Genomic DNA, 71657 nt, shown 5'->3' with positions numbered 1-71657 from the left:
TAAATTCTAATTTTCAATATATCTAACAGCAAGTGGCTATGAAACGCGGTCACAGTCCTTGTAGACTACAGAAATTAATGTCATCAAAGGAGTGATTTTGACCCCACTACTAACTGTATGAGTCAAAAGGTCTGATGAACCCTCACTTCTAGCGCAGGTCTTGATCCCTGTGATATGAAAAGCTAAAGATTTTTTAAAGTAACTTGTAAATAACTTACATACTTATCCCGGGTGGACAACTTGACACAGTTAAAAGCTATACCTAAAGATTCATGACAAACTTTATGAAATGTTCCCGAGAAAATATCATTAGTCGGCCATAGGTCTAGGTTTTCAACAAGACAATATGTTAAGTTGTCAATTCGAATATTAGATTCTAACAAAATCATCTCAAAAACAGAATCACAATTTCGCACAAAAGGAAATAAAATGCGAGATCATAAAATGAATTAAAAAATTTCCCCGTCTTGTTTACCTTACGCTTAAAGTCATAAGAAACAATTTTCTCATTTTATTACAATTTTTATTTTTGCTGAAAATTAACAAATAAGAGGGGAAAAAAAATTAAAATCACAAATGAGACATTGAGTCATAAAATATTGCACTGATGACCCATTTAAGCTTAATTAATCCACCGATTTAACTCGTTTATTTCTTTCTCTCTCACTTTTTTATTATTTCAAGAACAACTTTAAAACAATTTACTTAGTGAAAGTTATTAACATATTGGAACGAACGATTTGTCTAAATGAAGATAAATGTGCACATGTATTAATGGAATGTTTGCAATTGCAATAGTCGGTATGGAAATTATATACTCATTGTGTGTCTGAAGATGATTTGTTTAAATGAGGGGGCTTATGCTCTCATGGAAAATTTATGATGTAGATTCTTTTTACTATTTGACTGATATGAGTGATGGTACAAGATTTAAAATAATGTGATTTAAATAGATGTATGTGAGAGAATTTACATGATGGATTGGAGAAATAGTTCATAACTCATATTGTTGAGTTAATCTGAAATTGAGTTACAAACTAGATTGGCATACTTTAAATTGTTGTAGAATTGGAAGCTATATGAATAATAATTTTTGAATTGAATGATGGACTTTTTGCATCTTAAGCTATTTATGCACATTGAATGCACTTAATGCTTGGCTACCACTTGCCAATTCCCGATTCTAAATGCAATTCTGTCTAAATCGACAACTTCTTCACTACACATTGATTAGAAATCATTTAAAGGTATCAAGATTTATCTCTTTATTTTGTGATTTTCTAGAACTTATAGACATAGCATTGGTTTTAATTTCCTTCCAAATAACAATTGAGGCAATTTATCAAGAATCTGAAATCAATTGAAAACTCTTATTATCTCACAATAAAGAACATTAATAAATTTTCAAAATGCCACCATCAGTTAGATCCAATAAACTTCGTCATATATCAATCAATCATTACTATTATACACGTTTCCACAATCACATCTATCATATTCTACTACAGTTAACGGATAAAAATATCAAAAATTCTAACGGAAAATATTTGAGAATTTTTATATAATTGAATTTGAAAGTCGTGCGGATTAAATGTGTCAAATTTAACTTGAGCAAAAATAGTTAGCGAACAATGATCTTTTGGCTGTGGATTATAAGATGATCTTTTGGAACAAACAATATGTTTGTTGAAAGTTTAAATTTTTTTATTGACTGTGGTACTAAAGTTAATTTTTTAAAAATAAATTTCTTTAGTTAAGTCCTCTTCAAAATTGATTTTATCGCAATATTTCTGTTAAAATGATAAAAAAATTTAATTAAATTTATCCACAGAAACCACAAAAAAATCAAATTCAAAAACTGTGTCAGTTTCAAAAAAGTTCAAAAAACTGTAAGTAAACATTTTTTCAATTTCGAATACACAAGTGAATTTAATCTGCTTGAATGGATTATAAAATGATATTGAAATTCAAATACTTTTAGATTTGCTTTTCACTTTTCATTTCGGTATTTCAAAAATTCATAAGTATCCATAAAAAATGCTTAAAGCTTTCGACATATAAAAATTTTTTATTTAAATAGTTGACGACGGAGGTTATAAAAATTTTGAAATAATTGTTTTTGGGCATGGCCGTTTAGAAATTCACACTCAGTAATTTGAAGTTAAAGGCATTTTTTTCCTTAGTTGGACTTTTTAGGATCACTTTTGATAGTTATAATTGTAGAAATTCATAAAACCAACAATTTGGCATATAATTTGCTATGATTAGTGCTTTAATTAATGTAAAAATCCAAAAAATATCTCAATTACTGAGTGTGAATTATTGTTCCATTTTTTAAAATTTTTCAGAAAAATTAATAAAAATCACTAAATTTATGTGTTTATTATGATTTAAATTGTGGTAGCATAAAGATTTTATGTTCCTTTTTTAGATTAGATTACTCTACGGAAGCAAATCATGCTTTAAATTAGTTTATTTAACATAATTAGTAATCTGTTTTTGAAAAAAAATTATTTTTTTCCGTTGAAATTTTGAAAAAAAATGGAACGTTATTTGCGGCTAAGCCCTTTTATTTCATTAATCCAAACGACACAAATGAAAAAGACTTCCAAATGAGTTTCATTAGCTCTCCTGAACCACTTTAATTAACATCAAATAGATGCTCGAATGACACAAATGAAGCCGAGCGGCTCACATTTGTAACTTCTTTATTTGTTTCGTTTTGAAAAGCTTTATTTCCAAAGAAACTGCTTCAAATCTAATTTTTAAATTTCATATATGCAAATCATGATGCTATTTAATTATCTACAAATTAATAACAAACATCTAGCAAATTACATCTGATTCATTTCATTAATAGCACTAAATCATGTTAAACACTACTCTTGTTTAAACATTTTCTTTATCTTTAATTTAATTTTAAAAAAATAGAAACACTAATGATCATCTTTCTTTATCATAATTGCCTGTTTAGTTATTTAAATTATCAACAAGTATTGAACATTTCATCTAAAACATACTTATTAGCCTGAAAATTTCTCATTTTCGTATCTCATTTGTACATAAAGGGGCAATAAAATTTTATAACCTGTAATTTTGCACGGTTTTATTGAAATATATTTTGAATATAAATGCATGTTTATAGGTAAAAAACAGTATTGGATATTATTGAGAATGAATGAATGAATGAATGAATTGAGCTCATTTCAGAGGATATTAAAATTCGCGATGGCCCCAAGCCATTAATCTAATTTAATATATATTTGTATCCCATTTTTATTTTGAAATAGTAAGCACAATAATAGAAATGAAAGAACTTCTCAATGCGAATTCTTTCACTTTATTTGTAAATAATTTTCATTCCACTTTTTTTTCATTTACTTCGCATTTAGATATCAAGTGCCTTTTAGGAAGTTTCTGAAATGAGAATAAATATTTTTTTATATTTTATTTATCATCATTCGGCTTAACTGTGCACAATTCATTGTGCTTTCAAAATTGGCGCTCTTCTCTTGCGCAATTTCTCCTATTAAAAAATTAAAATGAAGGAAATTAAACAGTCAGCGGAATGAAATGCTGCGCGAAATTCTTATTCCCTTATATTTTATTATTATTGTATCTCTTTTCAACATGTTATTAAGATAATATTTAGGAAGTGTGAGTCATTTTGTCATGGTTTTCGAAAATCATATTAAAAAGTCAATTTTAAAGATTTATTATAATTTAAAATTTAAGCATGTCACCCCTCCCCCTCCCTATGCCCGCTGAATACTAAATTTCATAATAATAATGTTACTATAATGGTTTTGTTCTGTATTTAAACCAGAGATCAAAGTCACTTAAGTCGGCTTAGCTAAGCCGATTTTTAGCTGCCGCCGACTTAAAAGTCAGCGGCTTCGATCTCTGATTTAAACTCATTTCAAGTTCAACACTTGTAAAAAATATCAGAAAATGCGCTTTATTCTTTAATTGAACTTTCCTACAACTTAATCTATTAGCGACTTTCTTTCACTATTAATGAATTAGCCATAAAAAATTCTCCTCTTGGCTTCTCTTTATGAAAAAAAAAAAAATAAATAAAAACAACAGAGGAAGAACGAAAAAAAAAGTTGAAGGAATCTATCCCATTTGATCAATTCACAAACAAAACATTAAGCCTGAATGCTTGAGTATTATTACATCCAATATAGAATTTATTGATCGATGATAAGACATACAACACAAAAGAATGAAGTAGAAAAAAAGAGAAAAAATTTAGAGCATAAAATTTTTAAATTTGTTTAATTTCATAGTGGTGGCTTGTTTTTCGTGTGCATGGAATGAACGAAGAGCGAAATAGAGAAAAAAAAATTTGCATATATTCAATGGAAATAAAAGTTAATATTTAGTGTTAGAATTACTGTTATAATGTTTCCATTGCTTTAAGGAAATCTCAAATCTTTATATTACATATATATTTTTTTAAAGTTAAAGTAAGTGGAGAGCTAAGGCTTTAAATAGAGACTTTCATTGATCCAAAAAGTAGCGAAATGTACTTAAACAGATACGGATATAACCAGAAGAAGTCAAAGATTATGTACAGTTCAATAACAGTCTTCGACAGAGGCAACAAAGAGATCAACTGCGACAGATAATTTCAAAGTTAAAATACATAAAGAATTGAAGGAACAAAATGTATCAGACAGCAAACATCAAACATCAAACTAGCTACTGAGAATTACATTGACCTACTAACAAGACTCAATAATATTGTGTACATAAAATATAGAATATCCAATTCCGATAAGATCTAAGCATTCTTTTTTGTGCAAATGGAAAAAGAATGTCTGATCGAAATGTTTAATACTTTACAAATTAAATACTTCTTCGTCTTCTTTTCTATTCATTTTACCCACCATCATCGTCGATGATCATGACCTAATCTATTGATGAATGATTGCAATGTTATAAATAGCGTAGCTCTTGCTCGCTGTTCTCCACTGATGTCTGATAATCACTTTCGCTTAGTAAAATATTTTTATGTAGACGAATTATCTATTTAGAGAATCAGCGTATAATTCCGTAATTATTACAGCTATAGATTGTCGATTAATTGCTAAATTAAGGTGATTAGAATATATGTGTATGTGGATATGGCTTGAGTAACTATAGCGGTTGCAGGTAAGCAAAAATAGACTTTTATGAGAGCAAATTCATGGTTGAAAATTTATGGTATTTTATTAAAACGGATCTAGACTATGTCTTCGTGTCTGTTGTGCTTAAGGAGATTTTAAATTAAATTGTACAAACATTGAAAGATTATTTTATTAAGATTGTCTCTTTGTGGGTAGAACGATAGTTTAATGAAACAGGAGCTGGTAGATTTATTGATATTTTCTATTCGGTGAGATTTATGTTCATTCTATTTCCAGATAGAGTATTTTTCAAAGAAAATTCTATCCCTGAATATAGTTGATTCTTATGTCCTCCCTCAGATGTCGCCTAAAATTGACCCTATAGCTGGCTGTCGCTTGCCAATTTTTAAATAAAGAAATAGTGTCTCTGTCTCTGTCAAACTTAAAAACCTTAGTTTAACGAGCTTCTAAAGGTCTTTTTATAACATGTCCAGCACATCGAACCCAATTAAATTAAAATCTTTTCTTTATTTTTAATGGAATGAAAGTCAACGCAAGTACTTTAAGATACGAATGTACAATAAAATGTCTAAAATAATACAAATCCCCTCAATCACAACTTTTTATAAGATCAAAAAGCAGTTGTCAGTCAAACAACACCGAAATAACATTTATCAGTTTGTAAGCACTTTCTTGGAGTAGAGATCATGTCTAGATTTAACAACTTTAGAAGTGATCGTTCATATGATGTGGCTTATATTCATCGTAGATGAAACAACTTTTAAAATGCTATTCATCAAGACTTAGTGTCATGGATGAGCTCTACATAATAACATTTATTACTATAATTATCATATAAATTGCATTGACTTGCTTATTAAAATTAATATTGCCGATTTAATGGCTTCTTATGAATATTTAATACAGATTTCATGATTTATTTTAAATTTTATGATTATGATATTCTTAAAATCAGATAAATAAGGTTCTTTTAAAGATTTATTTATTACTGTTCCTTCAACTAATTAAAATTTTATTCTCAAAGTGATGAACGGGCAAGATATGCAGCTCTATGCTGCACCGGAGATCGTCAATCCAACTAAAGTAGTGGAGTATAATCTAACGAGGCTCTGGTTATTATGGGTTGCATTTGCTTAACAAGCCACCATCTTCCTGATTAGATTTATAATTTGCTAAAGACCAGCCATTTACTTGCTCATCGATTGCTAGTTACTTGCCTTTGTAACTAACAATGTGTATCTGAGACTAATGACATTTTTGGAATGTACCATTTAACTAAACAAATGGACAATACATGGCTAATGTCTTAAATCATGTCTACATGTCCAACAAGAAGTGTCCACTCGAGCTCTAATTACAACCAAAGAAACCTAAAATAAGAATCAAACTGGAACTATCATCATACCTCCAGTTTGAGTAACATGAAATAATTGAAAAAAGTTTTCCTTTGTTTTTGAAAAAGAGTTCAATTAAAATTAGCTTCATCATCAAAATTGCCAATCGCTATTGTGATATTACAAGCATATGTGAGTATATTATAATAAAGAAAAAGATAAGAATCGTTTGCTGAGTGAAAAAGATAGTTTGCAATGTTGAGGAAAAAATTAAAATGAATAAGAATGAAAAAATGTGAGTATGAAAAAATTCATATCTATAGCATAAGAAAGCATATTAAAAAGCGTGTTGTTTTCATACCTTTTTAAGCGCCTCTCTTTTTTTAGTACATTTAAAGATAAAATGCATGTTGATAACCATAATTATTACCAAGCCCATAGAACTTTACATAAATTTTAATGTTTTCTTCTCTCGATGAAACTTCCTTTTTCGGGCTTTTTCATGTACGAGTGCTCATCTTAAAGGTAAATGAAGTAAGTAAATATTAAATAAAGTAAGCGAGCGAGATCATCATGATTCTATGGCCGGATAGCTTGTTAGTTAATGTTTCTAAGCGAATTTATAATTATACAATTGCTATAAATTTCACGAAGGTGATTCTAGAATTTCCGCAACATAAAAACATGAATGAAAAGATCTGAAATAATGAGAAGAAGTAAGAAAAAAATAGAAAAGTTTTTGAAGCATTGCAAATAAATTAAATAAGTGATAGAAATAAGGGACCGTTCACTGATTACGTTAAAGGGAGGGAGAATGGGCAATTCTGATAGAGCACACAGCGCATTTGATTTAAAACTTTGAAAGTAAGGTGATGCTTTATAAAATAATTCTAAATCATGGGAAATTAGCATTCATTATCTCACCATCTCCTCGATCTATGTGACAAATTTCAATGGTTTATCGTTAACTGCTATAAAAGTGGAACTTGGATGTCATGTGACCGCCATTTGACTGCTATGAAAAACTTGTATTTATCGAGATGGACATACTCAATTGTGCTAAAAAAGCTTACTACTGAGTGTACACTTTCAAATGTGCATGCTTTTTTAGGTATATAAGTATTTAGTAAGAATATTCAGGCGGCATCAGGCCTTCCGTTTTCTATTACCAACTTAAAATTACATAAATTTAAAAATTTTCTATAATTTCGACATCGTCCCGTAAAAAAATAAGAATCGTGAGATTCTCTTTGAATGAAAGAAGAAGAGAGTATGAAAATTAAAAGAGATACGAAGCAAGTATTACAACGATCTTTAGTAATGTCAGAATAGAAACTGAGAAGGAAGAGATTAGACATTGGCAGTTGAAACGAACTGGTCCTCATATTGCGAACTATTAATCGTTTATATGTGCATGCTCATGCTGATGAGAGACTGAATAAAAGCTTGAAAATATGATGACTGAAACTCCTGCTGAATATTTTGTCGTAAATGCTCATCTTTTCATCAACATGTTCTGATTTCATGAAAACTGAGTATAGCATAAAATTAATTAACAAAAGCTGTCAAAATTAAAAGAATTAAAAGCTGCTTTAAGTCCAAAAGACATAAGAGAACGATTGTTGTATCCCCAAAACAGCTCATGGAGCTACATAAAAAAATTTATTTAAAGAATAAAAAAATTTGAAAACAAAGAGATTGGTTTGGAAAAAAGATGGGAACTGGGTCGCACTAATATCATTTTTCTATCTTTTTTGCTTACTTATGTCTTGCTGTTGCTTGCTCACAACAATTAATGGTAATTAAAAAGCTGAAAAGAGAAGAAAATACGAATTTATGAAAATTAATCTTTTTTAATTTAATATTTCGGTTTTAAAAAGAAATGCGAACTGCACAGTAGAAAGAGAAGAGAAAGAAACTTCCGCATAAAATACTTTAAGTAACGTGTGTGCGACTTTCTCATGCTATTGTGTACTCATGCCTTCTTATTGTAACGTAATCTCGAAGAAAAGAATATTAAAAATTTCGTCATTATGTGCTTTTCGATAACATAATTGTCCTTTCTAATTGTATGCAAAACATTCCTGCTGCTGGCTGAATATGTAGGCTATACTGATGATGAAACTGTGTTGAAGTGCTTTCGGTACGTTTTTAAAACTTAATTGATCTCCTCAAAAGCACCAAATTAGGCGAAATCCGATCTCAAACTAGAGTCAAGTTAGCCTGGTGCCGGATGTTTGGCCATTTATACGCTGGATGCCTTCTGGGATTACTTTTGAAAAAATAAAAACTACCAATTATTCAAGAATTTTCTCAACATTACAAAATCCATTAATTTTCATCAATTCCCACTAACACCCATCATACCAACCCACCAAAACCATTCAAATAGTCATCCAAATATATATCAAAAAATCAGAATTATTTACCGCACATGTAACAGGCAAAATCAGCAACATAAAATGAAGTTTATTGACTTACTAGTTATTACGACCGCATTGTTATTCGTTATATTCAAACTAGTACATAGATTTGTGTGCGCATTCCGTTTGATGCCACCATGATAACATTGTTTGCATTTTTATTTTGAATTTTCATAATGGCAACAAGAACGAGAAAGCAGAAGAATAAAACTTTAATATTGTCGTAATTTTTCTAATGCAATTTATGGAGTTGAGGTTTTTATGATGCTTCATAGACGATAATCATCATTTTAGTTATGTTAGACGAAGAAGAATAGAAGATGCAATAAAAAATATTTCTACATTTTTTGTGTCAATTGATTTGCATTTGTGTAGAATTACTATTTTTAGCATCAATTTATTTAATTATGTACACTGTTTTCTCACTTTCTTTTAATGACTATTAGTCTCGTAACTTATTTTATTTGTAAGTAATTATATATTTAACTGATGATAATTGAACTTGCATGTTATTACCATGTTTCATCATTATCTGAAAATTCTGTTAACATTCTCAATTAAAAATGCACAAATTTTTATTAAGTTGTTGACAATTTTTTAATCTATGTTAATTTTCTTGGATGTAGCAAGCTTTTAATAGCAATAAGATAACTTTTGCATGATATTTTTTAATACTAATCAATTTAATAAGACTTGTAATGATCTGGAAAATCTTATAATAAATTGCGTCATAAATATCTCTCTTCTTATTATTAATCGACTCCTGTAATAAATGAGAAAAAATTGAAATATTTATACAACAAGCATTTATTAATTTTGACAAATAGTAAGTACTAAGTAGCTATAAAAGTGTTAAATTGATTGCAACCATACTTTGTAGAAAAATATCATTTTTCAGATGAAAAACTGTTTCTCATTTATTTTGCTGCTTGTTTTCTTCTTGTTAAATTATATTAATTTGATGATTTTTCAGTGTCCGTTTGATTTTTAAAAGTTATAAAATTATGAGTCGCATTGATCGATGGCGTAATGGTTTCGAACTTCGAGACTTAATTATGACACACTGACTCAGCGATCAAGGGAACGAGAATTTTCTGGAAAAATGTTTCACATTTCCTATTTCAAGACATAGTTAGTATTTCGACGGAACTGAGGAACAATAAGTTTTTAATAATTTGAACGAACAAAGAAGATCATTAAAACTTCCTTTTAAATAAACAAGTTTTCAAAAATAAACTGAATATTTCAAAGTACCAAAATATTTCTTATCACAGCCTGACGCCACATTAACTAAAAATATAACAATAATCAAGGTCAAAACGTTTGCAAAATAATTCATTATTCGAAAGTGTAGGCATGGTCAGGAAGGAATGTAACACACGACCGCATAAATGAAATGTTTTCCCTTTTTCCACATCATCCATAAATGGCAATAAAAAGCTCAAAATGTTTGAATATCGAATAATTTTGCGCTATATTAATGCAAATAATTTATTCACTTCACGTCTGCACATTTTTCTCATTTAAATAATTTCACATGTGAAATATTTTTATAGCGGCAACTGCAATGATAAATCAAGTCGATGAGAAAAGAAGAAAAAAGTTGCACACAAAAAAATAGAAAAGCACGACCTCACCGACCGCCGACAGTGAATAGTTCTGTACATTCCACATAATTTCGTTACGATTATTATTTGCTTTCAATGCAAAAAAAAGAAATATTTATTTAATCCACATCTAATAAGTATATGAGGATCGAGCGTGTCCATTGTATGTGATGTTGATTTTTGAGGCCACTTTTGTCAGCTAAAGACTTGCATTCCATAAAGATGGAACTAACAATTGCAGCAACAAAAAAAAAAATATGCGTTTTTGTCGTTAATCGTCTTTTAAAAAAAAAAAGAAATGGAAAGAAAAGAATCTCGGTTATCTCGATGTCTTTCATCTCTCGATCGATGCTCACTCAATGTCAACTTTCTCTGCATATATGCCTTAATCGATTTTGTGCAATTGTAAATGAGTTTGACTTGGAAAAAAATTTCCTGTGCCATAAAATATTTTGCAAACGAGTGGAGATTACGAGCCTGAGCTCACTAGGAAATGGTAGTAATGAAGTCATTGGGAAATTTATACAGATGCGCATAGCATGAGCAGAGAAAGCAATGAATCATTCAAATGGTATTTTATTTATTTGAAAAATAAATTATTAAATTACTGGGAGAAGTGCTTTTCGCCCCTGCGAAGTCATCTTCTACCTCCTCCCATCCTTTTGTATATGACGAGTTCTACCAAAAATTTTCAACTTTTTTAAAATCGTTAGAAAATTTTAATTCTGCAAATCCTTAATTAATCAATTTTTCATCGCTGGGACAAAATTGACCTGATGTTACATGATAGGAACAATTACTTTTTAATTTTTTCATATTCCTCGCTTTTCCTAATAATTACCCACAATTACTTACTTACATAATTCACTATCAAAACAATCACAAAGTTGCATCTGCTCCTATAAAAGTGATGCGAATTCCTCAACATTTTTTTTTTTTATCTTTATTTATACCTTCAGAATGGCTAAGTAACGAAGACGAATTAGAAATAGGTAATGGTGAAAAAAAAGTCTCAACGAATCTATTCTAATACAATTTATGATTCCGAATACAAAAAAATACATAAACTTTGCAATATTATTATTTCCCTTACCATTTGACAGTTTGAAATGGAAATTTATGTCTTTATTATCGCACAACAAAACGAAATGAAAAATAAGTATAGGTAGGAAAATTGCAATGGCATTGAAATAATATGAGAAAAAAATAAGCGCGACAAAGAGTTCAAAGGTAAAAGTCGTGATAAGAGTTCTCGAACACTCGAAAACATAAACTTCAATTAAACAAAATGTAAAAAGAACAAAATGCAAAAATGTCGTGCATTTCATCCATTTATTTCCATTATGTGACTGCATATCTTAACAATATTATGTCTTATACATCGCCTTATATTAAGTTTTTGAGTTAAATGAAGTAAAATTACCTATTTTCATATGAATTAAATCTGGTGAGAATAAATCAATTGACAATTATTGTGAGGTGTCATTTAATAGGGCAGTAAATGTGTGAATTGGGTTATTTTTAATTTATTCATTCATCTCTACCTTCTTCTGTCGAGCATTCTATGTTATAATCATCAAATTAAATTATAACTAAATGCTGAGGCTTTAGTATGATAAGTTTGATAATAATTGTAAGAATTTCCATTTTTTAACCACAAAATTTGTTAAATATAATTTTTGATGAAACTCATACAATAGACTAAACAAGCTAAATGATTGCTTGGATGAGAAAAATATTTTTCAGCAATTAAACAATGAATATTTTTTTATTCTTATTAAGAAAATATTTGCCATAATGATTTTTCTAACTTCCTCTTTAAGTGTGGCTTGTCAGAGCAATCAAGATGAAACAAAAATCATGCTATAATAGCTTGAAAAAAACAATATTTCAGATGATATTCCTAGATATTCAAACAAATTTTAAACGACAAATTCTTTAAGCTGTGAATTAATAGCTTAACCATATAGTCCAGTCAATTAAGTATTCCCAAGCAACACAAATGAATAAAGTAAGTAAGCAAGTATGACTTTGTTCCTCATATATTTAAAACACTTTCCTCACAGTGTTATCAGTTATTAGATAACTTATCATTTAATTTTAGGAAGTAAACTTATCCGGTTATGCAGACACTAATATAATAATTAATAAATTCACTTCCGTAAGATAGGGTATCAATAGATAAGATTTAAGATTTGGTCAGTAGAATAGAATTCATTTTCATAGAATAGATAAGAAACAAACTCTAAAGGTGTATTTAAGCAATAAAAAATGATAAGCCTTTTAATTTTTGTGTAAACTGTATATAAATAAATAACACAAAGTTTAAAATGAATCATTATTAAAAAATAAATTCTAGAGTAATGTGTCAAATTTAAAAAAGTGAAATGGAAAACAAAGAACAAGAAAATGACGAAAAAACTTTTTATTTTTTTGTTGAAAATGAGTTTGTTTGTCGACCAAACGTAAATTTGATGGACACTACAGTTGAAGATGAAGTTTATTCATCATATGCAATCACAATAAATCTTTTAAGTTTTTCAACAAATCAAAATGAAAACTATGAACCAAAAGTGAATAAAATATATTCAAGTTTCTCGGACACTGGATTTAATAAAACTCAAATGTACAAACTATATAGAAAAGCTGAGGAATACATTGAATTAACATTTACATTGTGTGAAAGAAATAGCAAAATTTTTATTGGATGTGTTCGTGATGATAACGATTCTCACCAATATTGTGTTCAAGATTACCTTGAATTCAATCACAGGACGGATCCATTTCATGATATTTTTAATATAATGAAAAATATTTATACAAAATAAAGTCTGAAAATTAATAATTTGGAATTTAACTATGATGATTTGATATGGTTTTTGGATTATTTAAAATATTTTAATCCATCAATTCACAATTCATTGCCGAAAGTAGGATGTTACAACTTTAATTCAAAAAAATTGTCTAGTGAAGAAAAATTCCAAAGTATTTGGATTCCTAATATGAAATCAGCTCATCTGGTAAAGTTTATATCACCTATTACACACTTATTCAATATTAATTATTATGAGAGACTTCTGAGCGAAACTAAATTTTTTCCATGCCTGAGTTTTGTGTGGCTATTGGAATTTATAATACTACTCAAGCGAAACTTACATTTTATTGAAAATGAAACCATTAACGATAATACTTTTAAAACATATTATGAATTTTTTATTGAATTAAATAAATACAGTTTTATAGGCAAAAAGATTCGGTGCCTTAACTCACTAAAGGAAAATATGCAAACCAATATCAAATTTTACAAAGATTTTAAAGTTTCATTCAAACCTAAATGGTTTAGTACACAAGGTATTGAAGCTAAAAAGGGCCATTTGAGATATAAAGCAAAAAATTATTTACCTACTGAAGATCAGTGCAAGGATTGGTTTCATAAAACAATGTGTGAAGGAATAGATTCAAAGTCAAATTTAATAGGATATTCAGAATTCGGAGAATACCATTTGAGATTCGATCCTCTTCCAGAAGGCTCAACTATTTTATTTTAAATTATTTTTTTCGATTTTATAAAATATAAGAATAAATAAAAATTTTTTTAAAATAAATCAGTTCCGAAAAAAATCGTTTTTATTCTGTGCACAATTTCTTGTTTTAATATTGCAAAATAGAAGATTAGTTTGGATTTTGTGGCATCCAATCTAGCTTTTGTTGATCATGCACTTCTGCAACAGTCATATTCCATGACTCCGAGCCATATACTGAGTATATCAGTAAATATACAAATTGAAAATACTATTAAAATACTAAATTTTCTAAAGTAAGTAATAAGTTCAATGCAAATAAAAATTATTTTAATGGCGTGAGTTATAAAAACTCGGCTTTGATAAATTATTTTCTCAGACATGATAAATCAGTCACAAAACGAAAGTCGGAAAGTTGCAAACGTTAGTAATTGATCTGTAATTAAAAAATTAAACTCTTATTTCAATTTGAAATACCTAATATATAGTGTCATATTTGCAAATTTCACAAAAATGAGTTCTAATCAAATGGAAACTGATGAAAAAATTTTTTACTTCTTTATTGAGAATGAATTTATCGTTCAACGGAATGCAAATTTATCTGAAATATTGGGAGCACAACATCCATATATAGCTAATGCTATAACTATTAATCTTGTGAACTTTTCATCATACGATCAAACACAAAAAATTTTCAAAATATTTTCAGACTTTTCAATATACGGATATGATAAGAATGAAATGAAAAACATTTATGAAGAAGCTAAAAATTTCATCAAATCATATTTTATAAGAAATGATAGCAATAATGTATTTCTTGGATGTGTACGAGATGATAGTGCATCGCATCAACTGTGTAAATCAAATATGCTCAAATTTGACCACAGAACTGATCCTATTCATGATATTTTTAATATATTGAAAAATATTTATGTGAGTGAAAAATTTACAATTGGTAATCAAGATCTATGTTTGAATGACCTTCAGACATTTTTGGATCAGAACCCAAATTTATATCATCAAATTCCTTTTGTTGGATATTATAATGTGTACGGAAATAATAGAGATCAAGATCGTAAAATTTGGATCCCAAATATTAAAAAAGCGGAATTAGAAAAATTTATGGCTCCGTTACGTTATTTGTTCAGCATTAACTATTATGAAAGATTGTTCGAAGAAGCGAATACTGCTAATGAAGAAGTTACAACACGCTTCCTGGAATTTATATTGAAAATGAAGGAAATATTGGATTTTATTGAAACTAACTACATCAACGATGAAACTTTAAATATTTATAATGATTATCTGGAATATTTAAAGAATATAAAATTTAATAATTCCTTTATTCGCTGCTTGAGTTCATTAAAAGAAACAATGCAAACCAACATTATTTTTTTTGAAAATCATAAAGTCCCATTCAAGCCAATTTGGTTTAGCACTCAAATGATTGAAGCTGAAAAAGGCCATTTAAGATATGAAGCGGGAAACACTTTGCCTACTGAAAATCAATGCAGAGATTGGTTTTCTAAGGCAAAACTTGAAGGTGTCGATACGATTTGTAATTCTGAATTCGGAAATTATCATTTGAAGATTGATCCATTTCCAGTAAGTGTATTGCAGTTATTGCAGTGGTAGGCTTTTTTTTGTTCATTGGTGCACCTTCGTGGTAAGCTTCGACTTATACCGCACACAGCATACGTCATAAATAATTTAAAAATAAAACAAAATTTTAAAAAAAACTTTATTTTTATATGTTATGCAAATTTAATTTATATCACACAATAAAATGTTCCCTTGACACAAATATCTGTCATGTTGAAGTCAATATTACCTTCTAAAGAATGTCGAAGAGAATTGAACAAGAAGAAAGGAAAAATAAATTTATTTATCTTATTATAGAAATAGCAGATAATATGGTGTATTTTCACACTTCTTCATACAATTTTCCTCTCAATTCATTACAGCCAAGTACAATTTACTTAACACTTATCACCAGAGGCGTAGTCATACATTTTTTAAAGGAAGAACTTTTAATTTTTTGAATGGACTGCAAAATTTGGGGAAATGTGGTGGAAGGGATTTTAAATAAAAGATCGATTTAACTTTCTTGTAGGAGTTGATGCCAACCCCTCCACACTTTCCACAGCTACTCTCCTGCTTAGTATATCTTTACTTGAATCAACACAGCATAAATAAATAAAAAGGGAACTAAGTACATACATATGGCAAATGAGACTTAAAATGAAATGGAAAACAATATCGAAGTATAAATTTGCAATAGATCTTATCGCGATGCATACAGAGTACCGCAGATATCTTGAGAAGCATCTAGTGCTGCGCCAACATATCTCCATATCAATGCCTTGCAGCTTATAAAGTATAAAATTGTATGTACTGCAGTTCTGTTATGGGAAGTAATAAATGAAATGTTTGGATGAGAAACAAGCACAGCTAGAGCATACAAAGCGCATTTATTATTGCAAGAGCTTGAAGTCGGTTTTATACAAAATTGCAGTCGATTTCGAGCTCTGATTACTGTTTTTATTTTAAATGAATCCATTTTCAATGAAAATTCGTTAATAAATAAGACTAGGAATCCAAAGTGACCATCAAAAATCCACCCATTTATGGCAAAAAGTAAACTTAAACAGACCTTCCAATAGTTATATTGTCAGAATTAGTTATATGAAATGTAAACATAAATCAGCCATTCTGTGATTATTGGGATTATTGTATTGAATTTATAATAATATAAATAGTAGTATCGATAGATTATTTCAATAGATTCATTTATCAGCTTTGTAACAAGAACGTCCATGCAATCTCATGAATATGAAAAGACTAATAAGAAAGGGTGGGCATCAATATGATAATATTGTTCTATCTCCGAAGCAACATTTTATCAGCCTAGGAATGAAAAATGTATGTTGAAGAAGAAGTATGGAATATCAAGCTTTTGATAAATATCTCTTCAAGCATTGAATAAATGATTATTTGCTATGATCCTTAATTGAAGTGAATTACGACCATTTAATTTGGTTACGCCCTTTAAGATTTTGTAATATATGCGCACACTGCCTGTCTTCACATTAGCATTTTCGCATAATTTTCTTGAGAGGAATATTTTTCATAAAAAAATTATTTGTTTGAAGATTGATCGTCTTCCTCTTATAACTCGTACTAAATTATATCTGGCATTAAATCCATTTTGATTGAGCCTAATCTTAGATGTTCTGAATAATTTTTTATTTCAAAATCCAATAAGGAATGATTACAGAAGTCGTAAAATTTTTTTGTACAAATTAATTTTGGAAATGATCGGTTGTAAACCTTACCATCCTTAGTTAGGCACTTGGAATTTCGTGAACTTAGATTAGCTTAAGAGTCGAATAGCGCCTACTCCAATCCCCTAACATTGAAAAATGTAAATTGAACTAAAAGATAATTTCAACTAACTTTACACAAGTCTTTGATTTTTCCCATTAATGTATTCAACGCTAATAATATTCACTGATTCTAGTGCACATGCTGGTGATAGGCAAGTCATAAAATGTGGAAAAGTAATTTAGTAATTACTAAGGTGCATGCATTTCGTGCTTCCTCAAAACGTCTAAAATAATGTTTTTTCAATCTTCATTGCTCCATTTTTCCATCTTTCTCATCTCTTCACTCTTTTCTAAGACATGAAAATGCACATAGATGGATTAGTTAACCTTTCAAATGTAAATATGTATATAAAACTGGCCATTCATGCTCACTTAGACTATTCAACGATCCAAAATTAATTGTCCTACAGCAGATGTACATATAAAGCATAAGATAATTAGAATTTTTTTTCCAATTATTATCATGCTTGTCTGTGCCGTTAGCGTTTTTCTTATCTATTCAGGAACACTTGAAAATTACAACAAACAAATATTCAAGATTGATTATCGTTTTAAACAAATTGTACAAATACAATTTAATGAGTGTGTTAGTTTATGCACTTCCTCATTATTGGCAAAGTCATTAGACATGTGTATTTGCTTTGTACATTAATCATGACTTTAAAGAGTAAATTGTTCATGTTTAGTTTCAATCATACATTTTAAGGATGATTCCCGAGCGAAAGATATGAAAATGCTCCGTCACGCTATACCGCCTAAATTTGGGCATCATATGGACAAAAGAGGTTAGGCGAAATTTCGTAATGGAAACTTCTTCATTTGTAGCGCTCAGGTTTGAAGAATTTCGGAGACTTGAAATTTAGTTCTCAAAGGCTTAAGAGCATGAAGATATGACCAAATTTGCGTCTCATACTTTCATGCACAAATATTTTCCAACTCATTTACTATTCTTATCTATCATAGCGCGAAAATAAATGTTTTTTTATGTCCAAACATGCATAAATACGCAAATCAAAAGACGTTTCGATAAATTATCAGTACTAATGTCGGCAGATGCAATACGTTGAACGAAGACAGTTACAAGATGATAAGAAGAAGAGAGAAGAGAAAAAAAATATTGAAGGAACTTGAGAGATTCTCACTTGCTAGTGAGAAGATGGGAAAAAATAGATTTATGTTGACTTTTTATGTTGCCTGCTTTCGTCTAATTTGTTGCATTTTACTCGCCTTTTTTGCATATTAATGTGAAATGTGTTTTTTGTTAGAAGAATGTTTGCAATTTACATGATAGACAAAACTTAACGTTACATTTGATTAAAGTGAAAAATAACGTTGTAAAATGTGGAATTATTTTAGATATAAATTGTTATTTATATAGTAGTTCCTAAAATATACAGAATTCACATAAACTTTAATACAAATTTTGTGTTCTCTATTTGATTTTAACCGCATTTTCAAAAAATATGTAGCTTATAATTGAACTTTGATTGACAAGCTGGTTCGCTGGGTGAGGTGTAAGATCTCAGCAACAAGATATCGTTGAGAGCTCGGGTTAAAGGCATTAGTTCAGTATTACCAAGTTACTCGCTTATTGTAAGGTTTTTTAGATTTAAACTATTGTTTAATGCTATTGATGATTATTTTGCTTTATTATCAAAACCTAAAAATTTTAATTTTTTTTGCCGTTAATTTTCAAAATTTTTGTTGTGAATCCTACTGATTGGATAATTTTTGCTAATTAAAAGCTGATCGCAGGTCAAAAGTAAGCTTAAGTCCCTCGATCAATATCGCTAGAACTTTAATCATTTTTAAATATTTAGCACAATACAAATACTTTTTAGTACCTCTGACAATAAAAATAATAATTTTTAAAATGTTGGCTTTTTTAAACTATCATGTGCCGAGTTATTAACAGCAGTATTGAAGTTTGGTGGAAACGTATTCGGTCCATACATTGCAGGTGCGTAAAAATTTGGATTATAAGGTTCAGTTGAATATGCATTTGGAGAATACGGAGTAGATATTGGTGGATATAAAGGTGCTGTTGGCTGCGCAGTATAGTAAGCATTTTGAGGCTGATAGGATTGAGGCATTTGTGATTGTACAATTACTTGCGGGACATATCTTGCTGATATGTCTGATCCATTATGCATAGTAACGTAATATGAATAAACGCAAGCTGTCAGATAAGCGCCTATTAGAATTAGGAAAGCAGCAATAAAGAAAACGACGACGACAGCTTCTCCAAAAAAAGGAATCAAGAATAATAACAAGATTGTGAATAAGATTAAGCAAATCGATTGAACAATGATGAATGGCATCAAAAGTCTCGGTGTTTTCTACAAAACAAAAATACAAATATAATTACGTTATGATTCTATTTTAATCGAAAATATTTTATTGATTGAAATACTTACAGAATACACGCCTTTGAAAAATAAAATACATGTTATAATGGTTACGATACAAATGGAAATGCTCAAATAATTCGTCCCTTTAAAAGAATATAAAATTTTTGTAAATTTGTTTTTATTAATCAACATTTAAATTTACATTCTGGAATTTCTGCGACTCCATTGTATGTTCTGAATCCTAGCTCAGAATCGTAGTCATAATAATAATCTCTATTTTTACTTGTGATCAATTCGCTAATTGAATCAAAAAAATCAAAAATTGACACAATTAGACACAATCCAACATATATACAACAACCAATTTTTAAATCACAACCACAGCAACAAGTTCTAAAAATTGGTTCTTTCATTCTTTTGAAAACTAATTATTTTCTTAGTCCTAAAATGAATTTTTGTTTCAAACTGCTCTAATTTTTTCACTAAACTAGCGTATCCATGAAAATGATCGTGAAAACTGAAAGTTTAATACACATTTTCTTTTCTTCAAGGTTGTACGAAAAAATTTTCATTTTTTTATGTATGCTCGTCAAATCTATTTTAAGCATACGCATGTATATATTCTGTATTTTTACTTCGTTATTGATGATTAAATATTGGACAACACACCCAGAATTGTGTATTTGTATCATAAACAATAATAATAAAGTGCTTCAGCAGAGCATTAATAGCTCCAATATGAAACCTGCTTCATTTCTACTCCTGAAGATTTAATAGGTTAGATATGGTTGTGGAAAACGATAAAAAATGGTGAAAAATGGTTTAATAAACAACTTTATTTTTTTTATTTTTGATAATGTATATAACTGATGATGCTCATCCTTGATTGAAAGGATAATTTAGATCAAATGGTCTTTGCCTAACCTTCCAGCCAATTCCTGATAAATTTCTTCCATTTCCATTCCAAAAAATTGGTTTTGTATAATTTTGTGTAGCGTTTCTCGTATTATTAAAATCTGACAAGCCAGCTACACTTCTAGTTTCTCTTAAAACTTCATCATTAAATGGAACAGTAAGGACAAAAACAATTAGTGAGAGTAGAACGATTATTTTAAACATTTTCACAGATCAGATTATGTTTATTGACTGAACGGTAGCAATACTAAAATCTTTATCATATACGAAATATATTTGTATACTTTATATAATGATTATCTGAAATTCATGACTGAGTGATGCTCTAAATTGAACAAACTCATCATTTTGAAAGTTTAAGACTTAAAAGCTTATTTCACAAACACTCGCTGATAACCTTAATAATATTTTGATTTTTATTCACAAAAATAATTTCATGATTGATAACACGTATACGTACGACCAATTTTAAAAATAGTGAAAATGTTCCCAGATAGGCAGCATACTAATTGCAATGTTTTTTGCTATTTTGTGTATTTTCACTCAAAATTTGTTGAATTAACCATGGAATCCACCATATTGATTACCATAACCACCTGGATATCCTCCATAACCTCCTTGATATCCACCTCCTGGATATCCACCACCGGGATATCCTCCATAACCTGGAGATTAAAAAATATTTAGTTACTAATTAAAATTAATGAAATTTAACAAAACTTACCACCACCAGGATAATATCCTCCAGGTCTATGATGACCATGATGTCCATGATGACCGCCGTGATGTCCAAATCCTCCGAATCTTTCTTCTACGCCATCAGCCTTTGGCTCATCAGGGAGTGCATTTTGAGTATTTGCTACTTGATCGGGTGCTGGATATGCTACAGCACAAACAATAAGCAGTGCAAGAAAAATGAATATTTTCATTTTTTCGACTTAACTGAATCACTTCACAATAAAAACTGAAAATATTTAATGAAATTTCGGTGATAATACTTGCTATTTATGGAACTGCTTAGTTCTTCTTGATAATAAAGTTGTTTTGGTTCGAGTATACAAAAACATCTTACAGAAATGCGGTCTTTATCAGCTTCATTCTCAATTTTATTTTTATACAAATTTTTCAATCTTATGATGACTAAATATGATCTAGTAAATTTGAGATTTTTTTTTGTAAACACGAAACTGATAATAATGTCAACAAACTTATTTATAGACAAATGTTTATAAGTTGTAAATGTTGTTAAAATTTGAAAATGTTCTGTAAAAATTTGGTAATCCATTAAGATATTTGTAACGGCTTTTCGAGATTCAAATTTTTGACTTCAGATATGTTGACAAATGAAATATGAAAGAACTAAAAACATAAGATATTGAATTATTGAATGATTACAAGATTTGAGACTTTATGATGAGCCAATAATTCAATAAAACTTAAATAAGCTCTTAAAAGAATAAGTTTTTGGCAACACTCCAGTGTGTAAATGACAATGTTGGTGGTGCAAAACTTGTGTAAGGCGGCCATTTGCTGTATTTTCGCCGGGACGATGCTGTACTTTTCAAACTTGCTGCTGTGTCCAAAAATAGTCCAAAAGGACCCCAATAGTGCCAAACTTAGAAGTGTCTTAGTCTTTGTTCAACTTCTCTCAAACATTAATTGTTGAATTTTTTCTGGAAACCAATTTCTTTACGGATATGTAAAAAAAGTATGCATTTCATTTGAGAAGACACAATACATGGCATACAATTGTTACTATATTAACTGCATTACAAAAGATTGAAATCAATTTATTTTCATTTATTCTTTCTACTCTCTTATGCTCGTTTGGTTATCTCTTTCTTTTAAGATTGTAACAAGAAAAGCATTTTTGTGTGATTGTCTTCATTACCCTCAATTATCAGATTAAACTTCTGGATGGGTTTTGTTTTCAACTCGATGTTTTAATATTTTCCAATGCAAGAAATATTTCTTCCGTTTTATTCAAGTCTAAAAAATGTATTGGCGTCTATGTTGAGGGAAATTTTTCTCTTCACGTTTTAATTACTTAATTATTTTGTTAATTCCAATGCACTGGGCATATATAGATACTTATTTAGCCTTGTGGATTGTTTAAACTCTATTTTAGTGGCCAACCTTTTAATTTTTACGACACACTTTAGAGCTCAGCAACGACCGTAGCCGCATACGACAGTTCCAAATAAATTTGGCGGCACATTTGTGTGTCGCGTCACAAAAGCTGACCATCACTGCTCTAAATTGATTCTTCTTTTTCTATCGTCTTCCATTTTTTCACCTTTCCGACTACTAATTATTAAATATTTTAGTGGAATGCAAGATAAAACCTTTGATTTTTAATTAATCGTTAATAAATGATGTTGAAAAGTGATACTTCTTTCACTTCTTTCTATATTCACACTCGAAACAAATGAAGACCGCTGAGACATGGAATTTTAAAGTTTCTGGGGACTAATAATGATTTGCATCAAAGTAGATTTTTCATTAAATTTACTTTTCACATAGAGATCTCAAGACAAAAATGCTCATTTGCTCGACACAAAAAATGCAATTAATTATTTACGTATCGAAGCATTTTTAATTCATAAACCGCCTTAGGCCAACACATTCACGCATATCAAATTGTCGGTTGATTGTCGATTGATCATTTTGCTACGCCATTAAAAGCAAATGATGAGTCGAAATCAATTAATTCAGTATAACATTTGAACTGAGTAAGTGTCAATTAAATGAACATTTATCACACTTACCGTTATTTATCCTTCCTTCAGGGTGAATATTGGGAGCTTCTTGGAAAGTTAAAAATCTTTTTAAATAATTAAGAGAAAGAAGAATTTATACATACTAAAAGTGCAGTGAATAAATTGGGTTGAGCTATTTTGAGATGTGGGTTTTGCCTTGTTTGATTACTCTCTAACATGGATGACTTGATAGGGACAGTCGCAATTCACATTTTAAGCTCTATATTTTTAATTAAAAAAATGAAATTAGGAGATTTAGAGCTTAAAATGTAAATAGTCTCTGTCCAACACTGTTTAACTTTAGTTAACTTTAAAATTTCAATATGTTCAATTTCAAAAATCAGAGCAGCAGTTTTAGCCATTTACGCAAATATTACAATTATTTTTTCATAAGCATGTGGATGTGAATTTCAATGCGTTAACAAACTTTATTTACAAACAAAAATTACGCGACATAAAAAATATTTTTTCATTAACAAATTCTTAACCATGAAATTTAAGCTGATTTTGCTAGAATTATCTTATAAAAAGTTATTAATTATTCTTTTTAATCGTCAGTACTCATTAATAATTCATATAGAAGAGTTGCATTTTACAAGAATAAATTCTCACAATGTTAAAAGTTTTAACAATTCTGATTCTTTACGCTGTTTATTCTAACGCAGCACCTCAAAACTATCCAAGCTACTCACAAAATTATTCACCATGTGCATGTGCTAATGGAAATGTTGCGTCACCTGAACCTGTGATTGCACGAGACCATCGAAGTTTTGAGCTTTTCGACGATTTGTTTGATCATCATCATCATCATAGACCACATTACCATCATCATCACAGACCTTATGGAGGCTATTCAGGAGAATATTATGATGACCACTATCCTTATCGTGGTGGACACTACGGAGGCTATAGAGGAGGATATCGAGGCGGTTACAGAAGAGAAGGCGAGAATGCAAAACAATCATATCAAGCTGAATATAATCCACAGCCAAGCGGACAATATTATTATCAACAGCAAAGCTATCAAGCAACTGATCCATCTGTATATGGAAATACAGCAGCAGTTCTTACCAGCCACCATCTAAATTAATTGTGATATGATTTTTGCGAGTTTTGTTATCGCCAAAAAAGAATTAAGTTGGAATTAAGATAATAAAATGTATTCTTTTTATTCAAAACTTAAATCTACAAACACAATTTTTTACAAACTCAACCCTTCATTTAATTGTAAAAATCAACAATAAATTTTCTCGGAATTCATACGCACGATGTCACGACATAATCCTTGAGGGGTTTTTGTACAATGATTCTTGTAAAAATTCAAAAGTACAAATATTTTTTAATTCTTTTGGAAGTAAACATGCAAATTTGACATAAAATTTATTTACAATTTTTATGTAGGCTAATTCAAAATAAAAACTTTAATAGAGTTAATTGTTCATTGAATAATTATTTCAAAAATTAAAATATTTAAATCTATTTGATCCTAGAAATATCTTTTAATTTCAGAAATGTCTAAGAAAATCTATAACAATGCTGATCAACCTGTGTGCTGTGGCACTCTATTGTGCCACAAAGGTGTGCCACGAAAAATTAAAGATAGTCCACCACTGATCTACAGATTTTTATTCCAATTCCTTCTTATTAATCTTTTTCAATGCAATGTAATACATTCTTCATTAGTGCCTTATTTAGCATTTAATCTTTATGTTGTACAACACAATACCATAAGGTAGTTATGCACTGGTTCATAAAACATGAAAATGATTTGAAAGCATAGCAATAAGAAAACAAAAGAATTTCAAAATAATAAGTTAAATCTGTCCATGGTAACAAGAAAGAAAATAGAAAGAATAAAAATTATGAAAGGAATGATGATAAAATGCATTGTTACATAAGAAATCTTGGTTCTTCCATTTTTGCTGTTGCTGCTGTTGTTGCGTTTTCTCAAAAAAAAGAGCAATGGCACTAAATAATACAATGCCATTTGCTACTACTTCTAATTCTGTTTTCTTTCTTATCATATTTTCTTTTGTCTTATTTTCATCCAGCAATCTCAACATGCAGTGAGTGTCTCTCACTAGTTGAGTGAGGTACTAATAAATTGATAATAATTGAAGTAGAAAAAGAAATTTCTCTTATGTATGATGATTGTTATCGCATAAATTTTTATTATTATTTAGAATTGACGATGTTGAATATTGGTAGACATAAAGATAAAAGTAAAAAAAGAAGGCTTTCTAAGTGCATTCTGTACTATCCAAATGTGTTTCTTGTCAAGTTCACTTCAAGTCTGGCTGACTGAATTGGTGAGTCGTAAGATCTTAACAAGCAAACAGCGCTCAAGTCCCTCAATAACATGAGGACTTTCAAGTTTTTTCAATTAATTAACCGGTTCACATGAAAAACCAAACATAATTATTTGAATTAAGATATTAGCAAATGCGCTTAAGCTAAAATAACAATCTAGAGGTTTTTGTTACTTGATCATTTATGTGAACTTCACGCATAATGGAAAATAAGAAGCAAAAACAGAAGAAGTAAAAAGTTATTTGAACAATGACAAGTTCAAGCTGAGCCGATTACAGCACTGTTTACAAGTAAGTAAGTACCAAACGATAAAAGATCCACATTGAACATATTACAATATTATACTCAATATTACATAAGCAGCATGTACGTATAGACCAGAAAGATGAGAAAAAGAATTTATGTTATGGTCATGTAATTTATTAATTTTAAGAATAAAGCTTTCCTGCCTTCTTTTTATCTTCGCCATATGAATAGTCACATATGTATGCCTGGTGGCTAAACGTAATTCTCTTTATATGGATTATTATTATGTGATTCTTATAACTGATAACAATTTTTTTTATTCTTCTTTAATTCTATTAAGTATATTATGAGCTTCATATTGGCTTTAAGCTAGAATTGTCGTCGTTACTTCAATTCATTAGATCGTCGTCATAAACAATAGACATCGTTACTTTAGTTGGGAGCTTCAATATAAATCGATTGTGAACATCTTACTGCAAGCTTTTAAATAGCTTAAGGGAACATAAGGATTTATTGAGAATATGCTGTTCTATGTGAAATATATTAAAGTAAGAATTAAATAAGAAAATGATCATAAAAAGTGTTCCTGTAATGGTCCAAATTTTAAGAATTGAATTTCAAGTTCTAAAATCATTTTTGAAGAAAATGCAGCCTAATAAAACACTTTGTCCGGGCTGTCGTTAAAAAAACGTTACCCTAACATTGTAGCAAGCCCAATTCTGCCATTCCTGTCAAAAACTATTTCTCAAAGAATTAAATAATGCAAATTCTCAATACATAAATTGAAGTTTCTACTGCATTCCTAATTATATTCAAAGAATTTATATTCTGTTCGCTCTTAATCCATTATTACTATTATTATGATAAGTATCTTCTTTAGCAATAAATAAATATGCAGTTTTTTATTCATATTTTCCCTTCTATTTTGAATAAGAGAAGCATTTGAATAGAAGTAAGATGAATGAAACACAAACCACGCAGTTGAAACTATAATACGTTTGAGTAGTTAATAGTTTAATTAAATTATATATATGTATATATTTAACTCTTCGTGTGTCATTGGATGAAAAACGCAATAAATAAATGCAAAACATTTTTTTTTTATATATATTTTGAATAGTAACATTCCTATGGATGCTTTGACATGTTCTCTCTCCTTCTTCCTTGAAAGTGTCAGAACAGTAATATTTTATTGAATTAACGATGTGTAGGCATATGAATGGATGGAGATGAAGAATTTTGTCTTTTACAAAATTGCATCAGAAGAAAAAAATAATAAGATTAGTTTGTGGTAACAGAGTTAATCCCTAATGAATACATATGATAAAACGGTTTATCAAGATTTGAAAAAATGAACAAAAAAGCTTTTATGAAGCTTTTGAATAAAGCTCAATTTTGTAATTTAAAAAAATTTTAACCGTTATTTTCTACCGATTTGTTTTTCGTAGTTTAATTTTTATCGCGATTTTCTCTTAAGAAAAAAATAAATTGTTAATAGAAGAAATGTTTTTAAAAAACTTAATCTAACTAATTTTTTATATTCACATCGTTTTCACATGTGATTGTCATGGACCAGATTCTCAAACAAAAAATTTTACGATTTTTAGAATTTTGAAATTTTTGTGTGAAATTGAACAATTTTTCGAGTTAATCTTCCATCAACACTTCCTTCCTGAATATATCCCTGCTTGTGATTATAAATAAAGGTTTGGTGAACCTTCACTTGTAAAACTACCAATAGCCACATACCGTCGTTGCGTAACCTATGAATCTAGATTTTTAACTTTTTATCTTTTTTATTCAAACTTCTTTCTGTCATTTCACATAAAAAAGAAGTCATCTGTTGTAGAACGTAAAAAAATCTTCAAAGAGTTTAAATTTCTTATCGTCATTTTAGCTTTGTCATCAGCAAAAAAAAATCCAACCCAAAAGGAAGTCAGGAATTCTTCATTTTGAGTGAAAGTTTTTTTCAATTAAATTCTCATAAAATTTTTAATAAAAATAAGATTATCCATATTTACAAGAAGAGAAAAATTTCTTCTTCAGGTTTTCCTTCTTCATTCTTTTATGTCTCTTTGAGAAAATATTTTTAAAAATTCATAAGAAAGAGAAACTTTTTTTCCCCTCAGATATGAGTGAATGGATGAATATATCACTTATGCAAAATCATGGAATTCAGATTTTACATTTTACTGGTTTTCATTTTGTCAGTCCCAGTCAGAAATATGAAAATTTAGGTTCAAGTTGCCATATTGTGTGAATAATTGTAATATCTATACCTTATAAAGAGTATGAACCCATCGTCATATAAAGTTCAAATGAAAATCAAATTCATCAAATTCTTATTCATTCATAATATATTTCTTATTCGGTCTTCCTCATTGAATTTTTTTATTACCTCTCCATTTTCCTTTTCTTTATTTCTATCCTCATAATGCATGTCGGGAATGAAAAGGGAAATTCCTTAAAAAAATGTTGAAAGTCCTCGTGCAATTGTTCATGGAACATAAGCGCATTTTTGTCTCAGTGAACAGTATTAGGTCAGAATAGAGTATCTAATCAATAGGATCCACAACAAATATTTCATAAAAGTGATTAACTGTGATTAGAGCAGAAAAATCAATAGTTAAAGAATTTAGCAATAATTTTTAGCAAGCAAATTAAGCGAACAAACTAAGCTAATGCTTCAAACTCGAGCTCTCAAAAATGTCTGGTTTCATCACGAGATTTCGCTCCCTACCCAGTCAGCCAGCCAATCAATGTGAAATAAAAAGCATCATTTTTCAAAATTGCGTCAAAAATTCATTCCTTTAATAAATAATGAATACTGTATGTAGCATGAAGTAAGAGAAATACAAGAAGCCGAAAGAACGAAAATTTTCTCATTTTTACAAATGCAAAACACGTGAAATAAATTTGAGAAATGAATTATTTATTTTCAATATAAAATGCACTCATATTGCTTTTCTTCCTGTTCAGGAATTTACTGCCACACACGTAAGAATACTCACTTTTTTAATGTATATATATATATTTTTTTCAATTAATTTCTTTGTTAATTCTGTTTTCCTTTCATCCATTTAACAGCAACATGAGAGTATACTGGAAATAATTATCAAGTTTGCTTCATCAAAAGTGAATTAAATGTGTACGTAGAACAGAAAGCAATAAAAAAATCTAGTGCACATTGCAGTATTGAGCTAGATGCATATAAAAAAAAAGTTTTTCATTCACCAATTAAAAGCACATCTGTTGTACAGCAAAAGAAGTGAAATTCAATTGAACTCTTTCATACGTGGAATGTTGTACTCAATATGCAAGCATGGAATCGTGTGAAAATATAAACACCAAGAAGAAATGGATAAATTAATTGAACAGCTATTTTTTACACTTATATTCAGGCATTGTTCTTGTGGTAAAATTGTGCAACAAAATGCTTTATTGAGTTTACTAATTAATTCAATGGTTATGAATATAATGTCTGAAGGACCCAGTCTTGTGAGCTGGAAGCAATGCAATTAATTATCTCCCTTTAGACCAACAGTTTATGTTCTCTACAATGCACTCAGTTACAATTCGTGTGCGCAAGATTTCCCAAAGAAAATCATCCTGGTCATTCTTTAAACCTGAGTTATGGAGGCACATCATGTGCCAAAGACCTCAAAATTGCATCCAATACATGAACTTAGCTTCGTAGCTAATAAAGTAATGCTCGAATTTGAGACAACCACAATCTGGTTAAAATTTCTTACAGGAAATTAGCATCAGGGACCTTAACTGCTATTATATAAGATAAAGAGACGAAATCGATGGATAAAAACTGCTGAGCACATTCAATACTGAAATTAAAATCCACTGAAGCATGAAATCGAAAATATCTGTTGCACGTATATACATCTAGATCATCACTATTGATATATCGATAAATACATACGGCAAGCAATGCAGGATGGAATATGGAAAAAAAATAAAATAAAATTTCTCCAGGAAGAACAAAAAATAGGATGAAAACGTTTTGTTGAACAGGAAAAAGCAATTTTATTTGAATGGAATTTGTGAATGAAAGGAATGCATAATGTAATTACGTATTGTCTTTTCTCATTTACAAAACTGCACTCTTTTTACATTCCAATTAAATTTCCACTCTTTTTCACATTCAATAATGTATTTCAAAAGCCATAAAAAGCTCTCAATCAGACATAAAAGCATTAGATGCATCTGATCTTCAAGTGCTTTAAATTCAATTTTAATTGCGAGCACAGCTGACAATTTGAAATTAAATCAATGTTTTAGAATAGAGATATATGGTTTTTAAGAGATATCGGCATTTGCTTGAATCTTGTGTGAAAATGGATGACAATGTAATTTAACATGAATTGTATTTGATATTTGCAGCTCATTTAAGTTTTTGAATACATACATCATACTACATTTGAATAAAGTTAAGGGTAAATTTGAATAGCACAAGTCAGTTAAACGATTAAAATTCTGCACCAGAACTGCGTGATTTCATTATTACTGACATGATACTTTAAAGTTCGTTCTATCAATATTCCAATAATTAGGTAATCTAGTAGCTTACACTCCTTCGTCTTTCGCTTCATTTCAAGTTTCTGACCAATTCCTTAGTTCAATGTTGCCCAGAGTTTAAATTTAGACTTCATCCAGTACATTAAGCAATTAAAGTATTTAATCTTATAAAAGAACAAATTTGGGAAAGGCTGGATTCGAATCGATAATATTAAAGTTATTATGCCAACTTTGAGCTAAACGCTATAACTTTTTGATCAGCATTTGAACTAGTTGAAACTTCTAAAATTAATAACGTTTGTAAAATCATTAAAAAATTGTACCAATAACATTTTCTTTAGGTATAAAGTTCAATACAAAAAGATTCAATTCATATATTTTCGACACAATTTACCACCTTTTCTTCTTTCACAAAAATAAATTTCATTCCTTCCAAGAAGAGCCAGAAAACTTTTACTAAAAAGTAAATTATTTGGGAAATGAAAAACTTATCAAATTTTCTCCGATCAAAAGTCATCTTATTCAATGTTGCCCATCAATTGATCAAGAAAAAAGTTTTCTATAAACTTAAATAGCATTATTTAAGTTGGACTTATGACCAGTAAATTTACCCCTTAAAATATTTTTGGGCAACCTGTATGCCGAGGCACATTATAAATTTTTCAGAAATGTGATGAATTGCATAACGTGTGCGGTATCGATCTTGGCTTACCACCGAAGTGTACCGTGGCATAAAAAAAGTTGCCCATCACTGCCTAAAAATAAGAAAAGTTTTTGTCCGAAAGGCTGAAAAATAATTTATGGTCAAGGAATAAAAGGGATAATGTGAGCCAGAAATAAATAGGAAAAGTTTTTCCATTATCATGTCATCTAAACTATTTACTATACTCAATCTTTCACCGTTAACCTCTCATTTTCATCACATGGATTTTGTAGTAGGATAGACATCATCATATGTTATAGAGCTACAATTTTATTTTATTACAGACAATATTTGCCATACTACATCATGATAATGTCATGAAAAAAAGAAAAGCGGAAATGCCACCGTCCCGTCATTATTATTTGACAAGATTTATGAATCCTTTGGGTATTGTTGGCATCCTCCCTAGATTATCATGTCCATCATTATTCTCTTTTTTTTCATAGAATCTTTCTCATTCGTGTACATTTTTCAATCATAATAACGGCATCAAAATGAAAATTGAGATCGACATGGGGTTGGGATACAACGTCAATAAAGGGGAGCAGTGAGTAAAGAAAAGTTACAGAGTTTAATAAAATTTTCATTTTCATTTTTTTTCATCGCATGGAAAAAAATCTAAATTGCTCAATAAGCGTGTGATGAACATCCAATTTTATCATCATTGTACTGCAATCTCACATTTCTCTTATCTGCTGATGTATATAACTTTTTAGCATGTTTTTGAGTCTTAATTCGAATTGCGAGAATTATTTTTTGGTTTGTCTCTCTATAAACTGGTTGGTACGTGCGGACAAAGACTACAAACCTGCACTTAACACACAAACTGAGCTTCGTAACTAGAATTGCGAAATGGAAAAATAGTTTAGAATACAAGACATGACCTGGGATTGAACCCAAGAACTTTAACACGTAAGATCAATGCTTCACTACTTAGGCCAATGATGTCATTTCATGCCTCATATTCTCGTATGCATCCTCCGCTATTCATTTCATAATTTAAATAAAAAGCTAAAATCATAAATGGGTCGTAAAGATTCAGATAACATTTTGACTATGCTGGTAAGGAAGCAGAGCTCAAAGTCGACTTTAATTCTTTACAGAGTCGAGTCTACACAAATTCAAAGTTGACTGCGAATGTTGATAAAAAGAAAAGATGAAAAATCATAGCAGCTACATTTCAGTAAAACTAATTCACATTTTATTTGTCAATAAATTACAAAATTCCCTGATTTTTTTACATTGTCCTATTATTGATTTGTTTAAAGTTCTTATCAAATCCGACATATCGTATCATCGTAAGTATTCTTTAATATCCATGGAATATATGATGTGATTCGAGTATTAACCGATGGATAAGGTGTCCCACAGCCTATTCCATAACTAATTAAACCAATAACATATTGTCGTCCTTTTATGAATAGAATCAATGGACCACCGCTGTCGGATATACAACTGTCTTTATTTTGCTCAAATGTGCACATTTTACTAGGATTTATTTCAGAGTCTTTGCACTTATTTGCTGGTAATATTTGTAATGAAACTTTCTGTAGAATTTTTGCTTGTTCTTGACTGAAGAATTGGAGGTATCCAAATCCAATTGCAAACACGTAATTTGTATCAAATGTTCTGAAAATGAAAATGATGGTTTGAATTTTTTTCATATTTTTTGTCTCTTTTGTTCGGTTCTGGTTGAATTGTCGTGATGAAAATTTTTTGAATGCAAGGATTGAAAATTCCCGAGCGAACAATTTGACATAATATCTAGTTAGCAATTAAACCTATGATCGTCTAATGGCATATTCTAGGTAACGTTCCGTAGGAAATGTAATTAGTCGACCGTAGATTTAGTTAATAACTTGACATTTTGTCAAGACACACTTTACCATATTGAATGCTGATTAATAGTTTAATTTTCAAGAAGATTACTAGATTAATGTTTTAGTAGTTTTAAATATTTTCACATTGGGCCAATGACCTTAAAAGTTTTGTAACTTCCTATCCATTGCAATCCTATTCTCATCATTTATTCATTTCGTTCTATTCTTATAATATAGAACACCAGAAGCTCATATCATTTCATTTCAACAAGCTCACTTACTCATGGTCATAATTGAATGGTAGACATGCAGGGCCAACAGCAAGATTGAATGCAATAGGCTTTTTAAATTTTATCAATGCAATGTCATAGTCTTGTGTAAACGAATCTTCTGAATAACCTTCATGCTGCATATAATGTTCCAGTTCATATGATTCTGTATAAATGGTTTCATTTGGTGTACTCAAATCATGTTCTCCGACATACGCAGCAATATTTGTAAAATTAGAATATTCCGGTTCATTAAAACAATGAGCGCCAGTCAACCCATATTTTTCGCTTATTATGACACCACCGCAAAATACTTTATTAAGGGATATGGCAACAAGTGCAATCATTGATGGGAATTCATGCATTTGTGCATTTTCACCATTGTAAATTCGCGCCTACAAGAAGAACAATAGGACATTGAGTTGTATGGTAGACACATAAAAATTTGAAAATTGAACATTTGAAATGTCAATTGCACAAGAAATTGATTAAATATACGCACTCGCCTGGACCAACCGCATTCACATTTGGATTTAACTCTCCATGCTGTGCACGTAAATGTTTCATCCTCAAGATCACGTTTCGAAACATAAGCCATAACTAAACGATTCATAACACTTCGTCGTCTGATGATTCTTATTGTTCCATTTTTATTGCAAAAATTATGTGCATGATTCAAGCTGGATATTCCATCAACTGACACAAAAAAACGTTTTGTACGACAAAATGTTGAGTCTAGTTGATCAAATTTAAGCTCACAAGTAACTTTAACGACATAATTTGGCGGTGCAGCGATGATGTAACGACATGATGACACATTTTTGACATTCAAGGTTGAATGCGATAAAATTTTTATGTTTTCATCTGTGTCAAGATTGTAACTTTCGTCACAGCCCTCGAATAAACTCCATGATGAATTTGGTATTATCAGAAGGCTAAGAGCACACACTTGAACTATTTTCGACACGATGTTGCTCCTCATTTTGTGTGGAAGTTTATGAAGTTCGCGTTGAACTATGACTAACTGTCTTCACTGTCTGCTTGTGACTGGAAAAGATAAATTCATTTTGTATTGAGATGTCTCTCATTTAGTCAATTTACTTTAAATGACGTCTGTTTATCGCCTCACTAACGAGAAAAATAGTTATTGGTTCACTCCATATGTTTTCTAATAAATTGTTTTGATGTACTGCGTCAGAGGATATATATTGAATATTTCTGAGAAATTACTTTTGTATCTGGCAAGTTTCTATAGAGAATCTAAATTTAGTTGATAACAAATTCATTCGAGATCTTTTTTCATATATCTTTTAATTTGAAGATTTCTTTAAAGGTTACCCAACAAAATCTTTAGAAATTCACATCATTGAGATCCAAAGGTGCGCTAAGGCGATTGGGTGCTTAGCGGTTTAACGTGTGAAGGTACGCTGTACCCTATGAACTCAGTAGATCTACATTTTATAGTGGAATCAATATCACTCCTTTGATGACATCATTGCCTGAAGTCTACAAAGGAAGACTGTAAGGCGCGTGTTCACAACATATAATACGAATATAATTTCCTGTCAATCAGGGATTGTTATAATTAAATATAGAAGTAATAAACCATTCTGCCACCAAGTCACTATAGTAGTAGAGGAGCTATTTATCATAATGAATGCTTTTATTGTAAACCTTTCAATTATTTACTTTCGCCAAAACTATTGCGATAAGCAAAACAAATCGTAGGTAGTGTCAATTCAATTAATATTCTAAAAATACTTACAGTAAACTCCAAACTTACACAAAACTGTTGTCACCTGATATCATCATCACACAATAAATATTAAAATATTAAACTTCTCTTCGTCAGCACCCGAATTGTTCTTATTATAACAATAGCGTCAAATAAAAAAATAGTTTCTGCCGACACATTTGCACATTTGTTTTTTCTATCTACTACACTTAACGTACTAGTTGATTGTGTTCACAGGTGCAAAAAAGTCTTTTTTTAATTTATAAAAACAATTCAAAACAAAAAAATGATCATTCTGAGGTTATCAAATGAAATGAAGCAGTTGTGAATTATCGTTCTAAGAGTAATGAAACAATGTGTACGTTTCATTTAAGTGGGTGTGTATGTTTCAGTGAAATAATTTCATGATTGTGCTTAACAAAAGCATTGATTGACAACCTTTTACATATTGACGGGAAGCCTTGATCGAATCTACATAGAGAATACGATTAAGGCATATCCAAACTTTTTTGGTGGTATGCTAGTGTGTCGGGACACACAGGTTGCCAACCACTGAACTATAGTGTCGTGTCGATTCATAATAATAAGTTTAGAGGATTATTTTTAGAATTTGTCCTTGAAAATTAAGACTTTAAGAAAACTTTTCGACTATAAATATAATTCATTACCATAAAATCAAACGCTTAATTAACGTTTTCTCCAAATTCTTAATATTATTGAATATTATTTGGCATGTAACATATTTTCCAAAAGTCTTATCAGCACTCAACAAAGTATGTTTTTATTGATTTTGATATTTCTAAGCCGATCCACACACGTTTTTCATGACATTCAAATGGAGGTCACATGGCAACCAAATGACAATTCTGTTGACAATTGACATGAAAATCGTCACATGAACGCATATGACAGTCACTTAGCTTCCATGAATAATTTGTGTCGATCGGGTAAGCACCAATTTCCGTTGAGAATAAAATAAAATTTATTATAATTTTACAGCACTTTTAAATGAAAATGTTTCCATAACAAACATTATAGTTTCTCATTGAAAGCCTTCAGGCAACCCAATGTTGCTGGTTTTTCTTCTTCATTTTCAATTTGCAACTGAGAAAATTTAATTTGGCATTTTTTTAATTGAAGGTGGGCTTTTCTGTTGAAAATTTTATTCAATATATATGATTTATGTGTGCATTTAAATGTGAATTTGATAAATATAGAACGAATATGATTCTATTTCTATAAATATTTGTAGAAAGCAAATTTTCCCAACTAGTTCTTTATATGAATGTAGTATCAAGGTGAGGGAATTTCTGCTTTTTAAGGAGACTTACTAATGATACGATAGTGAGTTGAATTGTCTCGGTGGCAAAATGTTTTAGAACTTCGATACCTATTTATTCAACATCAACCCAGTATATATACAGTTTATATTTGAATACAGTCATTGATTCGAAATTCGACTGGAGAAACTTTAAACTTATCCTTTTTCGAATCATTAGAACGCAGCTCACAACCTTTTTTGTAGACTGCCGGCAGTAGTGTCGTCAAATGAATTTTTCAGATCGCACCTTAAACTATATATCTAGTAAGTATAGAAGTCTGACACTCTCCCACTATTTAGACAAATATTAGTCTTGAATTATAGTCTTAGCTCTGGATCTCAATGTTTGATCATTTAAACCAACCTTGTTTTTTAGTAGAAAACTCAGTCACGCTGCTCAATTCCACATCCTCAATTTTTTAATCGGTTGGCTCCTTCCTAAATCTCTTTAGACACAGCTTGTATGCGTCTGTCGCCTGTTACTTTAATCGGATATGAAATAATCGACGATTAGCCTTCTCATCATCGTCATCGTCTACAATTGCCTCTCTCGTTCGCTTGTTAAATAATTTGAGCAAAAAATTTTCAATATTAACGAAATTTCCTCCCAATATTCATGGCTTGTTGAAAAGAAGTGAAAAAAAAATTTAATTTTCAATCAACGCTATTCATTCACAACATCCGACTTAATATCCTGTTGAAGACATGTTGAATGTCTGACGATGATGATGACAACGAAAATGTCGCTTAAACTGCTTTGCTTCTTTGACACCATCGAAATGATTTTTTTTTTCATCCTTTTCTTGTCTTTATTTTAGGTAGTTGGATTTTTTTTATTTAAATTTTTAAGCGGATTTTTCAAGATTGACATGCTTTGTTTTTGCTACGTTAGTTAACAAGTTTGTGACGAGACAGGTTAGATTTTGAAATGAAATAATGGACGGAAATACAAAAAAAGAGTAAGAATAAAATTTGACTCAATACAATGAATTTTTTAATTTTTGAAAGCAAAGGCGTATTCAGAGTGGGTCAAACTATCCTCGTTTCCACCTTTTTGGATAAAAATTTCCAACTTGTTAGGGTTTTCCGTGAAAATCCGGGAGATTGGAAGTACAAATCCAATTCTTACTTTTGTGACCCGTAATATGGAAACTGAGCTATCAAGGCACTTTAGCTTCTTGCCGCTGATTGACATGATTTTCATGCATAAGATAAAAACATAGTAATTTTGTACATACTTGATTTTTTCGCATTCACATTACTTCCTAAAAAGCTTTTAGCTACGGCGGTTACCTTTGTTATTATTAGTCAAAATTTTTGCTTCTACTTGCGTATGATGAGGGTGAATGTTTATGTACATAATTTCGCAGGTGCTGTTTTCACTTCTACATATATTTAAATATTATCACCCGTATTTTAAAGGAACCACGTTTCTTAGTAAATATACATAAATGCTTATGGAAGCGAGAAGATAAACGTAAGGCAGAAAGAGCATGAAAACAAGAAGAATTATCGACACAAATCTGTTTGTGCGAGTTAGCGGTAAGATTTTCATTTCTTGTATAATCTAAATAATGTCATCTCATTTTTTTTTACTTCTTCATACGACAGCATACAATATTCACTTCTATGGCTTGAAATTTCCTTCCATTTACGCAACACCCGGAAATTGTTTTCAGAAAATCACGTTCATCTAACTCTCACGTAGTTTTACGCAATCATTGAATTTTCGGATATGGATGGGTTTTCATATGATGTTAATAGATGATGTCGCTTAAAATGTTTACCGCAAGACTGGTAACCGAATACAAAATTTTATAGTAATCCGCAAAAATGATAATTCATTTCGGATTATGAACATAGTTTGTGACTTTTATTTGATTTGCATGGTTCAAAATTTATGATAATAATACACAAAAAATTATGAATATTTAGCAAATTTTCGGGAAAAAAGACGCTAATAGTTGATACACTTTGATCGACTGACTTAATGAGATTCAATATCTCAGCAACCAGACATCGTAAAAAGCTCGAATTTGAACAAATAATTCCGTCTTATTGAGCTCTTGGCCTATCTCTTTGTCTGGCAAATTAAAACCATCTTTTTATGCATTATTGCACAAGGATGCACTTAAGTCCTTTTAAATTGTATTTAATTTTGTCACGACGATTAAAACATCAAAATCGTTAAAAGTTTTGTTCAAAATTATTACTTATTTTCTAAGAAAAAATTCAATCTAAATATTTTTTAACAGCGGATGCTATCGTAATCAAATATCTCAAACAAAAATTTGTTTTCGTGAAGAAAGAGGATCTGAAATAAAACAAGAAAATGAATTAAAATTTATCACTGTTCATTCAGTCATTAATCCATTTACTAAGTATTTTTCTTTAATTTTGTAATTATAATAATAAAAGTCTATTAAAGTGCCATTAAAACTCATCCGAGCATTACTAAAAAGGAGAGATTAAAAGTAAATCCATTTTTAAATTAAAAACCATTTCATTTTAATATCCTATCCGTTTGTTATCTGTCCCTTGCCTTTTTTTCTTGTTATTAGCTCGATACATTCGCAATAAAAATCATAAGAAATCTTCATCAATGTTCCACTACTTTTTCTTCTTATTTCCTCTTTCACCCCTTAAAAAAACGGTCGTATATACAATGACAAAATTTATGTTCATTTCTCTCAAAGGATTACAAAAAAATTGTGGCATTTCTTAAGAATGAAAGATGAACGAACCCCTTTTTGTGCCCTTTCAATTTTACCAAATTTTATTGGCAATTATCTATGTGTTTAATCCTTAGGGTGATTTTTAAAGAAATTTAAGCAGAATCGACACATTTTAAAATATTACCACCACTGCGACAAATCGGCTGTATACTTAGAACCAAGTGACAGTTAATTTGCAGATTTGATTGCTTTTATCGAGTGGCTGCCTTTTGGATCTAACTATACATTTGCCTGGTTGAAATAGAGCATGCATTCAAATGCAATACATACCATTTAATGAAGCAGTAAAACCACACTGATTCTCACTTTTCTGGTTTTTAAATAAATTCTTTACAAGGAATTCAAAAAATATATTTTTGTATCATTTTATATTAAGGACTATTTAGTAAAAACTTTTGAAGTGTAAAAATCGAGAAATTTTTGGGATAAAGTTTCGAACTTTTCGGTTGACCTACGCTTTTCGTTTTTGTTGATTTAAGAAATTAATCTTATTAGGAAAACTACTCCCTGGAGTATTCAAAAGTGTGCTTGTGTATGTGATTTTTCCTTCATATTCAACCCCTTTTTCGATTTTTCTTCTTATTTTTCCCAAATTGTCGTGCTTGATTGCTGCTGTGTGAAACAGAAAATTTAAGTTTTTCTTCTTCTTCTTTGGATTTTCTGTCTGAAGAAATCTTGTAAATTCGATTTTATAGAAGATTATGTTCTGTGTATTTTTATTAAAAAATGAAAACGGTATATTAGAACTTAACTGTAAATTACTCAAAAATACAACAATTTATACATATTTTAATATTTATTATCGGAACCAAGAGATGTAGCCATCGATCAATCAAGTTGAAATGTTCTCTTTTTTTATGCGGAAGAGACTCTGGTTGAGTTTAAAGCATAAAATGTACAACCAAAGTATCTCATTTTTTAAAAATCAGTGCCAAAAATGCATTGCAAATCTTTTTACAAATCTAGCACAAATTACGCAGCACATTGTTATTTGAAATTCCAAAATATATATATTTTGAACGAGGAAATTGGGAAAGCGTATGGAAAAAAGGGATCATTTGCTTTTATTATTGTTATTAGCATCATTACCATTTACTGTTGCTTATAGAAATGCGTAACAACTTCAGTCATCCTTAATAAAAAAAGGGGCGTTTTGAAAAATAAATATAAAGAAGAGAAAGAATCAAAATAAATCTCAAAGTGTTTCCTATACTTGACATATTTTAAAAGCTTGAGGTCTATGAAATAAAATTTTTCCCATAAATTGCAGCATAAACTTTTCCATATTTTTTTTTTCGAAAAAAAAGACGGATTTTCTTTACAACCCTTAAGAAGAATTTCTTCGAACGGAACCTTTGATCTCTTCTCTTAAATTTTTATTATGCAAATTCGTATATAGACATTTATAAAGTGCTTGTTGGAAATGGCCCGCATGATTAATGAAGTCATTTATGGAACTTTTTTTTCTCTTCTTCACATCCACATTTTTTTATGTGAATAACTCATATGAAAATTGTGTCGTTAGGTTGTTGTAACAGAGAAGAGAGAGGAAAAAAAATATTCAAATCACATTTTGCCACTTTACGAATTCAACGTTTAGCTTTTTTGAAGACACTTTATGTGTGCGATTCGTTCATGCTTGTGGCAAAAAGCACATTTACAAATACATGCATAAAAAAATTTATGATAAATGCGAATAAAATAATTTTTTGCAGATTTAAGTTTTTTCGACGCATTTTTGGACTTTCCATAATAGCACTAGAGAGCCGTTTACATATTACGTTATGCAATCCAGAACGTATTACGTTACGGAAGCCAAAGTCTGACTTTAAAGCTAACCAAATGTCAAGTGCAAAGATATATTAAAAGTCTATTCAACCGGCCTGGTGGCGGAATTTTGATCGATTGCTTTCTGACTTATAAAATGATAGGTGGAAAATATTTTATAAAAATGCTTGAATTTTGTTTGTGGAGACTTGAATTGACTTTTCCATATAAAATATATTAACTTAATTTGGATCAAAAACAGAATTGTTTTCTTTTTTAATAATGTCCGTCAGAACATGCAAAGAAAACAAAATAATATATTCCAAACATTTTTCTAGAAAAATTTATAAAGCATCAGACATTGACATTAAGACAAATTATCGATACCCATCTTCATAATTCAGATGTATGTCAATAAAAAGTCCTACTAAAGGAAAGAGCATGATGCTTGAAAGAAAGACTGAACATAAAAGTGTAATTTATATGATGAATGAATATCACAGCTAAACAGAAGGTTGAAAGGTTAGCCAAAAAAATTGTATGACACAGGAGATCGTAAAAATGCAATTTGCTTTTATTCTTCTTCTCACTTCCTTAACACATACACATCAACCTATATTTTTAAGAGACTTAGATATGCAAAAAAATGTACAGAATAAATAGCATTAGTACTAAAAAGTGAGACATGACAACGAAAATGTTTCATTTTTTTGTGAATATTGTGTCTTTTATGATATACGCGCTCGTCGAACATACGAAAAAATCTCATCATCATCAACAATAGTAGCATCATATCTTGTTGTTTTATGTTCGAGAAGGATTTTTTCTGCTTTTTGCTGTTTGCCAACGTTAGCACATGAGAATGTGTAATATTTTAGCATGAAAATAGCAAGCAACAGCAAAAAGTTGATGTTTTTGAGGTTTCGTCATTAAAAAAATTCGTTTTGAATTTTTGGTTTTTATCAAGTTTTTACAAATCAAATTCGTCAGATCTGATCCGTGGAATTCAATTGTTTTGTTGCTGGGTATGAACTGTATACTTTAGTACTAAAAAGCATTCTCTAAATAACTCTTCAGAAGTGCGCTTTAACATACTAAATACAATTTAACACTTACAAGACTATAATTCTCCATTAAAACGAGTCTTATGTGCTCATTTTCTCATGTACCCATAAAAACAGATTTTGTGCGAAAAATTAAAACCAAAAATTCTTTTTCCCATTCCAAAAAATACAATTTCTCCTTGATTTTATTGCTTTTATCTACAGCAATATTTGGTTTTGTATTTTTCATATTTAACATTCAGAGATGCTCAGCATGAATGGGTGTAGAATATTATGTAACTCGAGGGTTTGCTGATGAATAAAATTAATGAAATGAAGATTGTAATTAAAATGAAAAGATTATTATTTTGAGGATTGAGTGATTTTTTATACATATTTTCAGCTTGAAAGAGTAAAGTGAAGAGAAAATATAAAAGTTTGAAGGATTTTTTTGATGTAGCTTTTGACTGTTTCTATGGTTGTTAATAAAGTACGGGTGGATTCTGAAGAAGATTTTGTAGTTTTAAGTTGGTTTGTTTAATTTTAATAGAATTTTGCTGTTTAATTAGAAGTTGGTAAAAGAAATAAAATGTCAGTAATAAGATTTTGGTTATTCCTTGAAATTTATTTTGTGATTTATATTTTTCTGTTTTAATTTAATGTAACTTATGTATTTATAAAATGATGTTAACTTGATGGAGTTGAAACTAAAGTTAGATTTAAGCTTTTCAAAATTCAATCATAGTTGCTCAACCATCCCTATTTAACTTCCATTAACGCTTTTCAATCATTTTGATGATATTTCATGCGTAAGACACTTATCCCAAGCTTATACGCCCTGAAGATATGAACTAGCTATATCATGAGAAGAATGGTATTGAAAATTGACTGAAGGAAGCCAACGATAGAACCAGCTTTATAAGATATGTAAGAGAGGTCATGGATCGAAATTGATGTATACGACCAGCAAAGTAAGTAACTAAGAGATGATTCTCATTTATATTTTAAATTGACCTTAAATAAACTTTCATCATTTATTTCATAATTTCAGTAATTTAAATAAGGTTCATTAAAAATTCATATATTTGTTTGTTTATTTGTTTGCTAAATTAATTCATATTAAAATGTCATTTGACACTGTACAGCAATAACAATTTGCAAAAACATTTTACATCGTATATGTGTCACGTGAAGCTTATCATTTACATGCATTTCTGAAAATCCTGTAAAAGGTTATTAATTAAGGTTATTGATTCCACTTTATCACATGTATCGTTCTATGATATTGTTAATGAAAACTCGTATCATGTGTGTATCAAGAGCGCAGCCTTGTCAGGCGAAATTGAAATTCAATTGCATGAATTGCAAAAATTTAGGGGGTTTTTGTGATTTTTCTTACGTATTTTGAGGAAGTTGAAGAATTTTTTCCAAAAGGTGATCGGGATTAGGGGTTAGATCCTCAATTTCCTTTCTCCCTGAATACGCTTCTGATTAATATTCCAAAGAATGTAAAGTGACACTAAAATTTTAGAAACTGGAACATGTTAATCATTCCATTTTTCCCTGAGTATTTTCAATATTAATTTCGAGCTAGAATTAAGTAGTCTAGGCCCAGGATTTTTGATCAATTCTAAGCCATGTGTTTACCAGGCAGGTGATTTCAGTTCAAAAATAAACGTGCAAATGGGGGTTCTTATTTATAAAAATAAATAATTAAATTGATTAACTTTTAATCCAAATGATTGAACTACCAAAATTACAAATTGTACAAAAACAAAACAGAATCGATTAACTTTAACGATTAAGTCAAAAGAATATTTAACTCACTCAATTCAATTAATAAATGTTCATTTTTATTTGTGGAATCAAAGAGAAAACAACAAATGGCATTTCGAGAATCATCAAACGAAAGTGTTGTGTATGAAAATGGTATTTTATATGAGAATGAAGCAGAAGCAGAGGATTGTGAATTAAAAAAACAACCGAGAAAAATTGCGGCGGAGAGAACATTTGAATACAAGTGGTTTAATATGTTCATGATAAGTTTTCTGCATGTTCAAGCAGTTTATGGTGCATATTTAGCAATAACAGGACATGCGAAGTGGCAAACATTATTTTTCGGTACTTGAAATAATTAAAATTCATATGTAAAAGAAGAAACGAATTAATTAAACTGTTTATGGAAGACTCTTAATTAGGTTGAAAAAGTTAGTGATAAAGCGCATTTTTGGATTGATTCCTGGAAAGCACGTCGCGTAGAAATGGCAAAAATCCCATCTAACTCTGGTATGGGGCTAGAGTAACCCGAATTTTGTTTTTTCTACGTCATGTACCTTAAGTGCAGAAATCAGTTTTCTCAACCAGCAACCAGACAAGCAGCATATTGCAATTAGTTCACAATCACAAACTAAATTACTAAATAATAATTATTTCTCTTTTTAACAGCTTATGTACTATACATAGCCAGTGGTTTGGGTATAACAGCAGGCGCTCACCGTCTATGGACTCATCGTACATTTGAAGCAAAATGGCCACTTAAATTAATGTTGGTTATTTTCAATACAATTGCATTTCAAAATTCACTATTTCATTGGTGTCGTGACCATCGTATTCATCATAAATTCAGCGACACAGATGCAGATCCACATAATGCAACGAGAGGTTTCTTTTTCTCACATTGTGGATGGTTAATGATAAAGAAGCATCCTCATGTTATTGCTGCTGGAAAGAGAGTTGACTTATCTGACTTGGAAAATGACAGTTTTGTAATGTTTCAGAAAAACCATGGTTTATGGATGTTTGTATTATTCTGCTTTATTCTCCCTACTTATATTCCATACTATTTTTGGAATGAAAGTTTATGGAATTCTTGGCTCATACCGACCTGTCTGCGATATGCTGCTGTTCTGAATATCACATGGTGTGTCAACAGTCTTGCACACATTTGGGGACACAAACCTTATGACAAGTAAGTGGCTTAATAACCGCATTGGCTATTTATTCAAATAATAAATTCATTTAATTAAAATTCAAATTAGGTCAATATTAGCATCACAAAATGTTTTTGTGTCTATAATAGCACTCGGAGAAGGTTGGTTGATATAATTTATGATTTTAACAAATTTTAATATTTAATATCTTAGGTTGGCATAATTATCATCATGTTTTCCCATGGGACTATAAAGTAATGAATTTATATAAAGGGTGTCATAAATCAGTCATAATAATGTCTTTAATTTCACAGACGGCAGAACTTGGCAATTATCGATTAAATTTAACAACAATGTTTATTGATTTTATGGCGAAAATAGGATGGGCGTATGATTTAAAGACTGTTAATAAAGAAATTGTTGACAAGCGGAAAAAGAGAACGGGTGATAGCACCCAAACGAATATCTGGGGATGGGCAGATCCCGATCAAAGCAAAAGTGATAAGAATATGGCCAAAATAATTTTTAAGAACTATAATTAAGATTTTTACACTAAGTTTACAGTTTTTTAAGTTAATATAGTTTTGAACAAAATTTTAACTGATGATTATGAATCAGTGGTGATCAACCTTTGTGCCGGGGCACATTAGTGTGTCCACAAAATGTTTTAAAAATTTTATCCGCCGTATGCCGTGTGCGGTTTCAGATGAAGCTTAGAATCAAGGTTTGTCGCGAAAAATAAAAGGTTTTCCACCTCTGAGTAAGATCGTTTCAATAATAAAAGAATAAGTAATAATAATTCTCTTGACAATAATTTCTCAACAAAATATAAATAAATGCTCAACAAAATGAATGAACAATCCACATCAACGAAAATGCTAAACAGTCCATTCATGGATGAAAGGTAAATAATAGGAATTTAACCTTGATTTTTTGAGCAAAAACCAGTTTGTTTGAATCAGTGTTGTCCAAACTTTTTTGTGCTGAGACACACGACTAATCAACGACCAAAATCGCATATGACTTTCGGAAGCGCACTGGTGTGCCGCATCACACAGTTTGAACAATTACACTTTTCATTTTAAAGTCAAATCTTTATGATGGAATGATTATATCCATAATATTTGAAAGTTTACTTTAGTTCATTCCTGCTATAATAATCATATACATATAAATAAAGTCACAATATTTCCAAAACTCACTATATTCTATATTTCTTAATAACTGTTGTAATACTTTGAATTTTCACAATCTTTTCCAAATTTTCCACATTTTCTAAATCTCGTTTTTCATCAGGATGCATGTCAGGATCCCCATAACCCCATAAAGTGTTGTCTGTTGAATTTGATTTAGACAAAATGTGACTTCCATCTCCAGTTCTTGCAACCCTTCTAGCAATCATATGTGGTGGTGCAAATTTTCTATCGTATATCAATCCTATAGCTGCCAATGCATTAATATAAAAATTCGTTAATGACGCTAAATGTGAAAGCTCAAAGAGTTCATTGCTGCGATAATCGAATGGAAATGCATGATGAAAGTTGTGGTATCCTTCACCAAGTGTGATTATGTTGTATAGTACATTGTCAATTGCTGAGAATGATTTGTCGTATGGCCTTCTTCCGTTCATATGGAGAAAGCTATTTCCAACAAATTGCTGAAAAATATTTAGTCCATACCTAAACATGTTCATTCCAAATCCAATTAAAATTGATTCATTCCAAAAATAATATGGAATTATTACGGGAAATCCGATTGTTATAGTCATGTAAAGGTATGCATAGTTTCTAAATTGAAAAACTAGATCACTGTCAGCCATCAAATCATACATGTAAATTCTGTTCATCTCTGTTTTACATTCAGGTGTTCGTCTTATTAAAAGCCATCCAATAAACGAAAAGAAAAATCCACGATTAATATTTGTGGGATCTTTGTCAGTATCCGAAAATTTATGGTGAGTCCGATGGATTCTACACCAGCTATGCATTGATTTCTGAAAATTAAATTTTTAAGAGACTTAAAAAAGCTGAATAAAAAATTCTCACTAATCCTGATATTTGTTGACAGAATATCATGAATATTTTCAATCCACGACTGGTTTTATAAGAACGATGGCAAAAGTAACGGTGTGCTCCAGGTCCGATTCCAATGCCTCCAAGCAAAAATACGATTAAAGCTAAAAGGGTACCAAAGGATTTTAATTATTTTTGTATTCATTTTCAAGGGTTGATTTCTAAGACGTAATATTTATTCTACCAACTTAATGGTCCTATTTCATTCAAATATTGAAGCAATGGCAATTAACATCATTACTGATGACAATTGTTTGCAAACAAAACTTCTTATCAAATATTAGACAGGGCATTCAACTTAATTCTAGATTCTTCATAATATGAATTTACTACTATTTTCTATGGCATTACTATTTTCTAGGGCATCTAGGGCATTTTTGAATTAATCGATTGGCCTGGTTGCTTAAAACTATCTCTAAGTGCTTTGATCATTGGACAAAAATGCGTTCAAATTAAGAGCACAGAAAGACTTTCAACATTTTTTTTTCATATTGTTTATTTCCGAGTGTCCAAAAAGCATTAAAACTGATAACGAATTAGGTTAAAAAAGTTCAACAAATGTTTTTGTGATTTTTATATTTGAAATGTGTCAACAACGATGATCACAAAAACGTGATGACTAGATGCAAATTATAATAGTAAATAAGATAAGTAAGAAAAATGTTTAATGCGGCACGTGTTAATTTGTTAAATCTTGAGGATACACTCCGTGACAATTTCTTATTTAATAATCCCATCACATTTTTGCGTTTAAAAGCACGTTTATAGAAGTTTAAAAATAGTTTCTGACAGACTAATAATAAAAAGTTCATGTCACATCTTATAAAAACTGTCACAACAAAGTAAGCTTATCCACTAAATCCCGAGCGACACAAACTCTGTCACGAAACTTCAAATTCTCCACTAAACTTCATTTAAATTTAGTCACCTAAATTTGTCAAATTCCAATCTTAACACTCACTCCATATATAAGTAGCTCTGCTGACATTTTCAAAAAACATACAATAAAATCCTATGAGTATTCCCGAAACAATGAAAGAAGCTAGCAGCACCATAGGCCAAACTATTTTGATTTCATATTTTCTTCCTGTTACATCTTTTATTTCTTTCTCCATTTTTTTATTCCTTCTTAGTTCAACGAATGAAACAAGACTGAAAAAATTATTTTTGAAATATTAATTTTGTGAGAAATTCCTAAAAATGTGCAAAATATACTCTCAAAACTTTCATTCATCTCAAAAATTACTCAATGATTGTTTACATACATATTGAAATCTGACCTTGAATTATTCGTGAATCATTAAGAAATGGCAAGTACCTGACGATAGTTGAATATTCAAATATCACGGCCTGTTTCACTAAAGTGGATTATCCTCGATTTTGGATTATCCACTTCAGTTTTTTGGAAATAATTTTAACATTTTGAGAGTTTTCAAAGATATACTATGTGATACTTGCAGAGTACAATTAAACCTATATTTTCGTATATTTGGAATTTTGAGTTCTCAATTATTGACAAATTTATAGCAATGATTGCGGCAAATCTAGTAGATTTGACTGAAAAATTGAATAATTATTGCATCTCAACGAACAACAAAATTCAAAATAAATAGAATTGTCACGGGTGGGTCACATTATTGTAAACAAAAATCAAAAAGATTGCAACTCTTAAAATGTTAGAGATATTTATAAAAAACTGAAGTGGATAATCCAAATTTGAGGATAATCCACTTTAGTGAAACAGGTCGTTAATGTTTTGCAAACATTGGTGGTAAGCCTTGACACTGAGCTACCTAGATTATTCTTGAAACCAGTGCGTGACACAAAGGTTAACCATCACTGCTTTAAGGGGAGACGGAATTAAAATTTTGTTATGCTTGTTACTCCTACAACACATTTTTTCATAAATATTCGTGTTACGTAATAAATAAACGGCCTCTAACGACAGCAATTTATCTCTAGTAAGAAATAAATCTTGGACAGACCTAAGCAAATATTTGCTACCAAAATTTGTGTTTAAGAATAAACAAGACATATGAATGTCAATAAGAAGTTATGTTAATTTTATTCAGTATAAAGCAAATAATTACTAATGTAATGGATATGAAAGATAATTAGAATGAAATTGTATTGCTGATGATATTAATTTTATAATTATTTGGCACAAAATATGAAATATAAATAAGCAGCAGTGGCGTAGTAGTTAGAATGTAGGCCAATCGATCTACCGGCACGGGTTCAATCTCAGGGAAAGTCTAGTTCAATTTGAGTGCTTTTTACGCTGCATTTCATTTCGATTTGTGTGATCCGTGACCCTTAATGTTTGTTAAGTAAATTGTATTGATATACTAAAATGGATTGGTACCCAATGCAATAGGTCATGCAATATGCAGAGTAGGAAATCTATTGTCTTTAAAAGACAACAAATTAAACAAAAATTATTTTCTCCATTAATTGATATATTTTTGGATAATAACTGAGAATAAATTTTACAAAAGAAGCTATGATGTTCGAAAAATTTGTTTCATTTTCAATAAAAATTATCAAAAACTGTACCCTCAAGTGGCTCAATTTATCAACTTTTTTTCATATCAATTTTTCCAGATAAAAAATTATTGATTAAAACTTTTATTCATTCATAAAATGAGTTTTAAAAAGTTAAAATCCTTCATAGTAGTTCAAGCTTTTCTAAAGGAAAGATGAAGTTATTTATTTTAGCAGTTCTTGTTGCTCTAGCATCAGCAAATGATTTTGTTGACTGGTCCCACGTTAGACCTATGGAACAACTCCTTAACGAGTATGTAAAAGAAAATGCAGCACCAAGAGAAAGGAGAATTGTAAATGGTCAACCAGCCGCACCTCATCAATTCCCCTATCAGGTATAATAAACTTAGTAAAAGTATAAAATGAATTGTCATCAATTAGATTTTAATGCTCACTAACTAGGTTGCACTTTTAATGAGCTCTGCATCAGTAACTAGCTTATGCGGTGGATCAGTTATTAGTCACTTTTCAGTTCTTACTGCTGCTCATTGTACAGTTGCTGGAGTCCAAAGTTTCCTAATTATTGCTGGAGCTCACAATCGTAACATCTTTGAACCAAATCAACAACGTCGTACCGTACTTCCAAGTGATTTTATACAACATCCAAACTATGGTCCACTTCGTTTAATAAATGATATTGCCGTACTTAGATTCACTCAAGCATACACCTTCAATCAATTCGTTCAACCTGTTGTTTTGGCTAGTGATGATAGCAATAGACATGTTGGTGCAAGTGTACATGTTTCAGGTAATTTTCTAAGATTCTAAGTAGTGGTTAATCAAGATTTAATTCAAGTCTCTTCCCAATCTTAGGTTTCGGACGTGTAAGTGATAGCAATCAACTCACATCAGAGATTGTTTTATTCACAGTCAAGACAGTTATTTCAAATGCAGTTTGCGCTCAATCATTCCCACTTTTAGTTGTTGATTCAACCATTTGTGCCACTGGTACACCAGGCATTAATAATTCAGTCTGTAATGGAGATTCAGGTTTGTATATTGACGATTTATATGTAAAATTTAGATAGTTTATATTATGATTTATTTCAATTTTAGGTGGCCCACTTACCATTCGTGATGGAGGTAACAACTCTGTTCAAGTTGGTGTTGTTTCATTTGGAAGCCCTAATGGATGCGAACTTGGTTTCCCTGACGGATACGCTCGTGTTTCAACATTCCATCCATGGATTCTTTCAGTTGCTCGCTTTTAAAATGTTCTATTAGAATTTTTGATTCATCATGTGATTATTGCTATTATCCATTGGTTTTACATTGATGATCTATGTATTTTAAGCAAGTCTATTTTTGTCAAAAAGTTTATTTGGCATCTGTATTTTAGGCAATAAAACTGATAACATTTTCTTTATCAAGCAATTGAGATATGAATTTACTTTTAATTGGATTGACTGCTCAGAAATTCTTATAAAACGTAGAGTATTTCAGACTGTCAAGTAATAAAAATGAGGTTAGCAATTTTAGCTGTTTTGATTTGCTTTTCATCGTCTGTTTCTAAAAATAACGCATCATTTTTGGATATTTCTGATGGGGCTTATCAAGATTTAATCCAGGTTTTTCCAAAGGAAGCATCAAGAGAAAGAAAAATTTTGAATGGAATTCCAGCAACACCTCATCAATTTCCTTATCAGGTGATTATATTGATTGTTGGAATTTCACACTTAAAATGGAAATAATTTTGAGCTTGATATTAAAGACGTGTAAAGATCAATAAACACTAAGAATGTTTTATCTTATCACTCACTTCCTAAAATCATAAAACGATCTAATCGTTTAGTTTACACTACTCCAAAACTTTATTCTGCTGCAAGAATAATCGGTGGCAGCCATCATATAGCCATCAGGGCACCTTAATGTCACGTCATCAACGTGGTGACATTTCGGCGCGCTGGTGACTGCATTATGCTGCTCGGGTATCTAAATACTATTTAACTCATAGGTAGCTATCCTCGCGCACACTCCATCGTTTACACACTTATGTGGTGGATCTATTATATCACATCATGCAGTTCTTACGGCTGCACATTGCTTATATGAAGGAACATCATCGTTTATAGTAATTGCAGGTGCCAATAACCGCAATCAGTTAGAATCTAATCAACAACGTCGAAACATTGATTTAAATAACTTCATATCACATCCTGATTTCAATTCAAATCGCTTGCTAAATGATGTTGCTATAATAAAATTTGCCGAAGCATTTACTTTTAATCAGTATGTTCAACCCATTGAATTAGCAGCGAATGATGAAGAAAGATTTGAAGGTTCATCTGCTGTTGTATCTGGTTTCGGTATTTATGATAGAAATTTTCGTGAGTCTGATATCGTAATGTATGCTGAGAAAACTGTCATATCAAATTTCGTGTGCCTCAGGACATTTCCAATGAATGTTATAAGTTCAACTATTTGTGCTGTGTCTAAAGATGGAGCTGATACTTCTGTATGTAACATTATTATAATTCTGTTGAAATGCATTATTTAAATGTTTTTTTTTCAGGTTTGTATTGGAGATTCTGGTTAGTAAAAATGACTGAAAACTTTCACTTAAGCTTCCAATCAGAGTTGACAAGGGACTAGCCGGCCAACTCTGCTTTCAAATTAAAAAAAAAGCATAATTATGACTTAAATTTCCCTGTATATATTTTTAGGAAGCCCATTAACAATCAGACAAAATGAAACACCAGTTTTGATAGGAGTTGTTTCTTTTCCAATACATTCTGAAGCTGGATGTGGCACCACTATTCCAAATGGTTTTGCAAGAGTTTCGTCGTTTAATGCATGGATACGAGAAACAGCAAATTTTTAAGTCAACTTCCGTTGCCAAATGTTCCTGAGATCAGATTTTTTATCGATTAATCGATTTGTGCTACTCGGGGTTAAAATTTTGAATTTCTAAAGATGAAATTTGTTTACAAAAAATATAAAGCCTTTCCGGAAAGCACACGGCGTAAAAGTGACCGAAAATTGGATCCCAGTCCGACTTGACACTTACGTCGGAACAGATTTTATCGAATCTGGTTTAATGGAAAATCACTTTGTTATGGAGCCATATTCGCCGATTTTTGGCCATTTATATTCCGTGTGCCTTTCAAACATAAAGCATTAAGTAGATTAAAATAAGAATAAAGACAAAAATTCTGTCTAAGTAACTATAAAAGAATCTTATTGACTCTATAATTATGTGTTAACAATAGATCCTTATGTCACATTCCCTTTTGAAGTGAAAAATGATGACGAGTAACCTTTTATGCTTCCTTTGTTCTGATATTTTCTCATTTCTTCTTTACGCTTTCTTTTTATGGTGGCATGCAGAGATGGATTGGTATTTTCATCACATAAATGTTATGTGAAGTGCCATTTGAAGATTTTTGAGCAGGAGATATAACCTAAAATTTTAAAATATCTCTCTGTGTCCAATCATCACCTCATATAAATTCATATCTACATCAACATATTGTGAAAAATGAATAACTAAATCTTTCTAATCGTATCATTTGAAAAATATCTCTCGTTTCATCCAAATGGATGAAATAAAGGAATTGAAAAAGAAAATAAAAGGGATGAACAAATGAAGAAAAGGTGAAAACCTTTTTTTGTGCTGCTTTTCATTTCATTTCAAATGATCAAAAAAAATTTTATTTTTATATCAGAAATGATGACGATGACGATGAAGATTATTATGAAGACGCACATATGTGCCTGATTCAAACACGTATAAAGTATTAGATGTTGCGTATGAGCAAGCAAATTGGGAAAGGATCAAATAGAATTCCATTCATGCATTTATTGAGTATATGAGAACACATAATCCGCAATATCTGAAGGTATTTGTGATTCTATGCTGCTCAATAAACCTGAAAAAATTTCTTTTATGCTTGCTTGAACTTTTCAAATAAGAATAGAATTGGTTTAAGCTAAAGAATTTTTATTTCAGGTGCAATATGAAAAAGTTTGAAAACATTTTTGTAATTTACGCGTAAGTTTTTTGTCAAGTTTAAATGTTTTTGACGGAATTTCTGAAAACATTTAATAATCCGGCCCAAGAAAGTCTTGACATTATCTTGCGGCCTTATTTGGTCGAATCTGACTTGAGGCCAGAGTTACGCTGACCTGAGACCGGATTTTCAAACATTTCTACACCGTGTGCCTTCCAGGCAATTTATTGACAAGAGAGTAAAAATGAATAAACGTACATAACTTCTCAGAAGTTAATAATCAAACAACACTAAATGTTTAATATTACTCAACATTATTATCACAAATAAAGTCAATAAGCAGTCAATTCACGCACATTTTTCCCGCAAACATAAATTTTAATTTTCAATAACGAAATTTTTTAATTTGCGATGGATTTTGTGAGAAATCCTAAAACCAATCTAAATTTTTGTGATCTATACGAAAAACGATCCCAATTTGTACGGAAAATTGTTCATCTAAATTGTTCATGTTTTGTCTGCTGTTATAGGCTATTTGTAAGACATTGTCCAATATCTAAAGAAAAACACTTTAAATTTCAAAAATGATGAAAAAAAAATTTACGGTCACCTATTAACAAATTTTCGTTCAATTTAATCATTGTTAACCAAACAGCACCCTTTTTAATATATTAAGTAACATTTTGATAAGCATCTAATTACTACTCATTAAACAAAATTCATTTACATAGAATCTTTAAGATTCCTCAATTTCCCATAAATATTTAGCCCAAAAATATTTTCTATACAAAGCTATTTATCCCAACCTCGACAAATAAAATCTCAGCCTCAATATGCCGCAATATAAACAATTTTAATGCCTTGTGGCTTCTTTTCATTGTCCTTCTCTCTTCATCTTCCCAAATTCATTCATTCAATTTTGAGGATTTAAAATTTTCATGCCATGTTTTATGTTCTGATTTTTGTTGTTGTTGTAAAAACTTATCTAGATAAAAGATTATAAATGTGAGAAAGATTTTCCAGATTTTTCTTGGGGTGGAAACGATTTTTGAAATATAAAAAATATTTGAAGTGCTTAAACCTAGGATTGTATCAAATATAATATAATTATTAGTTAAAACTGCAAGCTTACTAACTTATTATCCTGGCTAACTTTTTAAATAATCAATAATCCGATTTTCCATAAACCGGGTCTCTTCTTCGAGAACTTCTGCCAATTCGGAATATTATACGAGTAATCCTAGTCTCCCTAGTTACGTTAGTCTCGGTATTATTTTGCCGTCTATAAAATCTGGTACTGTTACTCTCTGTCAGTGGTGGGTGACCTGTGTGCTGCGGTACAATAGTGTGTCACCCAATTTTTTTTTTTTTGAAATGCCATGAATCACAAGCCGTGTTTTAGTTTAGGCTTACCACCAAGATGCGCCGTAATATGTTAAGTATTTAAAATGTTCATTAACGTTTACTGGTAAACTAAAATTATCCCAAATTTTTCATGGTAAATTAAACTTTTGCAATCTTTTTATTCCTTAGCTTTAAAAATGTTTTCCCCACATTTCTATTTTCATTAATTTTAATTTCTTTTGCATCTTACAAATGCTTATAAAAAAAAAGTTTCAAAAATCCTCAATGATAAATTATATTATACATATTAAACAGAATTAAATATATTTTGTGGATGTAAAAGTTTCTCTTTTTGTGTTCGGTTCTTTGTGGTTAAAACTAATTATTAAGTTAGATCTTATAAAATTTTATTGACAGATTATGGAACAAGAATTCGAGATTAAAAGAAGAAGAATGTTCAATTTTTCATCATCTTCGTTTAATGTTCTTCATCGTTTAGCATCAAATTTGAGTCTGAACTAGCATTTTCGATTATTTGATGATGCGATATGAAGTTTCTCATAAATGGTGCAAAATTCTTAGAATTAATGTGAATTGAATTTTCAAAACCAAATATGAAACTCAATATAAATGCATTAATACATGTTAAGAGAACGGATGATGGTAGAAAGTAATACGTTGAGATGTAATTGAATTGTAACTTATCTTTCTCAATTAATTTCATATGAATTTCCGTTGAATTTGACACGAGTTTCCTTTCCAAAAAATCAATTTCTGACATCATCACATAATAAATCATCATAAAAAGAGCAATAACAGAACCATAAAATGTTGCACGTCTTCCTATCCATGGGATCATTATACCGATAATAAGAATTCCAAGCGTACTTCCGATGAACGTGAAAGGTATGCTTATAGTCAACTCAAGCAATGAAGATGTTGAATTTTCCAATAAGGGAATGAGAAGAATTGATAAAATGCTCACAATAATTGCTGTCAACCTCATTATTGTGACATCCATTGTCTTAGTATCAATGAGGAAAATTTTTCTTACATTTTCATTAACAATTCCTCTTATCATCCTTAATTCACACGACACGTAATTGAATGTTGAGATGAAAATTATTGATATAAAAATTCCTGTCACAGCTGGTGCTTGATTGAAATTTTTCATCAATAATTGTGTCAGTAATTCATTATTCATGATGATGTTGGAATTTTGGAATGCTGCATAAGTAAGCATGCCAAAGAATGTGCATAGAATTGTGATGATTGAAGTTCCAATCAAGTAAATTATCATACTTTTCTTCAACTCTCCTTTTTCTTTAAGTTCGATCCATTTCTTGATTGACTTTTTATTAGTGTTCATAGCTGTAAACCAGAAGAAGCCACCAGTCATGAGACTCCATATTGTTTCTCGTATTCGTGGATTGAAGTTGAAGCTATTTGAGTGAGTAAGATAAAAAAAAACGGTTAATGCAGTCAATTAATGATGTATTTTAAAAGTGTAAGTATTCCAAAATGTCTCACTTAGAACAGTAGTGGGCTACCTGTGTGCTATATGACGAGCGTGGTTTTGGTCAAGGCTTACCACCAAGGTGAGCCGTGAAAAATAAAAGGTTGCTCACCACTGTTCAAAGCCGTTAGTTTGTAAAAATGGTCGAAAATCAGTCCTCAGACTGATACGACGTTAATCCTGACAAAAACCGATAAAGCCCGGCCTCAGATCAGATCGTGTTTTCTGGGTTATCTAAGATTCATTAATATCTAACCAAATATAAATATTCCAATATTCTAAACCTACTCAGGCATTTTAATGTTTCCATTTAACCAGTTTATCTTCCAAATAGTCGAAAAGCCACCAAAGTTAATTACTCCTTTGATTAAAATCAATCCTATAAAACCGCATGTCATTAAAATTGAGATTATATTTGTCCATGTGTGGGTTTTGATTCTCTTATTGCATATAATGAAGATTATAATGTAAGTTGTGAGGAGAATTGAAGCAAGAATGAAGAAATTTACATTCATTACGACGGACAACATAAGTGTCAGAGTGTAAATTGACTGGAAATAGAAGAAATGAATATTTATAAATAAAAGTAAAATTAATTATTTTCATACTTACAAGGGATATAAGAAAGATATGGTAGATAATTGAAGTCATTGAGGCGAAAATTCTTATTTTCGTATCATCAAAGCGCTGTTCAAAATACTGAAGAATAAAAATGAAAATTTCATGAGTAATTAATGAGCGAATATTAAAAAGAACCAATTATTTTTCATCGAAAATAGATTGAGCTTAAAAATTAATTAGGCATATTAAGATTATCAATAATGAAGTATCTGAGCGACTCATTATTTTGATATTTAATTTTGATTTCTTGAAGCTTAATTTAAAAAATTTTCATTCCAACCGAGTGACTGCAGTGCATTTTTGTTCCAGTGGTCAGAAATTTAATAATAAATATAGAAAATATTGTTTATAACAGTTAGCTAAAATCTAAATTTCCGAGTAAAGTTCTCTTTTGTAGCCAAATTCAGGTATGTTTACAAATGAAAGAAGAATCATTAATTATTGAGTTTAGGAATGATTACAAGATTTAAACCTATGTGATACGCTAATAACTCAGTAAAGCGCTAAAAATTTCCTTATTAAATGTAGGAATTTTTGACGCTTAAAAACATCGATCTCTAGATTTAAATGGTATTTATACCAGCTAAGATACCAATTAACTCTATTTAAATTTTCATAAATATAAAAACCACGCATTTTCAAGATATTAAGTATTGTCATGGCGATTATTATCCTAAATCAGTCATTTAGTTTCAACTGCCAAGTTAGCAGCATTAATTAATGTCTCAGAGAATTTTTGTTTAAATTTTAGAAAACTCAAAATCATAAAAAAAACTCAAGCAACAATTTCAAAAGTATTTAAATCAGCAACAAAATTAGATGAAAATGTTTCCAATATTTCTTGCAAATTTGTTTTTAAAATTACTTTGAAACAAAAACTGACCCTAATGTTGTTAAACTTTGATAAGAAAGCATCCAGCAGAAACAAACTTCATTTATTGCTTGTTTCTTATCTTAGCTGTTGCAATTTTTTACGCTACTTTGATAAATAAAATTAAATGCGATTTTAGAGTTGGTAAATAAAATATGTTTAAAGTCTTCGTGTTATTGATCGAGAGACTTATGCGCATTTTAATACTGTACAGCGATTAGTACATGATTAGCAAAAATTAAAAAATTTCTGGTTACTGAGATCTCACGCATTACCCAGCCAACCAATCATAGTAAACTTATAAGCATCTTGTTTGCCAGAAATGAGCTAAAAATACTTAACTAACCTCACTCAACGTCGAAACTTCACTCTCATGAAAAACGGGTATTAAAACGAAATTCATAAAAATTGTCATAAAAGTTGATCCAACAAAGAAGAAAATGAGAAATTGGATTCCATTCTCATAAGCATCGTTGCATATTCCCAATAAAATCATCCAGGATGAATATTTTATGATGTTTGATAGTGCAACTACAAAAAAAATGTTTAATCTTCTTATTTGCTAGCGGGATGTATCAAAAAAATGTAAACAGAACCCACCTGAGAAGAAATTTTCATCGTTCTTCTTTACATTCCATTCACTGTTGCTCCCAGACTGATTTTTATTGACATTACTGTTTATTCGTGTGTTGAAGTAGATCGTAAGAATAAAGTAAATTGCAACTATAACCACAAAAGCTGTATAATCCATAAATCCTAGAGTATATTCAAAGTTTATCATCTCGCTTTTATGATGAATTTTTTTGCTGCGCACAACATATACATTAAATATCCAGTATAAAACTAAACTGTATAAAATTATGGATATGACGAAATATAAGTAGAGATTTTGAGAGTAATAAGAATATAAACTTTAGACCCTTGGGTTGGTTTTGTGATGAATTTTTATCAACAGAACGAGGGCGTATTCAAGGGTTGGGGGGTGAATGGTTAGTTATGGGGTCAAATTTTCACAAACCCCTTAATGGAAAATACTTCAATTTGCAAGGGTTCTTCATGGAAAAATTATCAACCCCAACACCACATCCCTTCCTTCTTCTGGTCTCAAATTTCTAATAAAATTAATTTAATTCTTAAAAACTGTTTAAAATCTTTTTAATAAATTTAAAGAAATTCTGACCTTGAAAAATATTTTCATCTCACAAATTCAAATCACATTTTACTTAAGGGTTTATCTTATTGTCTTTCTCGTACTAGACGTCTGTCACATCACATTATGATAAGATAATATGATTTTTGTAAACAAATGTGAATGAAAAAAAGAAGTACAATATTTTAAAGTCATATAAAAGCACGTGTACGTGACTCATAAAAATTCTTGAAGAAAGAGAAAAAAAAAGGTTTAATTATATCTGAATGCTCAGTGATTTAAGAAATTTATTTGTTGAATGTTGGATTATAAGACTGATTTTGATGAGACAAGTTAGTGTACAGCGCAATTTTGGATTTTTTTCTTCTTAAAAATACAATACTAATTTCAAATCCTGTGTAAATTATGAAACATTTGCAACTAACAAGTTTTTATATAGAGAATGAAAGTCTCAGCATGATACCCTAACAGGCAATGAGCATGATCAGATACGATATTTGTGATGATGAAACGGAGTTGTGATCATGATGAATTTTTCATCATCACTCCATACATTATTTGATGACGGTACGGTACCGACGCGATCGCGCTTTTGTGATTATGATCACTGATCATGATCATTATTGCGTCTGATTGCGATCATAACTTGTATGCAAGTGCAAACTTGCATGCAATTTTTTCACTTTCATACTCACTGATCGTAATCAGACGCAATCATGAACATGATCAGTGATTGCGATCACTGAGCGTGATCAGTGATCATGATCACTTCGGGTTAGTGATCATGAAAAAACAAAAAAATTAATTAAGTTAACCAATTTTTTTTTTGGTGTTGGCTGAATTTTTTTATGTATTTTTTTGTATGTGTGTTAGTAGAAATTATTAATTTTTTTTTTCTGAAAATTTTAAACTTAGAATTTTTTTTCGGTCACCCATCTTTTTGCTGCGTTGCTTAACTTTCGAGATCTCACGTTTTTCCTTGAAGCCACCATCTGTAAATATATAATAATAAAAATATGGCAAAAGACATATTTAAATTATTATATTTTTTGATGATGCAAATTTCAAGAAGTAATGTTACTTTATCACTTCGGATACCATTCGAGTTTTATTAGTTAACTTAATCAACTTTTTTTTCTTTTCATACTCATTGATTATGATCAGTGAACATAATCACGTGATAATGAAAAAAGTAGGGTTCGACAAATTAGTGATTCGTTAAAAATCATTATATAATATGATAAAAAAATTTGAAGATGAAAATCAAATTTTCCTGAGTTTTTCATCCTAATTTCATTAAAATTCCGCGGAATTATTAAGATTTTCATTCCAGTTTTCAAAAAAACTACAAAACATTACATTTTATAGGGTTTTCATTTTAACTTCTGAAAATTAAGGCGAAAAATCACTTTTTAAAGGGTTTTTATCCAAACATAGGAAAATCGATATCAAAAATGAATTTTCAATCGTTTTTCGTCCTAATGAAAATCTTTGCAAAAAATCACATTTTTTCAAGTTTTTTTTTTTATTTGATTGAGAAAGTAACTTTTACCTTACTGGATCTTGATTTTAGTTCGTGGAAGTGACTTTGACCTTACTGGATCTAGTTATTTGATCGGGAAAGTATTTTTTACCTTACTGGATCTTGTTTTTAGTTCGTAGACATGACTTTGGACTTTCTGGAGTCACTTAAACGAACTAAAAACAAAATACAGTCAGGTCAAAGTCATTTCTACAAACAAAACTCCAGATCCAGTAAGATCAAAGTCACATCCAATTTCGTGAAATTCACGCCAATTTTGTGAAATTTCACACCGCTGGCGGAAAATGGCGTGTATGTTTCATGCCAAGTAATCTTCCCCCGGATTGAAGTGATCATGCTCAGAACACATTTGATTATGTTCATTGATTACAATCAGTGAACATGGTCATATGACTTTGAAAAATTTCGAAAAGTTTTGGAAGTGATTATGCTCTGATTACGCTCACTAATTACAATCAGTGAACATGATCAAATATCACGCTCACTGATTACAATCAGTGATCATGATAATTTGAAAATAAAAATTTTCAGTAGTGATTATGATAAGGTCGCATCTGATTGCGCTCATTGATCGCGATCAGTGAACATGCTCAGATATTTTTGGAGTGATCGTACTCAGATGACATCTGATTACGCTCAGTGACTATGTTCAGTGATTATGATACGGTGATGATAAAATTTTTTCAGAGTGATCACGATCAGATACGATAATGATTGCGATCACAAGCTGTGATCATGAAAAAACACTTTGTGATTGTAATGTGATTGCAATCACAAACTAGTGATCATGATCATTGCCTGTTAGGGATATAATATCTGAAAGAAACCCTTAAAGGGATCATAAAAGCTCCATCTCAATAATAATATTTTTCTGATTCATTGATAATACAATTTAAGTCATTTGTCATTCTGTCATTTTGTCATTCCGGATATAAAGCCCCACTTTTGGTTCATGAAACTTATGGAAATTTTGACCAAAATTCCAAAATAAATCAGAAATTCCACCGAAATATGACAAAATTTCATATTTCAATGACTTGTTCCACTTTCCAGAAGTCTGGGTAATAGTTAAATTGAAATCTTCCCATCATCCTCAGTGGGGTAATCTTCTAGTTGATACTAACAATCGAGTAAAAAGCACGTTTAAATTGGAAAAGAATAAAAAGAAGCATTTTTTGCTAAAAACTAAAATAAATGAAAATTTTGCTAGAAAACTGCTTTTTTTTTTTTTTTTTTTTTAAATAAACTTTTATTCATTAAATTTTTAACTTAATTATGTACAAAGTTTGGATACATTTTATTTGTATTTAAATTTTTAAAGGATTCTGACTTATCGCCTTCATCACTTAGTTTTTGATTTTATTTTGAAATTGTTTTGCTTTAATTTATGTTGTGGTTTATTCGGTGTTTCGCGACGCAAGACGAGTGTTGAAGTTCGCTTGCAACTTTCCGACGTAGTCCTCAATAGAGGGTATTTTTGCTTCAGTATGTAGATCTGATATCCTTTCATATCTTGTTTTGTTGAGAACAATTCTCAAGAATTTGTTTTGTAGTACTTGTAGTTTTTGTAGATGTGTTTTTGCCATCCGTTCATATGCTGGACAGCCGTATGTGAAGATGGGTCTCACGGCTAGCTTGTAGATGAGAAGTTTGTTTCGAACGTCGAGATGTGAGTTCCTGCTGATGAGGGGATAAAGTAGTCTTAGTGCAGTGTGAGCTCTGTTGGTCACATATTCTACATGCTGCTTTAATGTCACTCTCTTGTCGATTATCATTCCCAGATATTTAGCTTCGGTTTCCCATTTGATGTTTTCGTTGAGGAATTTGATGTTGTCTCTAGGAAGTTGCCTGGAGTACCTATTTGTGATGAATAAGGCTTGAGTCTTCTGTTTGTTGAGATTTATTTTCCATTTGTTCATGTATTGTTGTACTTTTCTTCCAGTGTGTTGTAGATGTGTTACAATATCGGCTGAGTTTTCTGCAGAATGATACAATGCAGTATCATCTGCGAAGAGTGCGATATTGTTGGTTGTTTCTCTTACAATATCATATGTGTAGATGTTGTAGAGAGTTGGTGAAAGCACTGCTCCTTGTGGTACTCCGAATTTGATTTCATTGGTTTCTGAGAACTGACCTTTAATAAAAACTGAGAAAGTTCTTTCACTTAGGAAAGATCTTACAGTTTTTATAAGTGGTAGTGGAAACCCTAATTTGATCATTTTAAACAAGAGTCCGTTATGCCAGACTCTGTCAAATGCTTTCTCCACATCTAGGAAGATCATTCCTGTTGATTTCTTCCTGCTTATGTTTTCCTTTGCTGTTTTGATTACTTTGATGAGTTGGTGAGATGTTGATCGTCCTGTGCGAAAGCCACACTGTTGAGTCGGAATGATGTTGTTATCCTCCAGATGCTCGTTTATTCTATTCAGCAATACTCTCTCCAATATTTTGCTTAGGGAACTAAGCAAGCTTATTGGCCTATAGCTGCTCACTTCGTTTGCTGGTTTGCCAGGTTTTGGGATCGGGATTACTTTAGCTTTTTTCCAAACTTTCGGAAAATAGTTAAGTTTGAGACACGTGTTGATGATGAACTTCAAATATTCGAAGCCTTTTGGTGGAAGATTTTTGAGGAGTATGTTGTTGACATCGTCTAATCCTGGTGCTTTAGGATTTTTCAGATTTCTTACAATGTATGAGATTTCCTCTACATTTGTAAGTTCTGTGCAGTCACTATTTTCTCCTTCCAATGCTTCCTTCACTGCGTTGTCTACTTCCTGGGTATGTACTGGGTTGTTGTCCTCAAGTGGATTTTCGTGAGCTTTACGAAAATAGTCACTGAGAACGCTGGCTTTTTCCTTATTAGTGATGAACGTTCTATCTGCATCAATCAACGGTGGCATCGATTTTGAACCTTTCTTGCAATGCTTTGCAATCCTCCAGACTGTTTGGTTTGATGGTTGGATTTCTGAAAGCCGCTTATTCCAGTTTGTATTTTTGAGTTCCTTAATTTTGTCTTTGATGACTTTCTGTAGAATGTTTAATTCAGTTTTGATTTGATTATCTCTGCTACGTTGCCATCTTCGTCGAAGACTTCTTTTCGTCCTGATTAAGTCTTTGATTTCTGGTGTGAGCTTTGTCGATTCAAAGTTGATCTTTTTCTTCTTCACAGTTTTGTTTCTGGAATCCATGATGAGTTCTGAGAATACTTTGATATGATGTTCTATCTCCTCTACTGTGTTGCATGGGTTTTCCAGAGTGCTGTCTTCGATGCGACGAGTTATATACGATTTGAATTTTTTCCAGTTGGCATTTCTGTAGTCATATCTGTAAACTGTGTTGTCTGTTCTGTCAACTTTGGATGTCCTGATTTGAAAATACACAGCGCAATGGTCACTCATTGCCTCTGTGCATTTTAGTTCTGTAGTGTTCAGACTGGAATTTGAGAGCATCAGGTCGATTGTTGATACAGATTTCGTCGGATCTTCTGGATAATACGTTGGTGAATCGGGGTAGTAGATCATGAACTCCCCGGACATATCCTGTAGTATTGTCCCGGCTTTGTTTGCTACGTTGCAATTCCACTCTCGATGTTTTGCATTGAAGTCTCCGCAGATGTAGTAGTTTCCTCTGATGTTTGTTATTTTGTTGATGTCATCTCTTAGGTGATCGTCTATTTCCCTTCCTTTGCTTCCTCCTGGAAGATAGACGGAGAGGATGTGGCAGCTTATTGATTCGTTGATGATGACTTTTATTCCGATGCATTCTATTAGCTTTGTGTTGTAACTTGGTTGAAGCTGATGTTTTAGATTTCTTTTGACAATGATCGCAACACCACCTTTTGGTCTATCAATGCGATCAAATCGATGAATTACGTAGTCAGGATGCGAGTCTACTTTGGAGTTTGGTTTTAGGAATGTTTCCGATATGCACGCAACATCAACGTTTTGCATGCTGAGGTAGTCGAGAAATGCTAACATCTTATCTGCAAGGCTGTTAGCATTCCAGTAAATTACGTTGATTCTTTGGTGACTACAATCCATGTTGACTCATGTAGATTTTGGCAACTTTTTGGCCGATGGCTTGTTGTACCTGTTCCTCTTTTAGGTACTCTGGCTTTTTGGTGATGATTTCGATGAATGAGTTGATGAAGAACATGCATTCATCGATTGTGCCTTGGGCTGGTGAAATTTGTTCCTTTGTATTACCACTGGATGAAGGTTCAGGATCGACCTTGTTTGTTTCCAAGGTTAGTGAATTGAAGTCTAGGTCCATAATTTCTACAACCTGCGTTGAGTTCTGTTGATGATTGTTATTGGTTTTTGGCTTTGACCTGTTGTTATTTCCATTCCTTCCCCTTCTCCTGTTTCTTCGTGTTTTGTTTTGATTTCCCTGATTTGAGGGTTTCTGTTGTGGATGATTATTTTGCGATTTTATGGTGACTGGTGCGGAGGTTTCAGAAGCTGGTTTTCTAGATGTTGTTGGTACCGGTTCTGGGATACTCCTAGCTGGTCTTTGTGATGTAAATTGATCAGATCCGCCTGATCGTTCACCTGCTTTTGATGTTGGTGGAGCATTCCTTTGTTGTCCAGCAGGATTTCGTGAATTCCTTTGTTGTCCAGCAGGATTTCGTGAATTCCTTTGTTGTTCACCTGATGGTCTGTTTTGATTTCGGTTGTTGTCGTTCATTGATTTAGCTTTCCACTTCTCGATTATTTGTTTCCTGATGTTGCATTCTTGTGAGATTGCTGTATGTTTCTCGCCGCAGAAGTGACACTTTAGTTTTTCGATTGGGACCTTGTTGGTTTCAATCGAAATGTAAGGACAGGTTTTTGAATCATGCTGTTCAGAGCATCTGAAACAGATTAGTGGTTTGTTACAACCACGTTGTCCATGACCAAACTGCAAACATTTCGAACAGAAAGAAGGTCCGTTACGCTTGTTGTTGTATTTAGCCCATTTTACTTTGAAGCCGTAGACACAGTTAACCTTTCGAAGGTTTTCCAAAATGTTACCTTCCTGTACTTTATTAAAATACAGAAGGTAGTTCTGGTCGTCGTCGTTTTCGTGTCTCCTTTGTTTCATTGTCATTTTGACAATTTTAACTGGTGATATGTTTTCCGTTTTCAACTCCTTTTCCAAGTCTACGATCTCCATCATTGGAAGTCCGTAGAGCACGAATTTCATCTGTGGTTCCTGGTTTGCATAGGTGTGAAAGTGGTGTTGTTTTTCTCTGAGGAGTTTGATGAATCTGTCGTAGTCGTCCCAACTCTCCGTTGATACAACTTTTGTTTTGAGTTTATCCTTTTTGACGTTGATCATAAAACTCCTGGGTTGGTTGTTGATCTGGTTCATCAACCTTCTGATCTCCTGTCCTCCACCACTAGTTATATGGATCGGTGGTGGTTTTGGTTTCTGCTGTGATGTTACGTTGTTGTCTTTCGATGATGATGATATTTCACTTTGTTTTGGTTGTTCTGGTGCTTTGCTGTTATCTCCGCTGAAGTTGAACAATCTGTCATCGTACAGATTCGTCCTGGCATTTGAGAAGTCAAATTGTTTTTTGTTGTCATCTTTCTTTTTGCTAGCACTAGATATCTTTTTGGCTGGCGCACTGAAGATTTCAAGTTGGCTGCGACGTTTTTCTGCCCTTAATGGTTGGACGAATTGATCCATTGTTGTCTGTTTTGTTTTGAGATTTTCCATCTCAATGTCATGTTGCTTTTCGTTGTTTATATCCTCGGTGATGAGAGTTGTCACGGGTGCTGAATCTTGTTGTTGAGATTCAGGTTGTTTTTCCGAAAGTTTTTGGTTACTTTCCTCGTTGTTGAGATTTGTTGTTGTTTCTACCATTTTGCCGAACAAGTCAAAACACGTCTGAACAAGTTGAACTGAGATTCGAAACTTTAATCTCTGTTGTTGTTATCTGGAGCTTTTGAGAATTTTGAATTAATTGCGGAGCGAATCAAAAACACGTCTGTTCCCTTTGACGGACCGACGTGAACTGTGCTAGAAAACTGCAAAACGAGAGCAAAAACAAATAAAGGAACCAAATGACTCAGAAGCTGTGACTGAATGTGACAGTTGATAGATATCACAGCATTAAATATCGCGCGGCTCTTCCGAAATATGAGAAATGAAGGATGAGATGGGACATTGTGAGAAAAAAAAGGCAACATTGGGAATGAGATTTCCAATTAAAAGAAGGCAATAAAAAAAATAGTCCAAGAAGTGAAGTGTAAAGAAAGAAAATCTTTAGCGACGGAAATGAGCGAGAGAGGAAAAATCTGAGACTGACATTCAATCTAAGTGGCAATTTTCAATTCAGAAGATTAAATTACAAGAAATTATTTTTTATGCCTCAAATCCTCTTTTGAATTATTATCGAGTCCATTCTTAGTTAATCAATACTGGCATCGAAAAAAGGGAAAAAAGGCAACAAAAGGGAATTTTTTTTTTGCTGATTCGAATAAAAAATAGAAAAAAATTTAATTAAAAAAGTTGAGAATGAGAAGGAAAACGATGAATAATAATTGTTGTTCAAGGCATCTCATTCCTTACAACTCAGCACTCTGTGATTCAAGTCAATACTGCCTGCTGAACAAAAAAATTTTGAAAACTCTCATGTTATCTCGGGACTTTAGCGAATTTTTGCCCAGCGATCAGTATTTGATTAACAAATAACTAACGATTTTTTTTTGCAATTTAAACTCCTGACGGATTAAAAAATTCAAATTTAACAGTCCAAAATAATTTAAACTTTCAACGATGGGAATTTTGTGAATGGATTTGTAAATAAATTGAAAAACTCAGAGAAAAATAATCAATTTAACATTTAGAGATAATTTTAAGCTTCTGTAATTCAATAAGACAAAGCTAATGCTTTAAATCAAGTTCTACTATTCAGTTTAGTTTCGAATATATCACATTGTAAACCTCAAGTAAACCTACTATACCAAGCTTGTGTGTAGGTCTGACCCTCTACATGCGAGGATTTTGAATAGACTTTTAAGTACATATGTTACGTACTAAAAACAGGAACATCTTAACGTTTGGTAAATTACCATAACAGATCAGCATCATCGCAATTGAGTTAGATGGAAAGCTCTTTATAATAACCTAGACTCCAATTCGGAGCAAAGTTCCGTCTGCTTGCTGAGATCTCCAGCCAATCGTCAAAATGAAATACCAAGCATCATCTTTTTTTCAAAAATGCGCTAAAAATTTCAAATGAGTGAAGAAATTTTTTTAATTTTATGGCTTCATTTCCTCCTCAACTTCCGGCATTCGACTCAATTTTATGAGCTTTTCTTCTTTATTGAAAAAAGATAAAAAATGGAAACTCTGAAAGAAGGCAATAGGGGAAACATAAAAGTCGTGATGATGATCGACATTCAAAAGTGAAGGGGAAGGAAAAAAAAGTCAGAAACACTTTGAACTTATCAAGTCAACTGAAAATGAACAAATTTTCTCTCTGTGCTGACAGAGGAAGCAAAAAGAGCTTCTGACATGATTTTTATGACATTTTTTTACAACATGAAACTGCATAAAGCAAGTGTCTTTATTTACTGACTTTTTCCTCTCCATCAATTCATGCTTTTTATATTTCATGCTATGAAATTTTTTTGATGTTGAAACATTTTTTTTTCAATCATGGAAATTGAAATTTTTTTTCCAATACTTATTTTGGATGCAAATTAATTAAAAAGTTTCACTAGCAAAATTCATCATTATTTAAAAAAAATGTCAAGAGTTTGAGTAAAATTGATACTTACTTCTGATAATAAATTGTGTACTTTTTTTGACAACATCAATATTTATTTTAAAAAAATCTGATTGATGATCGACAATTCAAAACTTTTTTATTCTCAATAATTAACATTAAATTAAATTTTAATTAATATAATTTTCGAGTGACTTCTCAAATTTCAATATGTGCATTTATTGTATCAATTTTAATCATTCAATTATTATTGTTATTATTGTCATTATCACTATGGATAAAATCAGAGGAATTGAATGAAATGTACTTTTTCTATTAGAAAATTTTAACTTTCAAATGAAAACTTTTTCAGTAGCAATGCATGCATATGCTAATTGAGACATTTGCATTAATCTATTATTCAAATGTCATTATTTTCGGTGAAATGGCATCAGTGGCCAAATGGAAAATCGTTGGTCTTACGTGCCAAAGGTCCTTGGTTCAATCTCAAGTCATGTCTTATTTTCGAAGCTCTATTTCCATTTCTTCTTTTTAGTTACGATTGTCGGTTCATGTGCTGAATTTAATTTTGACATCTTTGACACAGTTTGTGTCCCAACTGCTAGGTATACAAGGATATACTTATTGTAAGTGGATATATAACAGGGGACATCGGATGTAAAGGCTTACTCATTTTCTTCCCACTATAAACTGTAGTTCTAAAGAGTATGGTACAATAATTTATTAATCGCAGTACTTACTGTTCATAAGCATGGGCCCTTTAAACATTACATTTTTTATTCGTATGAAAATTTGAGTTAAAATATTCAATCTTGAATACATCTTACTTATAATTTGTCTTCTGATTCGCATTGCCGTTATTTCTCGAAATGTCTTAAAAATAAAGAATCACAAAAAGAACCAAGAGATTAGATGGATTTTACATTTATTTATTTATTTTTTCATTTTTTTCACTCACATATTTTGCACCCCAGAAACATTACTGCCACTGCTGCTTCTGTCAGAGATGAAAAAATAAAGAAAAATGTTAAAATTACGACAATAAAATAATAAAAAAGATTTTCTTCAATTTCCATAAAAATGTAATAGAAAAGAAAATTTTGAATTTTTCTTCTTTCTTCGGCCGACTTGAAAAGAAAATCTCAGAAAATTGAAAGCGCGTGTGAGGAAATGAAGATTCACATTATTATAAAATTAGGATTTATTTGCTACACTCTCTGGGTTGCTGTTGTAATTTTAAATTGAAAGCTTAATTTTTTTAAGACTTTTCAATGAGAGCTTTCATGAGACATTTACATAATAACAATTTTTCAGAAGCTTAGCAAATTTAATGATAACAAAAAAATATTTGAAAATCAGTTCCAAAGATAAAGAAAGATATTTGATTTTGATAACAGATTAGCAACATTCATTAAACGTTCATTTGATGACATGAACAAAAATTATCGAGAAGGGATATGAGTGTGAGGGGCATAAGTACTGTTTACTTCCATTAAAACAACAAAAACCATTACTACCATTTTATATTGTCAAGAGCTTCTTTTTTTAAGTAACGCTTATAATTTGGCTTTGTTAGATCCGTCCTTTGGCTGGGTGAGACATGAAATCTCAACAACTATTACCCAAGAACGCTCGGATTTGAAGCATTAGCTAAATTTTATTGAGTTATGATCTTGTCTTTTTTTACAAGTTTATAACAATTGTTAAATTCTATAATTGATGATTGTTCTCCGAATTTTTAAATTTATTTACAAAGCACTTCAAAAACTATGTCAAAGGTTTGAATTATTATTGACCGTTATATTTTAAATAAATTGATGGTTAATTTTCAAAAAAAAATTTGAGGAGTTTGCTCGCGGAGCTCTCGATACCGCGAGGACTTTCAACATTATTTGGAAAAAAGACAAATTGAAGATTTTAAAGATAAAATGCGCTCTGTTGTATCAATTTCAATAACTTTAGTTCAACAATTTATATTTCTTTAGCCTCAAACGACTTGATAAATGCTCTAACGTGATAAGAACGCACAATGAGGAAACAAAATATTTTTTTTTTCTATTTTATTTATCTTTCTTACCCCTAAGAAGAATTATAGCTTTCTTATGGGGCCTCAAGTTCATTTACAGTGACATAAAATGTTTCTCTTATGTTCATTTTCAAATCTTTCTCCGTGATGCTTCAGTAGCTCATCCAAAAATCCTTTTCTCTAAATGAACATCTATATCCACAAATTTTGAGGGATGAAAATCTCTTTTATTCCTTTAATTTACGCATCAGCAATCAAATGATTATTTCGAAGTCTTTTCCAATTGCAGAAAAAAAAGTTTTTCGATCAAGAAGAGCCAAAAAATACAGAAAAAGAAAAAAAGTTTTCATTTGAACAAAAAACCGTAATCAAAAAGTTGATTAACTGGAAAAAAGCTTCCGTTTTGTGAAAGTCTTGTGAATAGGCCAAACTCCTTCATTCCTATTAGGGGTCCGAATGACGGATATCCGTACCGTCCGTTACCGGTAATTACCGGTAATATCCATTACCGTTACCGTTCATTTATATGGATTATCCAACGGTAACAGATTTTTAGGGTAAAAACGTTATTTTTAGACATTTTTTATTTTTGAAGACTTTTAATGTGGATATTTCCAAAAGAATTTTTAGACTTGTCAATTCTAAGATATATAAATGTCAAAGTCAAATGTAATTTTTGATCAAAAAAATGTTATTTTTGGTCACATTTTGTCACAGTGAGCATTGGATATATTATAACTTTTATTTGCTTACTGTTGAAAAAAATTACCAAAAATTACATCTGAAAATCAGTAATTTTGTATGATGAATCCTGAAGAATTGCTTTATTTATTTGAAAAGGTAATATCAGGAATGATAGAGAGATGAGAAAGGTAACTTTTCAGGTACCCTGAATTTACGTTATAAGCCAGTGGCTTATCGGAAGAAAAAAGTTTTCAAAATCGCAAAAAAGGCTTATTAACGAGTAATGGCTTAGTAAAAAATGTAAACAAATGAAGAAAAAACTAAAATTTTCATGGAAATCTTAAAAATTATTAATTTCTTCTAGTCCTTATAGTTTGTTTTTAATCGAATATGTCATTTAAAATCGGAAAATTTATTTTATCTAGTTTAATTAATGACTTTTTGGTAGTGGCTTATTAACGGATACAGAATTTTTCCAGAGTCAAATTTCTTTACTAAGCCAGTGGCTTAGTAACGGGTAGTGGCTTATAACGTAAATTCAGGGTACTTATTGGGTTATGAAAAACTAGTTATTTAGCGCAAGCGCAAGCTGAAACTAAAACTGACCATATTTCGGTTATTTTTCAAATATTTTCTTTTTGAAATTTTAAACTGCAGGAAAGTTTTAATGCAAAAGTTCTTACTTTTGGATGTTTTACAACTTTTCTATACAAGCCATCCTCTAAAAACGTTTAAAAATGGTTTTTTTTTTAAAATTACCAAAAAAGTGACCAATA

The 71657-nt window shown here is 30.7% G+C and overlaps 6 protein-coding genes and 1 long non-coding RNA gene across 17 annotated transcripts; 2 read left to right on the top strand and 5 right to left on the bottom strand.

Annotated features, from left to right (window-relative positions):
* Positions 1-19023: 19023 nt before the first annotated feature.
* On the bottom strand, positions 19024-20285 carry LOC139096065 (uncharacterized). The gene is made up of 3 exons (XR_011544917.1): positions 19960-20285; positions 19824-19900; positions 19024-19745 (listed from the first exon to the last, which is right to left on the bottom strand). It is a non-coding gene; the product is annotated as an uncharacterized lncRNA (long non-coding RNA).
* A 780-nt stretch (positions 20286-21065) lies between these two features.
* Positions 21066-21655, bottom strand: LOC139096064 (uncharacterized). Its single transcript, XM_070647687.1, has 2 exons — positions 21397-21655; positions 21066-21337 (listed from the first exon to the last, which is right to left on the bottom strand). Exons 1-2 carry the CDS (start codon positions 21599-21601, stop codon positions 21231-21233), a joined length of 312 nt encoding a protein of 103 aa, XP_070503788.1. The 5' UTR covers positions 21602-21655; the 3' UTR covers positions 21066-21230.
* A 10739-nt stretch (positions 21656-32394) lies between these two features.
* On the bottom strand, positions 32395-35209 carry LOC139096126 (venom serine protease-like). Of its 2 annotated transcripts, none has more exons than XM_070647766.1 (4): positions 35075-35209; positions 33812-34356; positions 33322-33704; positions 32395-32849 (listed from the first exon to the last, which is right to left on the bottom strand). In XM_070647766.1, exons 2-4 carry the CDS (start codon positions 34289-34291, stop codon positions 32495-32497), a joined length of 1218 nt encoding a protein of 405 aa, XP_070503867.1. In that variant the 5' UTR covers positions 34292-34356; positions 35075-35209; the 3' UTR covers positions 32395-32494. The 2 variants fall into 2 exon arrangements, with proteins under 2 accessions (XP_070503867.1, XP_070503868.1); XM_070647767.1 differs by having other exon boundaries at positions 35093-35200.
* A 140-nt stretch (positions 35210-35349) lies between these two features.
* LOC139096128 (acyl-CoA Delta(11) desaturase-like) lies at positions 35350-45440 on the top strand. Of its 9 annotated transcripts, none has more exons than XM_070647770.1 (7): positions 35350-35817; positions 36044-37907; positions 37977-42881; positions 43782-44031; positions 44356-44878; positions 44949-45001; positions 45054-45440. In XM_070647770.1, the coding sequence occupies exons 3-7, from the start codon at positions 42864-42866 to the stop codon at positions 45380-45382; spliced, it is 1173 nt and encodes a 390-aa protein (XP_070503871.1). In that variant the 5' UTR covers positions 35350-35817; positions 36044-37907; positions 37977-42863; the 3' UTR covers positions 45383-45440. The 9 variants fall into 9 exon arrangements, with proteins under 9 accessions (XP_070503871.1, XP_070503872.1, XP_070503870.1 ...); XM_070647771.1 differs by having other exon boundaries at positions 35350-35991; positions 37736-37907; XM_070647769.1 differs by having other exon boundaries at positions 35350-35991.
* Positions 44699-48047, bottom strand: LOC139096129 (acyl-CoA Delta12-desaturase-like). Of its 2 annotated transcripts, XM_070647778.1 has the most exons (3): positions 47874-48047; positions 46886-47016; positions 44699-46833 (listed from the first exon to the last, which is right to left on the bottom strand). In XM_070647778.1, exons 1-3 carry the CDS (start codon positions 48025-48027, stop codon positions 46042-46044), a joined length of 1077 nt encoding a protein of 358 aa, XP_070503879.1. In that variant the 5' UTR covers positions 48028-48047; the 3' UTR covers positions 44699-46041. The 2 variants fall into 2 exon arrangements, with proteins under 2 accessions (XP_070503879.1, XP_070503880.1); XM_070647779.1 differs by lacking the exon at positions 46886-47016 and having other exon boundaries at positions 47874-48046.
* A 1525-nt stretch (positions 48048-49572) lies between these two features.
* Positions 49573-52631, top strand: LOC139095786 (transmembrane protease serine 9-like). Its single transcript, XM_070647253.1, has 8 exons — positions 49573-49791; positions 49859-50204; positions 50270-50446; positions 50513-50664; positions 50890-51102; positions 51411-51911; positions 51969-51987; positions 52120-52631. Exons 1-8 carry the CDS (start codon positions 49612-49614, stop codon positions 52275-52277), a joined length of 1746 nt encoding a protein of 581 aa, XP_070503354.1. The 5' UTR covers positions 49573-49611; the 3' UTR covers positions 52278-52631.
* A 2416-nt stretch (positions 52632-55047) lies between these two features.
* On the bottom strand, positions 55048-58582 carry LOC139096083 (sodium-coupled monocarboxylate transporter 2-like). Its single transcript, XM_070647713.1, has 5 exons — positions 58359-58582; positions 58105-58289; positions 56879-56965; positions 56555-56817; positions 55048-56192 (listed from the first exon to the last, which is right to left on the bottom strand). Exons 1-5 carry the CDS (start codon positions 58537-58539, stop codon positions 55229-55231), a joined length of 1680 nt encoding a protein of 559 aa, XP_070503814.1. The 5' UTR covers positions 58540-58582; the 3' UTR covers positions 55048-55228.
* Positions 58583-71657: the final 13075 nt, after the last annotated feature.

This window comes from Chironomus tepperi, unplaced genomic scaffold (genome assembly GCF_022539635.2).
Source record: "Chironomus tepperi strain 1889 unplaced genomic scaffold, CSIRO-AGI_Ctep_v1 contig_376, whole genome shotgun sequence".
NCBI lineage: Eukaryota > Metazoa > Arthropoda > Insecta > Diptera > Chironomidae > Chironomus > Chironomus tepperi.
Note: the sequence above shows the minus strand (reverse complement) of the source record. Positions and strands in the feature narration are given on the sequence as shown.

Bases quoted from the DNA above. Each gene is read 5' to 3' on its own strand.
- LOC139096126 (XM_070647766.1), bottom strand. From the start codon at position 34,291: ATGAGGAGCAACATCGTGTCGAAAATAGTTCAAGTGTGTGCTCTTAGC. The intron at 33,705-33,811 runs GTGCGTATATTT...TTCTTCTTGTAG, and splicing joins AATGCGGTTGGTCCAGGCGA to GCGCGAATTTACAATGGTGA. The intron at 32,850-33,321 runs GTAAGTGAGCTT...TTTCATTTTCAG, and splicing joins CCATTCAATTATGACCATGA to AACATTTGATACAAATTACG.
- LOC139096064 (XM_070647687.1), bottom strand. From the start codon at position 21,601: ATGAAAATATTCATTTTTCTTGCACTGCTTATTGTTTGTGCTGTAGCA. The intron at 21,338-21,396 runs GTAAGTTTTGTT...TTTAATCTCCAG, and splicing joins AGGATATTATCCTGGTGGTG to GTTATGGAGGATATCCCGGT.
- LOC139096128 (XM_070647770.1), top strand. The intron at 44,032-44,355 runs GTACTTGAAATA...TCTTTTTAACAG, and splicing joins GTGGCAAACATTATTTTTCG to CTTATGTACTATACATAGCC. The intron at 44,879-44,948 runs GTAAGTGGCTTA...AATTCAAATTAG, and splicing joins GGACACAAACCTTATGACAA to GTCAATATTAGCATCACAAA.
- LOC139096129 (XM_070647778.1), bottom strand. From the start codon at position 48,027: ATGGAGAAAGAAATAAAAGATGTAACAGGAAGAAAATATGAAATCAAA. The intron at 47,017-47,873 runs GTGAGTGTTAAG...GTACCCTTTTAG, and splicing joins CAGAGCTACTTATATATGGA to CTTTAATCGTATTTTTGCTT. The intron at 46,834-46,885 runs GTGAGAATTTTT...TTTAATTTTCAG, and splicing joins GTCAACAAATATCAGGATTA to AAATCAATGCATAGCTGGTG.
- LOC139095786 (XM_070647253.1), top strand. From the start codon at position 49,612: ATGAAGTTATTTATTTTAGCAGTTCTTGTTGCTCTAGCATCAGCAAAT. The intron at 50,447-50,512 runs GTTTGTATATTG...TTTCAATTTTAG, and splicing joins AGTCTGTAATGGAGATTCAG to GTGGCCCACTTACCATTCGT. The intron at 51,103-51,410 runs GTGATTATATTG...TTTAACTCATAG, and splicing joins CTCATCAATTTCCTTATCAG to GTAGCTATCCTCGCGCACAC.
- LOC139096083 (XM_070647713.1), bottom strand. From the start codon at position 58,539: ATGATAAACTTTGAATATACTCTAGGATTTATGGATTATACAGCTTTT. The intron at 56,966-58,104 runs GTTAGTTAAGTA...TTTATTCTTCAG, and splicing joins AAGTTTCGACGTTGAGTGAG to TATTTTGAACAGCGCTTTGA. The intron at 56,818-56,878 runs GTAAGTATGAAA...TTCTATTTCCAG, and splicing joins ATATCTTTCTTATATCCCTT to TCAATTTACACTCTGACACT.